The 72,089-nt window shown below is 44.3% G+C and overlaps 1 protein-coding gene across 1 annotated transcript; it reads left to right on the top strand.

Moving 5' to 3' along the window:
- The first annotated feature begins 19,520 nt into the window (after positions 1-19,520).
- DHRS3 (dehydrogenase/reductase 3) lies at positions 19,521-60,510 on the top strand. The gene is made up of 6 exons (XM_032775376.2): positions 19,521-20,526; positions 54,201-54,344; positions 54,867-54,986; positions 55,829-56,067; positions 57,021-57,146; positions 58,749-60,510. The coding sequence occupies exons 1-6, from the start codon at positions 20,332-20,334 to the stop codon at positions 58,831-58,833; spliced, it is 909 nt and encodes a 302-aa protein (XP_032631267.1). The 5' UTR covers positions 19,521-20,331; the 3' UTR covers positions 58,834-60,510.
- The last annotated feature ends 11,579 nt before the right edge of the window (positions 60,511-72,089 follow it).

The following is a 72,089-nucleotide window of genomic DNA, read 5'->3' as shown; positions in this document are numbered from 1 at the left end:
GAGTTGATTATTCACAGCTGTGTAGGATTGCTACAGATGACTGTAGCTGCTTTATAATTTATAGCTTTAAAATGAGACGGTTCATGTCAGTCTCACAACTGAGCTGGGATAAAGCTGTATTTGGAAATATGGCCCTTTTACACTCAGGTTTCAGGCCAGGATATTGCTCAAAGACAGGCTTCAGGATTAGAAGGATGAACTGTTTATGGTCTCTGGGAGAGGCCAGATCTCCATGCCTTTTAGTGCTTAATGACAGCACTCCTTACACAGTCAATAGCCCTTGATATGGCCAATGATGAAAGGCTGTTGACCTACATAAATGTAACCCTTCTGCCCCTCTGAGTTGGCAGCAACAAGGGCCGGGTTCAGTATCCAGGGGTTCCGTTTCAATAACACAAGGCATAACCGGCTCGAGCCCCCACCCAGTGACCTGGGACACTTACATACCACACCCACCCTGGGCACCTCTGGAGGCCAATACTTCCACCATATCGCAAGCACGGAGGTCGAGTGTAGCCAAATCTTTTTTAAAAAGGAAGAGCAACAATGCGGCATTCCCATTGGATGAAACACCACAAAATAGTTATAACACAAACCATAACCACCCCCCAAGTATATTAGGCAATGTTCCTTTTCCCCTTATGCGGTCTTATAGTCCAGATCTACTCCTTAATGTCCAACAACACCAAAAGTCTCTTGTTCAATGCCTCACCCCAGATTTTATTCACGGTCTCTCTGTAGAGGTCCCTCCCTCCCGACCTGGGTGAAAGGGGCAACCTTACGTGGTCCAGGCCAATTGCCCTTTGCCTCTCCGTGGGTTCTGCTTCCCGCCTTCTCCTACGCACTGCTCCGCCTTACCGGCCCTCCACTCTGCTCCCTCCGGCTCCTCACAAACTGCTCCGCCTCCACCAGCTGCCTTTAGTGAGCTGCTCCAGTTGTCCAGCAAACTTGCTTCGGCTTCCGTGCTCGCTCTGTGGGTTCTTGCTCCACACGCCCCACAGCTACTCCGCTCTGCCAGCCGCTCCATCTCCACAGTATAGCTTCAGGACGGCGTCCCCCATCTAGTTAGCACAGATCAGTACTCCCATGCTCTCAGTAATTCAGCTCTTGTGATTTCAGCTCTTTTGTGATCTCAGACCATTAGTAGGGAGCCCAGTGCTATTGCACCATTAGCTCCTCAAAGTGGTTTCAGCTCAGCAACCTGTATCTAGAGTCTTTAATTGGGGAATAAAAAAATCAACTTTTCTTGACATTCCCAGTGGAGAGAGGAGGAGGGCAACTGATGCTTCTAGCTCCACAAGGGCCTGCACCACAGACATTATACGCGTCCCCAACTCTCTCTCTTCACAGGGTTTTGGACCCAGTGTCCCTTGTCTAGCAGTACCACCCAACTGAGGTTGAGTCATTTTCTCGTCACAAAGCACCCACAGCTCGGCAGTCTGGGATGGGGCAGGCGTGCCTATGCCAAATATTTTTGAGATTTTGCATTCAGACTTATTTTCTTTTTCCACACTTCCATACTTCACCACCAGATGTCAGGTACAGTCATCCTGACCTGCTTACATAAAGAACCCTAGCAGCCCAGGAGAACAAAACTCCTGCTGCCGCTCCCACCAAACAGCCACACAGTCAAGAATATAACATGGGAAATGCCGCAGTACTTCTGATCACATCTATTCTGCTTCCCTCTCCACCAAAGCAGCCTTTGGTCATTATCAGAAATAATGAATGGATAAACAGCCATTGGCTCAGCTTAATAGGGAGCACAGAATTTGATGCTCTTTGGAAGAGAGGAACAGAGTATATGTGGCACCTTAGAGACTAAGAAATTTATTTGAGCATAAGCTTTTGTGGGCTACAGCCCACTTCATCAGATGCATAGAATGGAACATATAGTAAGAAGATATATATACATACAGAGAACGCGAAAAGGTGAAGATTCTGAGAAATTTACCAAAACACTGACTTCATCCTCAGCTGAGGCCAGGCAAACACCGCTCATCATGGTAGCCTCAAGGTTGTGCTGGTCTCCTCACTTTTCCTGAACATGCAGCTTGCATCAGAGGAGAGCACTTCTTACCAGCTTCTACTGCCAGGAAACTACTATACTTCCTCTCGGATAAGGACTTGGCTACTCTGATCTTTGCATTCATTGTCTTCATCTGAGACCTCAACTAGCCTTTGAAGGATGTTTATCGGTGAATGTCAGTGAATAGTGATTTCACCTTACACGCCGTTTGCTGTAAGGATATTTGCTTAATATACTTTGATATGTGATGTTGACAATTCATATTTGAACAGTTATAAAGCTTTAACTTTTGGAATCTACTATCCTTAAATAATTGTCTGACCCTACCATGATTTCCTGCAACTGTGAAAATTTAAATGGATAAAGATTTTAAAAAATTGTTTAAAAATAAACACTGATATTTTCCATCAACGTTATTTAAAAAAAATTAATTCTGTGGAGCCTAATTACACCTCTTTCTGTCTGGGTACAAAAATAAACATCACCAGCAACTTGCAAATTGCTTAAAACACAGTAGCATGCTCATTGAGTAACTGAGGCCTGCAGCTCCCCCCACGGAGTCTGCTGGCTACATGTTTATTTACAAATTGAACTGAAATCTTTCATTATACTGTACCAGACCCTTACCACAACCGATCCTGACTATCTCAAAAACTATCTGTCCAAATATGACCCTACAAGATAACTGTGCTGCACAGTGACATCACAACAAGACAGGTCCAGGAGCCAGAATTTTTAAGCAGCAGAACCCTAGCTATGGGATACCAGAGGGGATTGTATTGATGTGGAGTCAATTCTTCTCTAAGGCCTTTTCTTAGTACCTTTCCTTAGGTATACTTGATCATAAGTCGGTTCATTTATAAGCCGACCCTCCCCCAAGATGGATAAGTAAAAATGGAAAAATTTTATGACCCGTTCATAAGCTGACCCTATAATTCAGGGGTCAGCAAACTTTGGCTCCTGGGCCATCAGGATAAGCCACTGGTTCTGTGGGGGCCAGGCTGAGCGGCATGTCTGCAGCCTGCCAGCCCCAGAGCTGCAGCAGCTTTGGAGGCTGGAGAGAGAACAGCATAGCCAAAAGCAGAGAGACTCTGGCCCTGCCTCTTCCCTTCTGGCTTTGCTTGCTGTGCTGCCTCTCCTTGCTCCCTCTGTTGGGGGGAGGGGCTGTGTCCCACCTCTCCCTCTCTATACCTGTTCATACGTCAACGCCCTTCTCTGGTGCTTCCCTTTTTTACTACAAAAACTTGGCTTATGAACAAGTATATACGGTAGTGATTTCTTTCCCCTTAACTCTCTAGTCCCTATGACCAGTCCACAGTAATGAAGTTGGGTTGGGGAAAAATAGAAGAAAGGACAAAAGCACCATAAACCAGGAAACAAGATAAGGGGGCGTTAAAAATAGGGCTCGGGAGAATAAGATAATCTAGCTTCTTCAGGAATACTCAATATCAGTGTGGCCAGCTCTTAAGATTTTATCATGAGTCTCACGTTGTCTGGCATTTTCCTTAAAGCGCCAGCCCCTGGGTGAGTATCTCAGCTTGCATGAAAAAAGTAAATTTCTAGGACTTGTGGCTATGGAGAAAAGCTTGAAAGCACAAGCCAAGAGCACCCTGATAGCTCAGGCTGCAAATAAAACATGTAATTTTTTTAACTTATAGTTTTTAAGCCAAATCTCTGGATTTTTGGGGCCTGACTCGGGATTTTGAATGGCTGGAGTTAGCAATACCTAAGTACTACCTTAAATTACCATCCAGCACTTTAGTACCATGGTGAAAGGTATTTTAGGAATACCTGCGAGAAAGACAGAAAATGAATTGGATTACAGTGGCTGCTAGTGACTGATGGACAATCCAGGGCAGGGGAGAGAGAATCTGACATTTCACTGTCAGACTAAGACTACGAGCGAGGTATACGATTCCCCTGCTCACATACTTGTGACAGCTCGCTGAGAGACAATGCAAGGACACCTCTACCTAGATATAATGCTGTCCTCAGGAGCCAAAAAATCTAACCGTGTTATATCGAACTTGCTTTGATCCGCCGGAGCGCGCAGCCCAGAAAAAGAATGTGCATACTGGAAAATCTGAGAGGCTTAAGAAGTAAGATGTAATTGTCTCATTATAGACAGAGAAAACTGGCCTGGAGATGTTTGCTCAGTGTTGGGGTTTGGATCTTTCCATGCAATCCTATTCCTCGCAGCTTCTCCTGTTTCTCTCCTGTGCCACTTCCCATTAGCTGCTGCTCTTTCTCCCCAGGGGCGGTTTGTCCACACAATTCCAGTTTCTTAGACTCCAGGACAGGCTCACAAAGACACTAGAAGCTCTGGTCCCAGTTATGCACAGGTGTTAGCCACAGAATTATTTTTAAAAGAAAGGTCTGCCTTTTTACACTGACACACACCATTCGGAATTTATTTTTGCCTATATCTCCCTATATCTTGGAAGCTGGTGCCACCACCAGCACCACTGAAGCATACCCAAAATGCTCTGGGTGCCCCAGAAACTGTCCTCATATAAGGGCCTGGCAGCGAGGTAGCTGTGCCCTTAGAACAGGGATTGAGGAGGGGGGCCATGACAGCAGCAGTGGGGAGCCCACAGCTGTCAGAAAGCCAAGCATCCAGTAGCAGCTGTGAAGAGCAGTCTGGCCTAACACTGGGGTAAGGAGAAGTGCGCAGCTGTTGTGAAGAGAGACATGGAAAGAAATCTTGAGAAGGGGAATTCAGCTGACTAATCTGGGGAACTTTGATTTGATTGACAGGGAATTTGATTGCCTTGGGGGTTGGTCTTATTGATTTTAGGGGGGGATTTGGTTTGGTAAGATTTTATTTTACCTTTCATAAAAGAACTTCTTAGAGTCTTGGTTTCCTGATGGCTTGCACTAAGATTCATCATTTCTGTTGAGACAGAGTTCATTACTTTGGCAGGCTGTTGGCTGGAACGGCTACCTTGTTGTGTTTCTATAACAATATTTTTTACAAGGATAAGTTTAGAGAAGTATCCTCATTCTTTGCCCATTTTGCTGTTTCTGTAGCTCACCAAAAAAGATTCCAAATGTTATCACAAGGGAGCCTTCAGGCCTTTTCTTTTCCCCCTAAAAGCTGGCCCGAGACCACTGATTCCTTTCATATTACCCTCAGACTGCACAGATTCTGCATATAAGGCTTTTTTGTGTTCCCTGTTTCCTGTTGTAATTCCCTTTTTATATTAGATTATATCTGGTTGATTGGGCGAATGACTCAGTTACCATGGCAAAAAGAAGAGGTGATAAAGGGCATCCTTTGTGTGGATCTCTGAAAAGGGTGAATTTTTCTGACCAAGATCCATTTATTCTAATAATAGCATATGGACTGGAGTATAAAACGGAAATCCAATGGTGAAATTTAGGGCCTAAACCAAATGTAACTTTAAGAACTGCCATTTTCCTCTGTCAAAAGTTTTTTCTGCATCTGTTCATAAAACTAGATTGAGCTCACTGGTAAAGCCTGTGAAGACCAGGACTAAAACTCTGTGAACGCTAAATGATAGCTGCCTATTTAATACAAACTCCATCTGGACGTTGACAAAAGAACCTAGATATATTAACAATCTATTTGCTAGGACGGAAGCATAAATGTTTGTATCTTGATGTAATAAGGAGATGAGCCTGTAAAACACATTGTTGGGTGAGTCCTTGACCAGATTTTGGGACAACTAGAGCTTGTTCTTCTCTCCAAGTATCTGAGATCTTTCTATTATTGCACTGAAGAGATTTGTTAATTGTTATGTTAGCTGTCCCCTAAAAAAGTGATAGAATTCTGGAGGAAGTCCATCAGGGCCAGTGGATTTACCATTTTTAAGGAACTTAATAACTTCTAGGGCTTCTCCTTAATATATTCCTCCTGGGCTTCTAGCTCTGGTGTTTTAGTTTGAGTATGTTAGCTTTTAGCTAAATATTCCTTTATCAATTTATAGTCAACTGAATCTAGGGAGTAAGATCTCTTATAGTGGTATGCAAAAGCCTCTCTGTCTACCTTTTCGAACCCCTTGTCATGTCCTTTAGGGCTTTCCAGGCTGGAGGAATAATTGTACTTTCTTTACTATTATTTTTCAGTCTGTTAATTAGTAATCTGTCACTTTTGTTACCCTTTTCACAATGGACTTGTCTTGTGTCTCTGATTGCCTGATCAGCCTTTTCTGTTTGTAACAAATCTAACTTGCTTCTGGCCTCTATTTTTGATATATTTTCTGTGTTTTTTTTTTCTGATGTAATGTTTTTAGGTTTTTCAACCCTACTAAGTAATGTTTGCATTTCTACTAACATAGGAATCCTCTCTCTCTCTTTCTATTTTGTTTTAATCTTTGTTTTAATTGTTTTCCTTAAACTATTGCTTAATTTCTTCTCTAATATCTTGAACTCTTTTCTCTTCACATAGAAGTGGGGTGTTTAATCTCCACCTCATTTTAAGTGTATCTTCCCAGTTACTAATAAGAACCCAAACTGGTATATGATCTGACCAGATGTAGCCTTACTGTGCTAATGTTGCTGTGTTACGCAAGAGATTAGCATTATATCAATTCTTATATATATTCTGTGTGGCATTGAAAAAGAGTAGTCTCTTTCCTTTAGATTCAGACACCTCCTGGAGTCAATCAAATCATGTTTATTCATTAGTGAGATTAGTTCTGTGCCTGATTTTTCTATCCTTTATTATACTGCTGTCTGACCTATGTAATATGGGGTTTTAAATATAATTATAATCATCTCCAGTAATACCTCCACCAAAACCTCTAAGTTTTGAAAGAATGTTCTGAAAAATGCATCTGACCTTGATTAGAAGCATAAATACTTACTAACTTTAGCATTTTACCACCAACTGTCCCTCTAACAAGTAGATCTCTGCCTTCATTATCTATATATTTATCCTCTAATTGGAAAGGTATATGTATGGCAGGAATGATGGCTACTCCTTGATGTTCCTGGAGAAAGGTAAGGAATGTAGAACCAGGTACCTTTGTATTCATTATTTCCTCCTTTAGGTGTGTTTCTTGACAAAACGTATTTCTGGGGCCTCAGCTTTAATAGTTTGAAAAGTCGTTTGTTTTTTGTTTTCTTTTAAAAATACGATTAAGACCATTGTTCCACTGGGGAAAAAATCATTCCATGTTGATGGGCCTTGATTGTGCTGTGCCAGGATCCCAGAGAAAGCTTCCATCCTAGGTGTGAAGTTCCAGTTCCAGAATGAATGCTCAAAGGCCTCCCAAAGACCCCATTCAAAACAGATGTTGAAAATACAACAGGCATTCCCAAAACAAAAAATGGACTTGATAAACTGATAGGCAGACACGTTCCCCAAACTAGTGCACCTTCCTCATGTGATGAGAATAGTGCCACTGAGTGGTGTGATGACCCAGTGGTTCACGGAGAGATAGCTCATTGGGGGGAGGGATAGCTCAGTGGTTTGAAGATTGGCCTGCTAAACCCAGGGTTGTGAGCTCAATCCTTGAGGATGCCATTTGGGGGTTGGTCCTGCTTTGAGCAGGGGGTTGCACTGGATGATCTCCTAAGGTCCTTTCCAACCCTAATAATCTATGAATGTGAGTAGTGTGTTATATTTCAGACCTTGCTACTGACTCACTGTGTAGGTGCTGGCAAGTCACTTAAGGTCCACAACTACAACTGAAGCCTGGTCTGCACCTAAAACTTATGTTGACTTTCCTACATCACTCAGAGCTGTGAACAATTTCATGTCTTGAGCCCCATAGTTAGGTTGACCTAACCCCAGGTATAGACACAACTAGAAGGATTCTTCTGTCATCCTAGCTACAGCTTCTGAGAGGTGGACTACCTACATTGACAGAAGCACCCCTTTCTCAATCAATGTTGAAAGCACTTAGACTACAGCATCAGCTTTGTAGCTGTACCATTGCAGAAGCTGTACAACAAGACCCTTGAATTTGAGTTTCATCAACTTTTTTCAGTGCCTAGCTTAAGATACCAAGAGCCTGATCTTGCAAGGTACTGAGTGCCTCTAGCTCCTAGTGACTCCAATTGAATGTTGGGTATTCAGCACCCCTAGAAATCAAGCCCTAGGTATAAGGTTTGGCACCCAAAATTTGGTGGATACTTCTGAAATTGTAGACCTTAACCTCTCACTGCAGTTTTCCCACATGTGAAGTGGTATTGAGGATCTGTTCGCTTTTCTGTGAACTGTTTTGAGGTCCTCAGATAAATGCACTATATGAATATTATCATTCTTTTGCCAAATAGTTGCACAATTGGGCCTTCACTTTTCTGTACTCTGCACGTACACTGCGTTCCTTCACAGGCCTCTGAAACAGCAAGTTTCTCAAACAAAGGAAAAGAATATGTTGAATAATAAGGTAAAAATCACACTTTTTCTTTCTTTCTTAGACATGGACGTGGTTTTAGATTTCACTAGGTCAGGTTGGCATGTTGTACCACTCTGTATGGGAGTTCTACCAAGTAAATCCAAGAGCAGAATTTGACTCTCTTCTTATTTTTATACTAATTATGATAGGGGATTTGTTCCAAGCAGGCAGCCCCCTGCACTCGTCTGGAACATACTGTAATATTGGCACCTATATTTTTTGGCACACTTGACCCATTTAAATTGCTCTCTGGCATATTAATGTGGGAAAGTTTGGACCTGCAGGGCATTCTGTTGCCATTACTGATCTCTCTTTCCCCGACAAACCAGATCTCTGATTGGCATTTATGCCTGTTTATTTAGGGAGAACGGTGATAGTCCAAATTATGCATATTAGTGTAAATAAACAGTACCCAGGTTAAATTCAGAAGGGGAGCGCCTGCTGTAAATCAGCTACTAGCTACAGCTAATCTAGCTTCTAGCTGACCAGTGAGTTTGCCCCACGTCACATTCAGCTGCAAAGTCCACCTTCATGTCTTCTAGCATGAAAATAATCAATGCTGTAGCTGTTCAGTGTGATAAAGACAGAATGGCTGCACGTCAGCAAGTTTTAAGAGCAAATCCATTCGATTCTACTAAGCTTAAAAACGCGAAATGTCTTGTTCTGAAAAGTTTCAGAAGTTCCCCTTTCCTAACAGCCCACTGACTCCTAACTAGAGCTGGTCCAGAATTTTCTAACAAAACAGGTTTTTGCTGAAAATGTTGATTCACCAAAACCAAACTGTTACCCAGACATGCCCTGAGGTGGGGACTTCAGAATCCACAGCTCTGAGGCAGCCCAACCATGTGGACATCTTGGGGCTGAGGTCCCCAGAGCTTCCAGACTTCCTGCCATGGAACCAAGAGCCTGGAGGCCCTAGAACCTCGGGCTTTCAGGTCCTCTAGGCTTCCCACTCCATGGAGGAGGATTTCCCAGGCTGTCCTGGGGAGCCAGGCAGCATAAAGATTCCCCAGAAGTTGGGGCAACTGGCAGATCTATTTCAAAACAAAACAAACAAAACCAAACAAATTCAGTTTTTCCAAAACCAGGGGTTGTTGGTTTGGGGGGTTTTTTTCCCCAAAATTCCTTTTCTTTTTTTCCTTTTCCTATTTTTCTGAACCTCTCTTCCTTGGGAAATTTCAAAATTTCTAGTTTTCATTCCACTTTGCAAGAAAATTGTATTAAAATTGTTGGAATTTTCTGAAGAACAAATTCTGGGTTACTACCAATTCTCCCCCAACTCCTATTCCCCAAGGATTTTTTCCTCTGTCTACTAATTGGTACCTTAACTCCAAGCTATTCTTTCTGACTGATCATAATGGGCAGGCCTCCCACTGATAATATTCCCATGATCAGGGGGTTCAAATTTGGTGGGTCTCTTTTCTGGGATCAGATCCACTGCTCTGTTTTAATTTAATTTAAAACCGGCCAATGGGAGCTGGGGGGGCAAAGAGGGCAGTGCCTCCGAGCGAGAGCCACTTGTGTGCTTCTGCCTATGAGCCAGACCTGCTGCTGGCCACTTCAGGTGCATTATGGTCCATGGTGCCAGGACAGGCAGGAAGCCTGCCTCTGCACTCCCACTGTGCCTCTGACTAGGAGCTGCCGGATGTAAGGCCCCGCCTCAACCCTGCACCTCAATCCTCTGCCCCAGCCCTGAGTCCCCCCAAACCTGGAGCCCCTCCTGTACCCGAAACCCCTCATCCCCACCCCAGAGCCTGCACCCCCAGCCCAGAGTCAATCCCCTGCCCCAACCCAGAACCCCCACACACCCTGAACCCCTGATTTCTGGCCCCATTACACCGCCCTCGCCCCCACCCTCTGCCCCAGCCCTGGGCCTCTCTCACACACCAAACCCCTCATCTCCAGCTCTGTTGAGTCGCTGGCATCAATAATTTTCTTCAACTGGGTCCCCAGAAGAAAAGTTTGAAAACCACTGTTTTATAGGATCTCGGATTGGGTGGTGTGTGGAGAGGAGGGAAAACTAGTTCACTGCTAGCCCCAAAACACAAGCAAACCAAGAACACTTGCATGTTATGAACCCTCTGAAAGAAGCACATTATTAGAAAGGGCTTAGGAAAGGAATATTTGTCTTGCACTTTTTTCTCATATTAATATGTCTGCAAACTTCTGGTGCCAAATGATCATTGAAGGAATTAGCCGATGTATGTTCCATTTGTCAAATCCATATTATGGTGTTTAATAGGATTTATTTTCAGGGTCACAGAACAAAGCAAACTATTGCTTTCTGAAATTTTGATGGCCTTTCCAAAGGAAGAAAGTACTGGCTTCCTCTACCAGCCCTAATACTGCCGGGTGTTTCTTAAAGGAATGGTGTCAGGAATTATGCATTCAATCAAATACAGGACTAGAGTCCAATCTTGGTTCTACTGATGCAAATCTGGAGTAAGTCCATTAAAATCAATATAATTCAGAGTGACACCACTGTAAAAGAGACTAGAATGTGGCTGCCATCTTTGTTTGGTTCCTGTGTACTTGAATGTGAACTCACTGTGCCTCTGCTTTGCCAGCTCGCTCACTATCATGGAGCAAGCCAACGGAAAAGAGGCATAGCACTATGACACAGCACACTGACACAGGTTTGCTTAGCGCTGCTGATCTTGTGTAGGCTCTTACTAATCAGTCCTAAGCATGAGAGGTTTGCTAATTGCACGTATTAAGGTCTTTGCACATTGAACCTTGTTCTTGCTTTTGCTGTCTGTAAACAGACACAGATTTGTCAGGTTTATCACAGCAGCTGGAACTCTCTGAGAAGAGCTGTATGTGAGAATTCAATTTCCATCATTTTGGATGAAATAAAAGATGATGATATTCTCCAAATGGCTGCAACCTGGTATACCACATGGTAGTTGGCTTATAGAATCCATTTTTCAAAACATGGTTTCAATTTACATGCATTCAACATGCTTTTTCCACTACATGACAGGGTGATAGTCAATCATTCGAATCATACTCACAGGTGAAAGAACTTTAGAGGCCTGATCCAAAGCTCAGTAAAGTCAATGGGAGTCTTTCCACTGACTTCAATATGCTTTGGATCCAGCCCTTACTGTGCAAAAGCTATCATCCCTATGCAGTTAATAGTACACAGAAAGCATCTGTGACATTATCCAAGGTATAATCTGGACTGATGAACAGCTGTGTCCCCTCAGTTCCCCAACCTGGGTGCCTTTTGCACGGCTTTGCTTTGAGAGCAACCACTCCTGGTCTGCTCCCACACAGCCTCCTGCATGTAAGTTACTCCCAGATACACAGTTTGAGTGCTATGGCCAGCCACTCATGTGTTACACTGCAAAGCAACGCTTTCTCCCAGAAATGTATGTCTTGTACTCCCCAGCCCTCTCCTGGACAACACACGCTCATATAAAGTCCAACATCTAATTAATAGACAATGACATGTCCAGATCCTGTTATCTCAAATGAAGTTTCCCCCAAACACTTCAATCCAAACATGCTGGTTTAGATAAAAGAGTAAAAAAAGTTTATTAACTAGAGGCTATGAGTGAAGATGAAGGGAGAGATGATTTAGTTCCTTTTCTTTTTGTGAGTCATATCCAGCTACTATTCAGGAAACAGGAAGTCTATGTGGCTGGGAACCCCAAGCCGAAAGTAGATTTTTCACATACACTCTCTTTACTGCCAAAGAATGGCCACTTAACCATATTATGGCCCATTTCATCTTGTTGTCACCTAGCTGAGGCACTGGCTAGCCTTTTGTCTCTGGAGAACCAGTTTGTGACTGCTCTCCAGATTTAGGATATGTCTTAGTGGCAGCCTACAGTAGAATCTTACAACTTTACATACAACATTGCCACACATCTTTTACCAAGACAATAATGATCAGCAAATTTTGAGTTTCAGATAATACCTCACAAGGGGTGAACATAGGGATAAAGACCATCATAGCGTCCACACAGATATTTTCATGCGCAAAGTTACACCTTCGCCGATGGAGACTGAGGGGAGGCCACATTGAAAGGCAGGCCCCTCATGTCATTACAAATGTGTGGCTAAGACAACTTTTAGTGTATTTGTCTTATATTATGATGGGACCTTTCTTTTTCTTTTTATCATTCAGAATTTTGGCCCCTTCTTAATTAAATTGTAATTTTCAATAGACAATGACTGACCAATAGCAATCTTCTTTCAGCTGAACAAAATAAGGTGGGAAGTTATTTTTAGTACAAATGATTTGGTTTTTCCGGCTTTGATAACATTTAAAGTAGGATAAAATTAATTGATGACTGAATGAAATGGAAGGTCCTGTCCTAAGTAATAGAAGCTGTAAAGATAACTTTAGTAGTCTGAAAATACCCTGTCTGGTATTCCAGATGAATATGTTACTCTGCTATATAGACTTTGAATTCAGAGAAGGGGTGTTGTCTGGTACTTAGTGCCAGGCAATAACTCCTGTGTTCCATTTTTGTCTATACCACTCACTGTGAAACTTTGAGCAGGTCCTATGTGTCTCCCAATCCCAAACACAGAAATGTGCACAAGGCTAGACATTAGACTAGCTTCTACTAGAGCAGGGGTGGCCAACCTGTGGCTCTGGAGCCACATGCGGCTCTTCAGAAGTTAATATGCAGCTCCTTGTACAGGCACTGACTCCAGGGCTGGAGCTACAAACACCAACTTTCCAATGTGCCGGGGAGTGCTCGCTGCTCAACCCTTGGCTCTGCCACAGGCCCTGCCCCACTCCACCCCTTTTTGCCCCCTTCCCTGAGCCTGCAGTGCCCTCGATCCTCCCCTCTCCCCCTTCCCAGAGCCTCCTGCACGCCATGAAACAGCTGATCGGGAGGTGCTGGGAGGGAGGGAGAGGCATTGTGTGGCAGGTCTGCCGGTGGGTGGGAGGAGCAAGCAGCGTGGGGGGTGGAGCTGATGGGGGGGCTGCTAATGTATTACTGTGCCTCTTTGGCAATATACATTGGTAAATTCTGGCTCCTTTTCAGGCTCAGGTTGGCCACCGTTGTGCTAGAGCTAGAGAATTAAAGGCCAAATCTTGTTCCTAACTGAAGTCAATAGGAGTTTTAACATTGAGTTTCGTGAAAATGGAATCAGGCCCTTGATAGTTACACAGAAGGACACTGTGAGATCATAGTGCCACTGAGACATGTTTCAAAGGGAAAATGTGAACTCAAGGGGAAACAAAATTAAGAAACACAAAAAAGGTCACTTTAATCAGGTCTTGATTTATCCAGTTGTGACAGCAGTACTTCATGGAACAGAAAACAGCTCAACTTGGCAAGAGCTTTTTTTTCCTAAAGAGGTTTAATTTTAATCAGTGACCTGGAGTGCCCGTAGTAGGGCACCCCACATGATGTAAAAAGCTAGTGCTACTTGTCATAAGAATTTTCCATTTTGTAACAGCTCTGGTCTGTGTCCAAAGGGTTTTTTCAGCTCTGCTGACAGCATATTAGTTGACAATGTATAGTTGTTTTAAAAGAGTGCTTCTACAGCAAAGCTCTCAAAAGTAGCAAACTGAAAAGGCAGAAAAGCTCACCCTCTTCTGACCATGCCTCTCCGTTTTCCCCCTCCATTTCTTTGAGAAAGTTTGTGACATTTTGCTACCATGTGTGCAAAGGCAGACCGCTATGCCTGTCCTGGGGCTCACTGAAAACAAAAGGGCTATATACAGGTGCAGGTTCCACCCACATATATGTCGCTACAGGATCAGGACTTAGCTGTGCATGTTGAATATACTTCCTGAGCCTATTTAAAGTGCAGTTGTACTATGAAAAATGGCTATGGAAAAATAGCACCTTGTTACTCAAGTGGCTTGTATTCAGAGGCACATCTGCTCTAGTGACAAAACAAGTTTTAACTGCTTTTTATTTCTAAAAGCCTACACAACTGCAAAGGAGCTGGATTCTGTTAACGTTTTCACTGAACATAAGAACATAACATAAGAATGGCCGTACTGGGTCAGACCAAAGGTCCATCCAGCCCAGTATCCAGTCTACTGACAGTGGCCAATGCCAGGTGCCCCAGAGGGAATGAACCTAACAGATAATGATCAAGTGATCTCTCTTCTGCTGTCCATCACCACCCTCTGACAAACAGAGGCTAGGGACACCATTCCTTACCCATCCTGCCTAATAGCTATTAATGGACTTAACCTCCATGAATTTATCCAGTTCTCTTTTAAACCCTGCTATAGTCCTAGCCTTCACAACCTCCTCAGGCAAGGAGTTCCACAAGTTGACTGCAGTTAACTTAAGTTATCTACACTCTCATTAAGTCTTCTAGAGTCAGACTAACTTGAATGAGAGCAGTCACGCTGCAAAATAATGCTGCAGAGTTATATTATCAGCTCCAGTAATTTGACTTGCCTATGCCCTCTGACAATAAGTCGAAAGCCTTACCCTACTTAAGGGTTTTTGTGTGTGGACAGGACTCTGGTTATAATTAGTGTTTTGCCCTTAACTCATGTTAACTCAGCTGTAAAGACAAGCCCTAAGTATCAACCACAGAATTGATGATATTGATGAAGTTCAATAAAGACAAATGCAAAGTGCTCCACTTAGGAAGGAACAATCAGTTTCACACATACAGAATGGGAAGAAACTGTCTAGGAAGGAGTATGGCAGAAAGAGATCTAGGGGTCATAGTGGACCACAAGCTAAATATGAGTCAACAGTGTGATACTGTTGCAAAAAAAGCAAACGTGATTCTGGGATGCATTAACAGGTGTGTTGTAAACAAGACACGAGAAGTCATTCTTCCGCTCTACTCTGCGCTGGTTAGGCCTCAACTGGAGTATTGTGTCCAGTTCTGGGCACCGCATTTCAAGAAAGATGTGGAGAAATTGGAGAGGGTCCAGAGAAGAGCAACAAGAATGATTAAAGGTCTTGAGAACATGACCTATGAAGGAAGGCTGAAAGAATTGGGTTTATTTAGTTTGGAAAAGAGAAGACTGAGAGGGGACATGATAGCAGTTTTCAGGTATCTAAAAGGGTGTCATCAGGAGGAGGGAGAAAACTTGTTCACCTTAGCCTCTAATGATAGAACAAGAAGCAATGGGCTTAAACTGCAGCAAGGGAGATTTAGGTTGGACATTAGGAAAAAGTTCCTAACTGTCAGGGTGGTTAAACACTGGAATAAATTGCCTAGGGAGGCTGTGGAATCTCCATCTCTGGAGATATTTAAGGGTAGGTTAGATAAATGTGTATGTGGGATGGTCTAGACAATATTTGGTCCTGCCATGAGGGCAGGGGACTGGACTCGATGACCTCTCGAAGTCCCTTCCAGTCCTAGAGTCTATGAATCTATGAATTGTGTTTTACGTTCCAATCATTTACACCTGTGTAAACTTGCTGAAAGCAATTTGGATGAACTGGTATAACTGAGGGGGGATAATTTAGCCTGCAGAATGTTTATTGCTGATGATGATACTCCAGAAGGAAATAGCTCAGCTTGACCATTTGAACCCAGTTTGATTTCTGCTAGGGGATAAAAAAAAAAAGGTCTCTCGTAAAATAAGGAGACGTGATGTGCATTCAGTGACAATAACATGAAATTCCAGAATACCACTTTTCGTCATCTTTCGGTGTAGAATGGTATTTTAAGGGATGATGCCAGGATAAGAATATATTTAAAATTTTCTGTAACACCCTAGATTTTTTTAAGCAGAAAGAACATTGCAATCTAATATGCCTAGCTTCATTTCTTTATTGTTTTACTTGTTGCACTACATTCATTCTGGAGAAAACAGGCTAGTTACTTAATTTTTATTATCAACCTGCCTGCCTCACTTTCTGCCCTTGCACAAAGACGTTGTGTTTGTGTTGCAAATGCTGCAGGGGAAGCTTAAACTCGTACTAACCGTAATCCATATTTTCATTGACCTCGAAAAAGAAATTATGAAAACACTTCTGTTTAAAGATCTAAAACCATTTGCTGGCTTTTGGGGTTTTTTTGTTTGGTTGGTTGGTTTATTTTATTCCAGATCTAAATGTTGGGCTTAATTTTAACAGAAAAGCAAATCATAAAATAATACTTGACTATTCTTCCAGTGTTCCCTAGCATACCCAAACCGTAGACACATATGTGAGGTATCCACTAGAGTAGTTCCATTGACATCAAAGGCAGGGCATGTACTGCAAAGCACAGCTGAATTTAGCCCTTTGACTCAAATACATGAATAATGTCAGCAGATTTTTCATCTTTTTTTTTAACTTTGTTAAACACACACCCCTGTATTTAGATCAATACACAGTGCGAATTATATATAAATATAATAAATTACATAAAAACTCCTCCTCCCTTGAATAAACTGTCATTTTTTCTCCCTTTGTTTTTACCACTGCCTCTTACTTCCACACCAGAAGGTGGCTACATTTGTTACCAGCCCAGAGACTGAGTCCTCCTTGTTCAAACCAGACATTAGGCCCTCTGTGGAATTTCTTTTTCCCCTCCAGAACTGTCGGACGGAGCCGAAAATTGCAATGCCAGGTGGCCTCCAACCGCTCATGTTCTAAAAATATCACTGTAATAACATAGAGGTGCTGAATGCTGCCAAGTGGCAAAAGAAACTCTCTGAACTGCGACTCATTTCATATGCTCTTAGGTTAGGGCGGCCATCTCATTTTTAAAATCTAGAGTGTACTCTCCCGCAGTTAGAAAGTTTAGATTTTCATCTCTCCCAAATAACCTCTCCTGAGGGTATTGTGCCGTATGATGGCAGTCAGATGGCCTGCTTCATCTGATGTAATCTGGCATTTTAAGATTAGGATTGTGAAGGAGGTTTCTCTTTAAATTCTACATTCTTTCTGAGGCCCTTGTGGCCTAATCGACCAAGATGGGGCAGAGATTCAGGACCGCTGGGTTCTGGCCCTGACAGTCCAGGCTTTATGATCTTGAGCAAGTCACATAACCAAATTTTCTAATGTGGGTGCCTCAAGTTAGATATTAAATCCACATGTAAGCACTTAAATAGGGGTGGTCTTATTTTCAGAGGTGGTGAGGACCAAGTTCCCATTGGGATAAGTCCACTTTTATGTGAAGGTAACATTGTCAAAGGCGCAAGAGGGTACTTCTACACAGCCGATGGGAGCAAGCTTCCCAGTTCAGATTGACAGACCCAGCCCTAGCAAGGCTAGCGCTAGTCTCTAAAAAGAGCTTTATAGCCCCTACTTTGAAGTTATAGCTGGAGCTGGAGCTTGGGCTTTGAAGCCCATCTCCTCCCTACAGGGCATCGACCCTGGCTGGGCGGCTCACTTCAATATGCTGTGAAGATGACTCAGGAGGCTAAATAAACCCCAGTGATGTTTAGGCTCAAATCATTTCAGTGCTTTTGAAAATTCTAACCTAAGTACTTAAGTACAGATTTTTTTTTCAAACCAGCCCACTTTAAAAGTAATTCAAATTGACAGTGTTTGCTCCCTTAATAAACGTCAATCTGAAACTGTCCCCTAACAGTTCAAAATTCATTACTCCAGATCAGTCATTTCCATTTTCTTTTTGACCGCTAGATGGCCTCCCAGTACAACAGATAAAGAAAGATGAACTCCACATGAATTTGTTTGTGAACTTAATTTGGTAAAGCCTTTACTTTCACTTGGTTTACACAAAATATGCAATCATAAAAATATCATTTTAAAAAGCAGCTTTTTCCAAGGTCGCTGAATCAAAGACACCACTGATAAAAATAGCAGGGCGGGGAATGGCATCCTTTGTTTTTAACTCCATGTGAATGAGATGGCAAGTATCAGAGGAGTAGCCATGTTAGTCTATCCACAAAAACAAGGAGGGGTCCAGTGGCACCTTAAAGACTAACAGATTTATTTGGGCATAAAAAGTGGAGGGGGGTACCCACAAAAGCTTATGCCCAAATAAATCTGTTAGTCTTTAAGGTGCTGCTGGACTCCTCGTTGTTTATGAATGAGATGAGCATTCCTAACTGTAACCACAATTATTGGCTGTGTATACTTAGCGAATGTGCAAACAGACCCTCCTCAAGAGCTTTTACACCATGGAACTGAATATAAAACAACCAAACTCTTGCTTGACCAATGCAAAACCACCAAGTCAAGAGACCTGATTACAACACATTTGCCCCTTCACCCAGTTACAACATGGCTTTATCGTATTGATGTGACCTAGATGTGTTGTAACCTTGCCCTGTACCTGGGCTAAAGCCCAGGACAAGTGAAGGGAAAATGAATGGGCAGAGTTTCAAAGGAGCTCCACTCCCCTTTAGGCACCGAAATGAGGTGACCAAAAGTGACCCCCTTTGAGGGAAGCAGTCTCCCTGGTGCTGTTTTAGCCCACAGAAGCTTTTGCTCAAATAAATTTGTTAGTCTCTAAGGTGCCACAAGTACTCCTGTTCTTTTTGCTGATTCAGGTTAACAAGGCTGCTATTCTGAAACCAGTTCTCATTGACTCCTGTGTTGTGAACTTGGTCCACTAGGAACTGGATTAAATCTTCCAAATTAATTCCATACAGCAACCATCAAACGGTAACAGACTTCAGTCCTTAACCAGGCTGTGCTGCCTGGATTCAGACCAGGAACCAAGGGAGGAAAGCGTCTTTCCCATTACCAGCAAAGAATCCTGTGGCACCTTATAGACTAACAGACGTTTTAGAGCATGAGCTTTCGTGGGTGAATACCCACTTCGTCAGATGCATGCCTTGCCAGGGGATCCTCTGCTTTTCTACCCCACATTAAGGTGAAACTCTTAGGAACAGATGAGTCCCTTGAACTGACCCTTAACCCCAATTTCTCTTGCTTCCCTTGGGCTAGATTAAGATCACTGCATGATATCTGAAATTTATTAACTTGGAGGAGGAGGTTAGCTGGCTCTCTCTGTTACAATGCTCTTCAATTACAGCCACAAGCCCAACGTGGCATGCAGCAAGTCTTGGCTTGCAGGCTTGCAACCCAGAGAGTGTCTGTTTCAGTGTGTGTGTGAGTTTATGTGCAGTGGCTCAGAGATAGCTCTGGGGGGGGGGGAGGGGAGAGCAAAGCCAGCCACTCAGAAACAGTAGTAAAATCTCCCCAACGCTTTAACTGTCAATCAGGCTCAATGGGGTATAAAACCTCCCCGGAGCTGCGGCTGTGATAGGCAGAGAGAGCAATGGGGAGAAATGAATAAGAACTAGAGCTGAAACAGTGCCCAGCCTAATTCCCTGCTTGTGATCACAGATACTCCAAGTGAAAGAAACAGGAGAAGGGGGGGAGAGAGTTAATCAGCTCTGCCTTTTGCACCAGGCTCAGAAGAGAAGTGCCTGTAGATATTTATATATATATATATATATATTTAAGAAACCGACAACCACCTTACACTGAATAGACCCTTTCTTAAAAAGAAAGTCCTGGCAAGCCTTAAGCAATTTCCTGAGTCTAAGAATAGAAATAGGCTGTCTGGAAGGCACTGCAGGCTGAAATTTGGAGACCTAGGTTGCTTCATTTTTTATTTTAATTTTTTTAAATAAAACCCTGCTATTTGGAAACTGGATTTTAATTTTGCACTTTTAAACTGTAGGGGTTGGTGGGGTTTATTTTTTCTCCCCCCCCATCCCCCTCTCTCTTTTTAACTTAAACAAACTCTCTGTCCTCCTCCAGTAGAAAAACATTTTACCTGCATGTGACAATCCCAAAGGGAGCTGAGCAGCGAAAGAGGGGAAGCAACTATCTACTGCACCATTTTACTCGTACCCCCCACGGTTTTTTTTTCTGGTGGGGGGGGAAGAAGGATCTTTCCCCTCCAAGGTTTTCTCTCCCCGGGGTTTTTGGAAGGGGGCTGAAGATTGTTCCCCCTATTGGTGGGGAAAGGAAGAGGGCGTGTTGCCCTTCATACTCTTGCTTTGGTTTTGTGAAGGGCTGGAACAGTTTTGGGGGTTTAGGGTCTTCCTGCCCCGCCTGGCTCAAGAGGATGGTTTGGAAATGGCTGGGCGCTTTGCTGCTTTTCCCCGTGCAGATGGTCTATTTGGTGGTAAAAGCTGCCGTGTGCATCCTGCTGCCGGCCAGGCTCCGGGACTTGTCCGGGGAGAACGTGCTGATCACCGGAGGGGGCAGAGGCATCGGTCGCCACCTGGCTAGGGAGTTTGCTAAGCGAGGAGCCAGAAAGGTGAGGACTGAGCTGGGGGGGAGATGAGTGTGGAGGGGGGGAGGCAGCCCCCCGCCCTCGGCCGCCACCTGCTGCTGATACCAGGTCTCCCTGCGGGGTGACTGGGAGAAACAGACCCTCCAACCCATCCACCCTGCCCCGGGTTGGTGTGGGGCTGATCCGGGAGGAGGGCGGCTGCTTTGCAAACCCCCCCCCCCCATCCCAGCCTTGCTACCTTGGCTTCTGTGTCCTCAGAGCCTGCCCCTAACCCCCGTGCATCCGCTCCTGCTGTAGAGGGGTCTGTCTGGACCCGGGTCCGGGTTTTGCACGGGGGAGGAACTGGAGTTGCATTTTCTGTTTACACCGTTGTCGTCTCCGCTGGGGCGCGGAGCGCACCGGGAAGGGGTGGGCACGGGGGAACCCGCTGCCTGAGAGTAGGGTGACCAGATGTCCTGGTTTTATAGGGACAGTCCTGCTATTTGGGGCTTTGTTTTAGATAGGCGCCTATTACCCCCCACACCCTTCCCGATTTTTCACACTTGCTGTCTGGTCACCCTACCTGAGGCAGGGAATCAATGCGCTGATCCTCTCCTCTTACAGCCGTTTAGACAGGATCCTGGTCCGATTCCTAAGCGCCTGGAAAGGGGGCAGAGCTCCGCTTTTGTGGGGAGGGGGAGAGGCAGCCCTAAGCAGCCAGGTTCAGTTCACCAAGGTGGCTTTCAACTGAAAGTCAGTCTTTAAACACTCTCCCTGTTGTGCTGTTTGCTCCCCAGAATCATTGGAGGTGGGACGAGTTATGGGGGGGAGGAAGAGGGTAAGACTCTAGGTTGTGATGTAGGGATGCTGGAACAGTTTCTGTAGTGAGGGGGCTGAGAGTCACTGAACCAAACTGTAAACCTTGTATATGATGGAATCCACTTCAAGCCAGGGGGTGTGGGAGCACCCCGAGTTCCAGCACCTATGCCGGGATGTGAGGCTGAATGCGTTTCTCCCCTTGAAAAGAGCTGGGGTTGAGTCACTGAGTTACCAGAGCAATCGCATGGGAATCTCAGTTTTTCACTGGCCCTGGTGAGTCCAAAGGTGAGACTCCGGAAAGCAAACACCACAACATGGCTTAGATAGATTTACACTTTAGCTGTTGTGAAGGGGCTGGTGGGAATCCCTCCCAGTCAGCTACTAGGAGATAATCACATAGTGCATGGAGATAGAGTAAATATCTATTCAAAGTAAATCCTGTCTGCAGCTTGCAGGGTGTATGTGTGCATTTGCCAAGATTCACCTAGACTTGTGTGTGGCATTGAGATTTACCTGCATCGAGCTGTGAGGGGTGTGTGGCTTGAAGTATGCCTTGCATACAGTTTTGAGTTTTGTACGTGTTTGAGTTTAAACCCTGCATTGAGATTTACAATTCCTTGGAGGCTGAACATACAAGTCACCGAACTTTGGACCTAGACAATCTGCTGACAGTGTACTTTCATCATCTATTAAAATACCATGATTCCTGACTTATTTGTTTGGTCAGACTGGTGGCTAAGCCTGGCTGCGCTATGGAAGTATCACCATTTCTGTAACTAGTTTCATTAGCTATTTAGTTGCAGCCCTGTTGGAGATGGAACAATGGTAATAAGCGCCAATAAATTAATTGACATGGGTGGAAGGAGATGGAGCTGTTTTCACTGAGGGTGTAGAGCTGGAAACAAAATAATTGTCATCTGTTTCACAATACTGTTCATTTGTATATTAAGTTATATAGAGAATCATGAAATGTCTCAGAGAGAGGGGTAAACCTAACTAGATGGTGGTAAAGTATTTGAGAGTTCAGTACTTTCTATGAAAATATGCCCATGTTTTCATTTATGTGGTGGTACATGGCCAGAGAGCTATGTTCTGGCTTTGCTCTCCATGTCTTTGCTATCATCTGTCTCAGGAACTGTCTTCACTAAGAACCTTTGATGAATGTCACTATTTCATAGAATATCAGGGTTAGAAGGGACCTCAGGAGGTCATCTAGTCCAGCCCTCTGATCAAAGCAGGACCAGTCCTCAGACAGATTTTTGCCCCAGATCCCTAAATGGCTCCCTCAAGGATTGAGCTTACAACCCTGGGTTTAGCAGGCCAGTGCTCAAACCACAGAACTATCCCTCCCCCTCATTAGCCCATTAAGTCTGATGGATTTGCACTGGGTATGATTTGGCCCCTTTATGTAAAAGATGGTGGTCTGTATATAAAGCAGGAATTCTCGGAGTGGAACTTGATTCATAAACCCAACTGTATTCCTCCCTGAGTGTTTAGGGAAAGTTTTCATAACTTCCACTGTCTGGCCCTGAGATTTAACTGATCTCCCTTTTACTTCAAAAGCTGACTTCCTCCATGTGATGCAGTGTCTTCATAAAGGATGCGACCCATCTCTTAATTTATCAGTCTCCTTAATTTTGCATTTTGATTGTAAACAACTGGAAAGAATTGCAAAAAAGTTTTTAAAAAAATAATTAAAATTGCATATTCTAGTATGTTGCCAAGAGACGCACAGGAGTTAAATATTCCATTGTCCTGCTGTTCCTCTCCCATTAGAGTTAATTACTTCAGATAATTGTGTACTCTGGAACTATCTGTTATAGTTGATTTTCCACTGTTGATCCTGCTTGTCTGATAGCAAGTTTTACAAACTCAGGCTCTCATCCCTGGTATGAAATTCTGAGGTCACAAACATTGCTGGGTGATGAGGAGAGGAAACTAACATTAAAAATCAGGTTCTAATTGTAGATGCACAGTATGCCTCGAAAGATCCACCACTGCGCCGCGCACACAGGCATAGTGGTGGAGTTTTGGAGGTAGGCGGCGATATACAACCATATATTTGAGATTAGAATCTTCCTACAGAGGGGTTAGTTGTTATGGCTAGCGTATGATGTAATACCTGATAATTAAATAGGGGTTGGCTTTCACCTGAGATCCTATCCCTCTTGCCATGGCCTGTTTTGGGTTTTTTTAAGCATATGCAAGATATAGCTAAACAGATTCTATGCAAGGCAGCAAGAGAATATCGCAAGTACTGTATCTTACTGAAAATCAGTTTTAAAATATCTCAGATTCTGAAGATTCTTCAACTGTAAAATATGATGTATTTTCAGTTAAGATTGCAAAGATGTCAGCAAATAAGGAGGATGTGTTTGTGTCTGTGTCTCAGTGAATGTCATGCTTGCAAAAAGAGCTGGATTGCAGCCCTGGAGACTGAAGTCCTCTGTTGACAGGACAGAAGCATCATGGACAGTGGCAGTGTGCAAGTTCCTTTACCCACACTGCCCTGCCAGTGTCCTTCAAATCTGATCTGGATGTACCGCCTCAAGGAGAGAGAATTTCCTTTTCTAGGGGTACTTTGTTTTCTATCTTCATTTATTCATTGACCTTTTTGTTGAAATTGCCAACAGCGGGACAAGTTAAGTGCCAGTTGCAGTGTTGGTTTTAGTTACGTGAATACTTGTTAACCTGGTTTTTGGGCTGAGACCACCAGCAACCAGTCAGACAGTAAGAGATTTCGGTTATTATAGACCCAGGATGAATTTGTGCCACCGATATACCATAGAGATGAAAGGCTCTGTATCCCATTACTTGTATCCTGAGTCCTTTCGACTTCTCTGGAGAAAAAGTTTTCAAGACCTACATTTGAATAAGTGGCTGGACAGATGTAAAGTGATTTAGGATTGAAAGACATTTAGGAGCAGAAGTGTACAAATCTAGTGTATATAAAGAGAGTTATTTACAGAAGAAACTGGAAATGTTCATGTCTTATCTCAGGTGAACAGCAACCCATTGCATTGGAACATACTCTTGTGAATTTCCTCCGGAAAGATTCAAATGCTCTGATTTAAAATAAACACTGAAGTGTCCAGTTTCAAAACTGCTGATTGTGAATGTCAATTCAATCATATTTGGGGTTTATATTACTACTGTTCAAGTCCTGAAAAAGGAGAGGAGGCATTTTTGTTTTCTTTACGTTTGGCTGATTATTGGTTGATCGAATTATTAGAACATCCCAAAGGCTTGTTTTGATGTTGTCTGTAACTGTTACAACTTTTTACTCCAGGTTTATGTTAATTTGAGCATTAGCTCGCAGTGGGGCTTGTGGTCTTATGCCATAATCTCACACATAGGTCGTGTAGTTTGTCATCATGGGCCTTTAGCCAAGAGGAATAGCATAGATCTGCATTATTTAAAAACAAAAAAAACCTTTATAATTGATTTCAGTGTTGGGTGTATGATGGTGTGTCTTTATGTGGCCGTACTATGAAAATACAGTTGCAACTGACCCGCACTCCTTTTCCTAACTCTGTTTTGTAAGAGACGTGTTATTGACTAACATTGGAAATTCTGGACCCTAGGCATCTAGAGTCCTGGCCAAGAAAGCAGATGGTGTGAAATCAGTGACTGTATAAGGGCCTGAATGACTGAGTCCTGATCTATACTGGGCGGGACGGGATCAACCTGGCCGTGAGGACAGCGGCGAGTCAACTACTGCCACTCCCCTGTCGACTCCGCTTCCGCTTCTCGTGAGCTGGAGTTCCGGAGTCGAAATGGAGTGCGTTTGGGGATCAATTTAGCTGCGTCTAGACAAGATCCCCAAACGCACTCCACGATCCCTGCTAGATAAATCGATCCCTGCTAGATCGATCTTTACCTGCCGATCCAGCGGGTAGTGAAGACCTGCCCTGAGTATGATTCATTCATTCATTGATGGTTACATTTGGAGGGTACTGCTTGGATCATCCAGTCTAACTCGCCGCATCTTGCAGGGTTTTCTGTTATACTAGTGTGGTCTAAAATCTGTCAAACTCTTTTTTTTTTTTAAATAATCCCCAGTGATGGAATCTTGGTTACCACATCAAGCCATCTGTTCCATTGTCGAATGATCCCTTTGAGACAGTTTCCTTGATGTCTCACTTCTCCGCTTCTAATTTTTATTTACTTTGTTGATAGTTTGTTTATTTAGACTGAGCCATGATTAAACAAAAGAATTGTTCTCACTGGACACATCCTTTAATGTTTGTCACTGCAGACTGTAATAAAGCCAACCAAAAAAACCAAAACCCTGTATAATTACTGCATAGAGATAACCCTTTTGCTCCAATCTGTGGACTGAATTATGGGTTCCAAACATATCAATCTGAATTTTGCAGTGCATCTTGGGCTATCCGCTACTGGAAGCTGGACAAAATTGATTTTCATTGGGCACTGCGTTGACATGCATGAAATTTGGGCTCAGAAATTATCCATGGGCATTTCCCCAAAGCATTCCTACAGGTGACCTTAACTATACCAATGTTCTCCTGCTGCGTGAATCCGTTTTTAGTAGTATTTGTAGTTTCTTTGGAAATCTTTGCAGGTCTGTTCTTGTCTGTACTAGGTATGCCCAGCTGGCAACAGTAGCTGATGTAGAATGGACAGGTGGTGGGTTTTAAGCTGTCAGTGTTGTTCTTGGTGCTAGAGACATCCCCAAACTATCAGATAGTAACTCAGGGTGGCCTTGAGCCTGTGTTAATGCAAGCCTGATGCCGCAAAGTGCTGCACACCTCCCCAAAGATGTTGAACGCCCTCAACTCCCATTAACTTAAGAATGGCCATACTGGGTCAGACCAAAGGTCCATCTAGCCCAGTATCCTGTCTTCCAACAATGGCCAATGCCAGGTGCCCCAGAGGGAATGAACAAAACAAGTAATCATCAAATGATCCATCCCATGTTGCCCATTCCCAGCTTCTGGCAAACAGAGGCTAGGGACACCATCCCTGCCCATCCTGGCTAATAGCCATTGATGGACCTATCCTCCATAAACTTAACTAGTTCTTTTTTTAATCTTTCAAAGACTGTTATGAACACTCTCCACTTTATAAGATAAGGCCTCATGTGTGCATTGGAATGTCTCTCCCTTGGCCTGTTACACCTTCTGGATGGCCACTTCGCTGCACTAGCAGAGACAAGATGATTAAAGGGAATCACTTGCTTGTGGTACGAAAATAAGGCAGGCAGACTGGACAGAGCCAGTGCTAAATGGCAAGAATCTCCTATTGCCAATAAAAACGACAAAGAGAGAATTCCCGTCAGGCTGAATATGTGTTGTTTTATGGCCATGACCTCACTCTGTCAGCACTTGAATCTAGACAGTTATGTCACTAAGTCTGCAAAAATACTATTAACCAGGATGACGACATGGTGGGTAGCCGTAAAATGCTGCCTTGATAATAACACAGTAATTATTTTGGGATGGTGAACAAAATTCCCTGCAAGTATTATTTGAGAAGTTTTGCTTTGAAAACTGAACATGGCTTTTGGGTTGGCTCATATTTCCTCCACCTAAAGGCTTGTTGAGGTTTTTTCCTCCCTCCAGCCAAAAACCAAACAAAATTCCATATGGCTTTATTCAAGCAAAATTTCCAGGGTCAAATCCTAAAGTCCTTCCTAATGTAGACAAACTCCCATTGGGTCAAATCCTGTTTGGTGATGAGTACACGCAACTCCCATCTAAATCAATGCTCCAAATCCTGAGCTCTTTACCTTGTTTCAGCTGAGATCTTACTCAGTCCTTATTCAAAGAAGGTTCCACAGAAGTCAGTGAGAATAAGGACGGAGGAAGGACTTGGGTATCGCCCCAAGTTCCAGACATTGAGTACTTCTCGTGATCCTTCCACAGTAATCGTGGATTGTATCTATGGGCCCGTGAATGTTTGACTTTGGCCTTTGTTCATCATGTTTAGATGTTATTTTCCCTTTTGTATCTTTGTGTGTAGATAGTTGCATACATTTTTGAGGTATTTTTGCCCAGTTCTATATATTAAAAGGTCAGCTGCATTATGGCAACAGATGGACTTACAAATGATACTGAGGCCTTGAAGTGCTGACATATTACAGAGTCTGAAATTCAAGGAAGGACTTATCCACTGCTCTGATGTGCCCTTTTTAGAGAGAGACACTCAATAATCCATTTCAGAATGCACTGCTGAAGACTCTGAATGCCCTGCTATTTTGTGTTTGAAAACTCTCTTCTGCGTAAAGCACCTGCCATCGGATACTTAACTTATAGGAATTTAAATCTGCCACATAAGCCCAAACAAGACACACCTCTAAGGCAGAAACATTCTTCAGAGGAAGATATTTCTAGCACCCACAAGATGACAAAGGAGTGAAATTTGTGATATGGTGGATTTTGACTTTCATCTCGAATGGGTATTATCCTGTATTGGCAGGGCTGACCTAGCATACCCAAAGTAAACTCATTTGATTGCCTTTTGTTTCAAATTAGATTTTAAGCTCTTCAGGGCAGGGTTCATGCCTACCTATGTGTTTGTAAAGCCAGTGCAATTTGATCCCGGTCATCATTGGGGACATTGAATACAATCACAATACAAATAACAAACCAGACTCTGACATGCAGTTTGATTATTAATGTACATGGCTTATAGTGTACGCTGACTTCAAAGCAATGAAAGTGCCAGACTTAACCTCCTCAAAACAGGTGAATTCAGTATAAGGATAAGAGAGAGTTTTCTATCCAAGGACCTTCAGAACAGAAGAGTTGATCTTACTTGCACCATAATTCACCACTGTATTTGTTTGTTTTAGGTCATGTGATCTGACACAATGAAATCATAAATCTTTTAAGAACACGATTTACAAAAGAAACTGACACACTCCCAATCTACTTTTTCAAGGGTCAGCTGTGGTAGGCAAAAAGTATTGTGCAAATAAGCATTCAGTTGGCTTTATGTACAATGTTTTGAACTCTCAGTATAAAACTAACACATTATAGTGTTTGGATTTTGGATCAACATGTATGAATATGTATGTGTGTATTGAAGCTCCTTGGTACTGTGTAGAGACACCAAAATGACATCTGGTCAGAGATTATCTACCCATAGGTCATCATCTGAGGTGTCCATGAGTGGTTTAGTTACCTAACAATACTGAAGCCAGACATACTGAAACTACGATTTGACCTGTCGCAAAGACGGAAGAAGATGTGCTTGTTTGGGGGGACTTTTTGCACAGAAGGAAGTTATTTAACATGGTGTAGATATCTGGGTACGTTGAGGACATTTGTCTCTGTTGTGCAAATATCACTTTGTATCTCATGAAATGCATGTTCTGTGAACGTTTAGAGCTTGCATACACTGTAATGGAGCCGTGATATACCCACCCTAGCTTTAATTTAGCTATTACGAATACCAATAGCAGTGAAGTCATGGATTCAGTGGGGGCTGTACAAGCCCCACCAGAGACGTAGTTGGGTGACTAGTCTGCGCTGAAGGCAGTGCTGCCCATGGCTTCACTGCTGTTAGCACTTGTGCGAGCTAAGTTAAAGCTTGTTCCAGTATGTCAGCACATTCTGAAGTCACACCTCCAGTTGCAGTGTAGACTTACATTTAGATACTACAGCACTGGAACTGGATGGTTTCAGGGTTTTTCTAAGGAGTTGTGTGTGATGGAATGCACCCCTCTATTCACACACTACACACTACTGTAATAATCTTTTGTACAAAATATGCCATGCAAGGTATCATTTAAAAACTAATAACTCACCGGTCAATAATATCATGATGAAAGGCATGTAGCAACATCATATCTAAAGTTATGAACATAAGCTGAAATCACAACTGAAGTGTGTGCAGGGAGTGGGTAAACCTGTTTCTCAAAGACAAAGGACAAGCTGATGCCTCTTGCCAGGTGTCATCAAAGCTGATGGGCAATCACCTATCAAGTGGCCATTCTTTGGCAAGGAAGTGGGGGGCAGAAACATGCAAACTATTGTATATTGATCCACTTAGGGACGTAATATATGTGGGCTGTCCAAGAGAAGGCTGGACAGTGCAGAACATATGTTTTTTGGGGGGAAATCCAGGACTGGGAATGTGTTGAGGTCACCCTGTAAGTCATAACCAAGGCTGCTGGAAGTCAGAGTGTGACTGGTGTTTGCGGACAGGCTGCTGGGGTCAGAGTTGCTGGACCAAGGCTGTTGCTATACACAGACATGCAGGGTGTGACCTACCTGCTGTTCGACTGTTTGTGAGGAGACCAGGTTAAGCACTACAGCAGCAAAGACATTGTGAGGCACCCCAGGTTGCACAGCAGGGGTGACGCAACCCCTCACTGGTGTGGATTATCCCCTGAAATGTCATAGGGGATTAAAGCCTTTAAACTTGTGAGTAGCTGTTAAATCCAGTCTAGGTTAATAGTGACCAGAAATCAGTTATTCGGTGGCCTATGTGAGATGAGTCGGTAGGTCTCAGTCTAATTCTTGGTGGACGTTTGGCCACATCATACAAAATGCCCCATCAATTTAGAACTGTTGCTGAGAGCCTAACCGGTGAGAACGAGGCATGATTGGGCCATTGTGTCTGATTTCCCTTGTCTGGGTCGATTGTCACAGTTAATGCACGTTCTCAGGGTGGTAGCGGGGAAGACTTCGTAGGCTGTACATATTCTATGGCTAAAGAGAGGACTTTGTTTCCCCCACCTGTTATTCGAGTGTCTTTCAGCAGCAAAAAATAAAGTCTCATTCAAAGCAGGCATGGCAGCCAAACTGGATTTGAAATGGTCATTGGGAACACTGAAAAACTGGCAATAATCTGTATTCCTATGGGTTAAAGGAGCCGAGTATCCAGCATTGGTTCTAGAGACGGATTTCTAGGAGTTGTCCAGACACACATGTTGTTTTACATTTCTTTTGTACCATTCTAAAGTGATGAATAAATACATTTATCTTCAGCCAACACGGCATTTAATAAATAGACAATTACATTTATTTTTTCTCTCTCTTTCCATCCCCCTTCTGTCCACTGTGCTTGCATTTTGCATACCTGTTCCCATGATGACTGTGCAACCCATCTGCAAGATGCAGGAGCTGAGGAGAGGGCTGGTGAAAACTTTCTGCATTTTGAATTTTCTATGAGCATTTTCATGAAAAATACGTTTTTTGACAGCAACAAAAATGAAAAACATCATCAAAAATGTTCAGGACTTTTCCATGAGCGCTTGTCGGGGATGCTCTGCTCTTTACAAGAGATACTGAGAGCACTGTAATATCGAATCCTCTTGTGGGTTGTGCATGGAGGTTTGAGTGATTATTTCCCCCCTATATCCCCTGTCAATTATTTCATCAAATGATTAGCCTTTCTTGCTGGCTTTGTTGACCTACAGCTTCTCAGAGTGAATCTATCCCTTTATTTAGACTCTGGAAAGGCGTCCTCTCTGTAAGGATGATGTAATCACAGCAATGTTATTTAAGTGCTTCCTGCTGGCAGCTAACTTTCCTGTCGATTCATGGATTTAAATATGGGCCAGAACCTTTGATCCAAATCCCAGGAATGGATGGCATTTCTTCTTCTGACCTGGACTGAGACCATGGCCAGCAGCTTGAATAAAATGCTGAAAGACACAATCTCTAGCTGGCAAGTACAGCCGGAAATGTCAAATAGCCGAACTTTGGGTATCTGAGAGGCAGCATTATGGCTGCTGCCTTTTTCAGTCTGTCCTTCGGGTCAGACTTGGCATTTGCAACCCAATGTCATGGTGTAAGGAGATAAATAGCAATGTCATGGTGGAGGAAATCGCATTGCAACAGGGTGCTGTCATGAAACTCTATCATATCATGGTGTCATAAAGTTGTCAAAGATTATCCCCCTGCAGCAGAGGTGTAGTGAGGGGAAATCATGTGTTTCAGAAATTTCAATGAGATGCAGATAAGCGCTGTAAAACTTGGATGTTCCTGTACAGTTTGAGAAGCTTGACCATGCTATCTGAGACCTTAGATAGGTTTTAGTGAAGATGAGGTTTCTCATCAAGGTCACAGCGAGGAAAAGAGACTGCATAGCCGCACTTTTTTCAAACAAGAGAGGAGCTGGGTTTGATTTCAGTGTTGGTCCTTTTTTTTTTTCTTAAACTGTTTCATCCATCGCTGTTTCACCTATGTGGTGCCATCCTCTATAAAGACTTGAAACCTTGCCTCAGTCTGTGTACATCACACTCACACCTTGAGTCTGGTGCAGGCTAGGAAAAAGTTGACTCAGATTGGCAGAACTGTTTCTGTCTGAAGCACTAAAATATATACATGGCTTTTACTGCACTATAAAATGAGTTGAACATGCTGTTGAGCTAGTGCCTAATTAGTCTGGCACAGCAATTTGCTTTAGGAGAGAAATGCATTCAGGGTTTCAGGTCAAAGGATTGCAACTGAAAAGTCCAGAAGGGATAAAGAGCTTAATATCCTTTTTGGTTGTTGTTTTTGTTCTTTTTCTATGTGGATTCTGGCAAGCAGAAGATACAAGGACTGTTTTGTGCTGAACCCAAATGGCCTTTGTAGTGCTGCAGGGAAGGAAGGGGGGATGGGGTGACTTGGAAACAGTAATTTAATTGTGGAAGGCAGGGTTGAGGAAAGAGCCTTTTGAAATTCTGAATAAAGCCAAGTGAAGTTTCTTGTGCTCGCCTTCATGGCCCTTGGCAATTGTGTTCCACCCTATCTCTTTGCTCTTGTCTCTTATCATAGAATCACAGAATATCAGGGTTGGAAGGGACCTCAGGAGGTATCTAGTCCAACCCCCTGCCCAAAGCAGGACCAATCCCCAACTAAATCACCCCAGCCAGGGCTTTGTCAAGCCTGACCTTAAAAGCCTCTAAGGAAGGAGATTCCACCACCTCCCTAGGTAACCCATTCCAGTGCTTCACCACCCTCCTAGTGAAAAAGTTTTTCGTAATATCCAACCTAAACCTCCCCCACTGCAACTTGAGACCATTACTCCTTCTTCTGTCATCTGCCGCCACTGAGAACAGTCTAGATCCATCCTCTTTGGAACCCTCTTTCAGGTAGTTGAAAGCAGCTATCAAATCGCCCCTCTTTCTTCTCTTCTGCAGACTAAATAATCCCAGTTCCCTCAGCCTCTCCTCAGAAGTCATGTGTTCCAGCCCCCTAATCATTTTTGTTGCCCTCTACTGGACTCTTTCCAATTTTTCCACATCCTTCTTGTAGTGTGGGGCCCAAAACTGGACACAGTTCTCCAGATGAAGCCTCACCAATGTCGAATAGAGGGGAATGATCACGTCCCTGGATCTGCTGGCAATGCTGCTACTTATACAAAGTATAATCATGTCACCCTCCTGGACTTGCAGTGTTGCTGCCTCTGACCACCCCTTTATCTTCTTCTTCCACAGTCACTGTTGTATTTTCTTCTACATACCCCTCACACATGGAACTACCTCCCTGAATTAATCCATAAAGCCTCTGCTGTCTCCTTAAAATCCCTCTTTGGGACGTGCATCTGCTATGATACCTTCAAAAAATATCAGCCAGTTCACAACAGCTAAGTCAGGTAAACAAATAAACTGAACCAAACAACCTGTGAAATGATTGAGAACCAACAAGTTGTGCACGTGGCTGGCCTGTGATATATCACAAACATATTACTGTTCCCGGCGTCGGTGCTGAAACTAGGGGTGCTCGTGGTGGGGCTACAGCACCACCTGGCTTGAAGCAGTTTCTGTCATATACAGTGTTTATAGTTTGATTCAATGGCTCTCAGCAGGACCCCCACGATACAAATTGTTCCAGCAGCCCTGGTTCCCCACCTTCTCCATCCCTTCTTCCCTCACATTAATTGCTGCACTCACTTGTGACTTGTCCAAAACTAGCTTGTCAGTACATCAGGGTCCGGCAATGGGGTCAACATTTTAAATAACTGGAGCCTAAAGTTAGGCTCTTGAATTGATATTTAGGGACGTAAATAAGCGGCCTGGATTTTCAAAATGGCCGTGCACCCCTCAGCTCCTCTTGATCTTTCTTCCTATATGTTTGTACAGCACCTAGCACAGTGGGACTCCAATCCTGAGCAGAGCATTTGGGGGACTCCGCGACACAACTAATAATAATGAACAGTAGTAACTATAGGCTTTAGTAAAGTCTCCGGGTAGACTCCGAACACAGTTCCTCAGAGGGTACCTGAGAAGAGAGCATAGTCAAAGACAGCACACCAGGATTCAAAGGCAATTTGACATGTTTGTGACTAGAGAATTTAGCTTTTTACAGTATCCCTGTGAGGCAGGATACTGTAGGCTGAAGAAACTGAGGCACAATGTCTGATGAAAGCCACAGAAGGACTCATTTCCATTGCAGTGATGAAAGGAAGAAGAACAAGAAATAGACAAGTGTTTATGCCTAGCGTGTGCTCTCTCCGAATTTTGACACTCGAATGAAAAGTCTGCATCTTCTTCAGTCAGCCCTTTGAAACTGGATGTTGCTTCCCTTCAGAAGGTTGATCCCGTTTTAGTTTTCTACAATCTAGTGACTAGTATCAAGTCGTCTTTATTGTAAATCTTTCACTTGGATTTCTAGACTGAATTAAACGTACAAGTCTAGTCATTTTGGCTTTAGGTTTGGAGCAAGTGTTTAGGCCGAGGATGCCAAACTGATAGGGGGTAAGTCCTGAAAGCCAAAGAACAGCGACCGCTTCAGACCTGACCCCCTGGGAGAACAAATGTGGATTTGTACTCACAGGGCTTTATACCTTAGTGCTTGGCTGGAATATAAAGCAGAAGTTATTGGAGAGATGTTCTTAGTCTGGCTCGACTTCTCCTCTTCAAAGCATCGTGTCAACACGTTGAAGATTCGGACAAGTCAGCCCCAGGCAGTGCCAGATCCATCGGCTGATAACGCTGACGCCAGCAGAGAAGGGTCAAATCCATGTGATTTGACCTTTGTCCCAACAGGGATTAAATTGATTCTAATTAATAGTCTTGAGAAGAGATGGTTACCTTAGCAGAATTTGTAATGAATTTAAATTGCACCTTCTCATAGGTTAGCGATGAATTGCACCTAATTAACTAAGGGTCCTGCAGGCAGCCGCCCTAACTTTGCTATCTTCTTAATTACAGCTTATTGACTGTATTGCAACCCTGTGCTAACCTGAGCGAGTCGTGCTTTTTAACTTGGCCTGAGCAAATGCCTAAGAACTGCACTTGTGGTGAGAAAAAGACATTTGAAAACCTAAATGCTGTCAGTTACACACACGAAGCGCTGCTAAGTCAGCTGAGTGGCACCCCTATAGCTAAAAGCAGAATTTGGTTCACGCTCTGTCACCTGTGGCGTTGTACATTTAAGGAGGGGTTATGTGTGGAGGGGGTGTTAATATTGCATTGTGCTTTGCAGGGGTATAAACTTACTGCTCGGAAATGGATTTGGACTGTGACAGCCCTGTCAGTGGAAGGCCCCTTTTTAGCAAAGCAGGTACAGCATAGGCAGGGCTTGTGGCAAGCTTAATGCCACACTATTTCTGTTTCAGCCTTGACGTGGATGAGACCACCTGTGTAGGGATGTGAAGGAGGTAGCTCAGGCTCTATGACCCATTCAGTCCATGATAGCTCCCTGGCCAACTTGGGGGACCAATTAGCACCATTGTGTCAGTAGCTAATTTAGTTATATGCACATTTTCCCTAATTAGATACTGGACTGAAACCATTAACTTATTTTACACAGTCCACTGAATACCAGCGTCAGATGGTAACAACTTTCAAATCCTAGCAAAATTGCATTCAGAGCTTATTGGGGTATCCTTTCTCAGCATTAAAACACGTTGCCAACCCCTGCTGTTCAGAAAACATGCATCAGTCCTCAAAACATCACAAGATTTAAAATAAATTAATACAATTGGGCTCTTTTTATTAACCTTGTGGTTTCCGAACCCTTGGGGTACATTTGGGTCACATGTCATTGTTTTCTTCGCAGTCATGAGGGCTAGAAACGTACTTTTAAATGAAAGACAAGATTCTCAGGTAATCATTTGACTTCAGGAGCTGGAGCTTTAAAAAGGACACCAATCATAGAAGGGCAGGGCAGGGCAGGGAGGGACCTGGAAAAGTCATAACGTCCAGCCCCCTGCACTTGGCCAGGACCAAACAAACCTAGACCATCTCTGAGAGGTGTTTGTCCAACATGTTCTTAAAGATCTTCAATGATGAGGATTCCACAATCTTCCTTGGAAGCCTGTTTCAGTGCTTAACTATCCTACAGTAAGTCGACCTAAGCTATGTTGACTCCAGCTACGTTATTCTCGTAGCTGGAATAGTGTAACTTAGATCAACTTACCCCCATTAATGAAGACAAGCCCTTAGACTTCCTGATTTTTGTCTCTATATGCTTGTACTAGTCTTTTGTGCTCTTCCTTAGCAATTTGTCTGTATTTCCACTTTTTGTAGATTTTATTTTCTTCTTAGTTTTCAGGTCCTTAAACAGCTCCTGATGGAGCCATACTGGCCTCTTATCTATTCATCCTATCTTTCCTTCTAATCAGGATAATTTGCAGTTGTGCCTTTAATATTGACTCCCGGAGAAACTGTCAGCTCTCCTGAACTCCTTTTTCCCCTAGATTTTTCTTCCAATGAGACCTTACCTACCAGTTCTCCGAGTCTGCTAATGTCTGCTTTTTTGAAACATTACCCCACAAGATTAAAATCATGAGATTTGGCAACATTGGTCATGACAAGGGTGCACTGTTCACGTTTCCCTCCTCTTATAGGGAATGGGCAGTTCTGTCACTAAAGATCAATAACAAAAAACAGACCATTAGACCTTTCCAGCTTGAAGATTAAATTATTGTTTTTCTTGGATCTGTGATTTTTAACCTCCTTGCTAATAGTAAACAGAGACACCAACCCCTGTGATTAGAATATTCACTGAGTGAGATTTGGCTCTCTTAAACTTGGGGGCTGGGGGGGGACCGGGAAATGCTGAGATCCAGTTTTAACAACTTGGAACTGTACTGAATACGAACTCACTAACTTCCCTGCTCCCTGCAAAAAATCATTTAACGGAGGGAACAAAACTCCAGGTTGTTGCCTGAAGTGAAGAATTCGTGCTTCCAAATGAAATGTTGAAAGGAGTCCTCTCCACAGCAAGGCAAAGAAACATTCAATATTTCACTGCAGCTCACTTGCTATAAATATTTCCTTCCCTAGGCCACAGGAGTACAAGACTAGCTCCTGCCACACTGGAGCAAGAGCATTTCCAAGAACCTTGTGAAACTGGGTCTCCCAGCATCTCTGAATCAAGTTGCTCAATTTTAGGTTGCAGAATGTGATGTCTGTGCAAAATTGCACAACCCTCTTTTCTTGCCCTTTTATTTTAATCCAAACACATCAGTGATTATCCTGTGTTTGCTTGAATGTGTGGTTTATGGGGAGAGGAAGTTTGCCTCCTTAGAAGCAAAGAGGCTGGCTATCAAAGTGGCTCTGCAGGGTTTATATGTAACAGTTGCAGATTGGTGTTTGACACCTTTGGCTCTGTGTGCGTGTTGGGGGGGGGGGGGGGGAGTTGGCACCTTGCATCTCATTTACAGCCCACGGTTCATCAGCAGGTCAGCCAGCTCTTAGTGACATCATTACACTTGTTTACCACTCACACAGAGGAAGTGCTGTACTGATGATGGGCTTTGTTTTGTTTTTGTTCAACCCCAGCAATTTTTTGCAGAACCAGAAGCATAGTAAGGAAGTGTCTTAACACTGAAGGGATTTAAGTCTCTGTTCCTGATTAGGAGTTCAAAGGAAAAACAAGAGTCAGAAAACTCCTAGCATTCGGAATGTAATATTTCAAGAGCAGTACTTCATATTGCCGTTAAAACCCCAGGTGTCAGAGCCACATGCCAGCTATGCAGTGTAAATCTAGAGTAACATCACTGAAGACAACCAATTTACTCTGGATTTATTCTGGTGTAACAGAGACTTTCCAGTGGTTAAGGTCAGAGTAGATGCAGTTAACAAAGTTTAAAATAAGAGTTTGTGTTCTTAATTCACGGATTTAGGCCAGTTGAGACTGCTAAATCCATATTTAGGCTCCTAATGGTCTGACTGTCAAAGGTGAGGAGTGTCCAGAATTTCCTACTGAAGTCAATGGGAACAGCTGTTGCTCAGTCCTATTGAAAATCTAATTTTTAAACACCAAGTTCAGTGAGTGAATTGATTGTGTCTGATGTTAATAAGTAAGAGCCAGCCTTTCAAACAGCAATTTAGTACATGCCCATCTCATGCGTGCGTCCACCCTCATTCATAGACAGATATCACCTCTGAAAATCTTTCTGCAAATGCCTCAACTGCTTAAACTGGTGAAGAGAAATTAATTGTTCTGATCTTGTTTCACTCCAGTGTAAATCTGAAGTCACGCCAACTTCATTCGCTCTTAATTTAAATGGATGTAGTGAAGAGACAAATCTGGCCATGTCTATGGATGTGGTCTCCTCCAAGGGATGCAGACAATTAGCTTTAGGTCCAACTTTTTTTTTCTTAGTCACTTTAGGCTGTGTGGCTTTCCACACTTCTGCAATAAGTAACCACCCCCACATACTTTTAAAGTGGATCCTGACAGCCATCATGGCCAGTGGGAGATCCTGGCAGCGTGGCTTCTACAGAGCTGCTCTCTGACAGGGTGTTGTGGGGGATAACCATACCAGGGGCACAGTCTCCAGAACCAGTGCTGAGCCTGGGGCCTCCGCACAGATGACCGACCTCCTACTGCTCCCTTGAGATCTGGATTCTGCGTTTATCATGAAGGATCTGCAGCATTTTTGAATGCACTTCCACTGCCTGTTCAGCAGGGGGAGGGCAAATCACCCCTGCCCCTCCCAACAAACAGATCACAACTGAACTCCACTTAACCCGCTCCTATGTGCTTTGCTATGGCAGAGAGCAGTCCAGCCCCATGTAATACTCTGGTTCTATCCTTTTCACCTGTTGTGTTAATTGCAATGGAATAAGTGAGCCCAGAGAATCAAAGGCATCAACATGATTCTGTACAAAACTAAACAGTTAAACATGGTTTGGGGTTTCAGGTACCGAGAGATCAGCCTGCTTAGTCCCAAGGCCACAACGACCATTAAGAATCTTTATAAACTTTTGTTAAAGCTACAGAAAAAGAGTTAAAGCATTTAAAATGTATTAAAGCAGGTTTTTATTTTAACAATATCCCTTATTCCCTTCCACTTTAACTGTCGAGAGGTTTTTGCTAGGAAACCTGCCTGTTCAACAATCTTTACAATGACAATAACTCCGTTTGGGGAAAAAGAGAATTTAGTTGTGTGGTCTGGAGCTGTTGCTAAAGTTTGATTCTGCTTCCTTGAAGACCGAACAAAACAAACTCATAAAAGGGGAGAGAAAAGAACATCAATGCTGGGAAATGCAGCTTTTGTCTTGGGTGTTGACTATTACTGCAGCCTCACTGCTGGGGAAACAAGGGCAAAGCACCTGGTCTTATGTGACTTGCAAATCGTGTACCAGTGGCCGGACATTGCTGTTAGCTGCCTCACTGCTGGTGGGTTCACAGCAACATTGCAAAAGAGGCCATCTTGGATAGTTAAGCCAGACTCTTATTAAACTAAAGGGAATAGGAAAGAGAATGGACAAGGTGGGTTAGGGAGGGAGTGCGAGCTGGAACCCCAGTGTCACATTCCAGGTGCTATCTAGGATTTAGCCAAAGGTGATGGAAGTGGTGATGTCATCCGTTCCCTCTCTCTGGCCTAGTCTGGTCAAGACATTTCTCAAGATCAGAGTTATGGGGGCCTAGCAGTGTCATGATGAATCCTGAGGTCCCAATAGATGGTGTTGTGGCAGCCATGATAGTAAAACTCACCCCTTCTAGTCCACTCGTACCCCTGTGGTTTGATCCCTTCCATTTTTGGGGGGGACATTAAGGACCCCAAAAAAGTGTGATGGGCAAAATAGGGCATCGCTCATTAGTTTGTCCAGCAATTAGGCCTACTTTCCAACACGTCCATTTTGGGCCATTAATTTCCACTTGCAATCTCTTGTTCTTTGCCAGTGATGATTTCATCAGGATCCTTGGATGCTATTAGTAGACCATTTTGTTTGAACTAATCCAGTCTTTCTATCACCATTTATTGCTGTAGATGATATAACATTATGAATTTACACCAACTGTTCAATAATTGATCTCACAGTTGCGATAGGCCTGCTGGATCACAGTTATTACAACGCACCCCACTCAAGTCAATGGACTAAATTCTGGTCCCAGCTACACTCCTGTGAAAGCAGAGCATCTCCCATTATATCTGGAGTGACACCAGTGCAAATGTAGAGTAAGTGAGAGTTTGGCCCCATGTGGTTGCATAAGGAGTAAATCAGGGCATAATTTGGCCCTACGCTTTAATTCCTCCCCCCCACCCCAGCCTACTTTAAAATTACTCAGTGTTCCCTCAATAGCCTGATGGGTAAATAGTCTCTTTGAGAAAGGACTCTCTTCCTGTGCCTATGGACAGTGCCTACACATTGTGGACCCTAGTGGAATGCAAGTAAACAATAACGAATAACTCATCGCAGTGTTAGAAATTTGTTCCTCCTAAATTTTTCTCTGTTTGTTTTGTTTCAGGCCATTGCTCCTAGTTATACTTTCCTCTCCTTTGAGACCTGAATTCTTCTCCTTTTTTTCCCTTGTCATTCCCTCTCATGTATTTAAAGATGGTTATCATATCTCGCCTTGTCTTTCCCCTGAGCTGTATAAATTCCTTTCAGGTCTTCTCATAGGTCAGAGCCTCTAATCTGTTTATCATTTTGTCACCCTTCTTTGGAGTCTTCCATTGTGATAGTGCAATAAAATGTAAAATCCCCTGGATTGCAATGAAGCCAGAAGGCTGCGTCTTGGCAGTACCTGGCAACAATGCTGTGCAAATCCCAGCTCCAGTTCACAGAACAGCATTCATAGATCGGCTGTCAAAGTTTAGACACATCCTAGTATCTGAGGATTAATTCATCTGCCTTTTTTACTGTATCGCCTGGTTGGCGTACAGTTCTTCTTATAAAACTCTTCCCTGATTTCTCCAGATTGTCCACAAAAATATAATAAATAGAACACTGACAAAATATCAATAACATTTTAGTTTAAAACAATTTAAAATTAAGAAAATTCTAAATTAAACTGAACATCCTTTTTTGATCTGTATATTGCAGTCAACATAAATGTTGGATGGAAAGCATTACATCTTGAATTAAAGTGTCCAGTCTGGGGAGGTTCTGAGCATTTCCTGGGAAGGGCTAAGGCCATGTCTACACTACCCGTGTAATTGTTCTGTTGGGGATCGATTTATCACGTCTCGTCTAGACGCGATAAATTGATCCCCGAATTGACGCCCATACTCCACCACAGCAGGAGGAGTAGGCGGAGTTGATGGGGGAGCCGCGGCAGTCAACTTGCTGCCATAAGGACGGCCAGGGAAGTCGAACTAAGATACTTCCCCACATAGTGTAGACCAGCCCTCAATGTCCTCAACTCATCCCTCAAGTGTAACTTCAGTAGATTGTGAGAGCACTTAGCTCCTCTGTAGGATCAAGCCCAAAATCAGTAACAGAGTTGGGTGAGTTCTAGGGGAAAATGTTACACAAATGTACATGCAAATTCCTAAACAAATCCCTCCAATTATGTTTGTGCTGCCCCCTTTTTTTATCCTTTCCACAGACATTGTTTTCTCTGCACCAGTTTTATAGTTTGCATGTTCAAATGCTCATTTCCTTTCCATTAGCAGTCACACCGGAAACCTTTTTGAGAGTTAAGCTCATCTGGTCAGGTGACTTACATGACCAGTCAAGACTAACCTTTGAATTTCACATTTCCCTTCACCCTAACAATTAGCGCTTTTACAAAATAAACGGGCAACCTAAACTCTGCTGTTTCTTGCTTTACGAAAATAAGTGGTCCAACCCTTAATGTCAGCGTAACTTTCTATTGTTGTTGCAGTTAATGCATAAGCCTGTTTTAACCTGTGATGTGTTATGTTCTGTGGGATCCTATTACCCTGGGAGGTATGAGCAGTCACAATCATAATAATAATTAATAATGCTGAATTCAGAAGAAAGTATGCAAAAGGACACTGCTCAGTATATTGATGTTGGATCAAATCATTTTCCCAAATCAGACCCAATAACGTTTGACGCTCTTTTTAGCATTTTGTTCATTGGCTTTTCCCTGATCCCAGTCTACTAAAGTAGTGCTCTCTGCACCTGCATCTTTTATCTCCACACAATGTCCTGAACTCTCCATGGAAATTTTTATATGACTGTGAGTTATGCGGGCTACTGGTAGGGGTGAAAGTAAGTTAAAGGACTTACTGGTTCGCCGGAGTCCTGGGCAGGGGTGAGGCCTCAACCAGAAGAGGCAGGGCCTTTAAATCAAAATTTAAAGGGCCAGGGGCTCCGGCCGATAAGGGGAGCCCTGGGCCCTTTAAAGCACTGCTCGAACCCCTCTACCAGAGCCCCAGGGTAGCAGCGGCAGGGCTCCCACAGGGATTTAAAGGGCCTGGGGCTTCGGCCGCTGCAGGAAGCCTTGGGCCCTTAAAAGCGCCACCTGAACCCTGCTGCCACAGCCCCAGGGTAACAGCGACAGGGCTCCGGTGGTGACTTAAAGGGCCCGGGTCTCCAGCCACTGCAGGGAGCCTTGAGCCCTTTAAATCACCAGCCTGGGGAAGCTGCTCCGGTTCAGCACAACATACTGGCTCTTGCCTGCTTACTTTCATCTCTGGCTAGTGGCCTGTCTTGCAGAGTGGATGGAGAGGGCTGCAGTGTAGCAGTATGATTATTTTTTTTAACTATTTATGTAGGAAGGTTTCACTGGTTTACAGATCTTTGCCATGAAAATATCAGAGAAGACAATAATCATTACAACAGTGAGCGTTGGTTGAAAGGAACATTAGACAGTAATATAATCCTCAGGCACGTCTGTTTACCAGGGTGTTACAAATGTACAGAGTGAGCATCTTTACACAACCCGTGATATGTCACTTTAAGTGATCTTATTAAATGGATTGAAATCTCTGATTGCGCATCTTTTAGACCTGCCAGGCTTGTTAAGCAAATATCAACAGTAAAAAAAAAAAAAAAAATTGGACAGGACAAAGTAATTATTTTTCCGAGATGGTGCACTGTATTTCTGTCTCTAGACATTTTCAAAGCGGTTCTACAAATAAATACGTTTTTTTAAAACTAATCCCCACCAGTGAACTCCTCCCCTTTGTTTTTGACTAGTTGCAGGCAGAACAGGATATTGATTTGGGTGCTTTAATTTCCCAGAGCAGAGGCAAGTTCTAACACATTGTGTGGCAGAAACTGACTGTTAAAAAGCTGTCATTTCTCCCCCTCATAAATGCCTCCATGAACCTTTGCAGTGTGGCGGTTTGTGGCCACTTGGTGCTTTTGTTGGCACGGTGCACTCCAATTGACCCTGTCCCAGCGTTAATAGGATTGTAAAGTCTGACTCCTACATGACCTCTTCTTGCAAACAACCCACCCTTCCTCTTCCTCCACTGTTCTATACAACGGAGCTGAGAAGTGTTGCTCCCCATGCAATCTGCAGTTACAGTTCTGTTACAGACAAAAGCGACTGGAAAAACCCCTGAAGAGAAATCAGCATGGGGCCACCTGTCCTCACACCCCCAATAGGTGAACAAATACCCTCTGTTCTCACAAAGTGGAGGGAAATGATCTTAAATTCCTGTATGCAGACAGAAAATCAGTGTTCTTTCCCATATAGCGAGGAAGGCCTCCATTGATCCAGCTTTACTGGGAGCAGGTGTCTGCATATTACTCCTGGGTTTCAGTTGCTTCTCTCCACCCCCTTTCCTTCCCTGTGGGAAAAGAAGGGTACATTTGAGACCTGGAATGTGGTTTGCATTTAAACGAATAACATAACAACACCCACCAGTGATTTTTAACACAGTCCTTTGGGAGGTCAAAATTTACAATAGATAAGCCAGAGATTCACAGTTGGAAGAACAAAACTGAGCAAACCTCGTTTATTTAATTTACATGACTGAGAACTACTGGGGCTGATTCTCAGGTTTGGCCAGGCTGCACTGAGCAGCCCATTTTTGTGGCACTGCCCCCTGATAAGATAGATCGGCCTCAAAGGTCAGGTTAGCAACCCAAAAATGCTCCGGCCTTTTCTCCCTGGCCACATTGACTGTTACGGGGGATGGTGGAGAGTCAGGGCACCAGCTCCACACCAACCAGGGATTTCCTGCATCCTGGCTGTGTCCACTCTGTACCAATGGAGCTGCACAATAAGATGTGGACCCCATTTGTTGCTATCTGTTAAGTGCTGACAGTGTGTTTGCTGCTTTACAAGGTCAGACACTAAGGCCAGTCCCTGCTATGCAGTGTTTGCTGTCTAAAAGGACCTTTATAGTTAAAGTTTTGGGGTCAGGTCCATAGGTGGTGTAAATCACCAGCGCTCCCCTGAAGCCAATGGAGTGATGCTAGTTTACTCCAGCTGAGGATCTCACCCCTGGCCTCCAGATATGAAAGACTTTTTCAGAGAGGATGGAACCTTCAGATATGTTTGATGTTCATACACCACCTGGCGGAAAGGAACATTTGTGATGGCGGAAGGAAAGAAGATGACTTTCGCTGGAATGGATTGCAACTGCGCTGCAAGAGTGCACCTGGCTGCAGCCAGCGCCTTCGGAGATCGAGAGTGCAGGGAAAAGAAGTTTTTTGTTTTATTTTGTTCTTTCCTGTCTGGAAGGAGAGGAAACTGAGAAAGGGCAAAAAGCAAGCAGGGCCAGCTCCAGGCACCAGCCGAGCAAGCTCGTGATTGGGGCAGCAGATTCTAAGGGGAGGCTTTCCTCCAATCCTTTTTTTTTTTTGCTTCGCCACTTTGGCCACCCTGTAGGGGGTGGCGGCACGGAGGAGGGGAACATCCTTCTGGGAACGGGCTGCGCACTCCGTCTGCAGGTGGCGCGGCGGGAGGGTCCGCGTGGCGAGTGACCCAGCTGAAGGAAGCCCTGGCCGCCCCTCCTCTCTCCCCCTCCCCCTGTTAGCCGGGGTATGCACTCCGCTGCCCAGGGCACATCTGCAGAGCAGGGAGTCCTCCTGCACCCTGACTCCGGCTGCCCCACACGGGGTTGTTTTTTTTGCTTGGGGTGGCAAAAAGCCAGAGCTGACCCTGAAAACAAGGACTTCAGAGAGGAGGAACCTCAGAGTAAAAGTCGCAGTCCTGGGGCAACATTAACTCAGCATTTTCTGAAGATACCATGGACTGCTCTCCTACTCAATTATCCATGAGCTCAATAGCTAAAACTGAACACTAGATTCTGATCTCATAGAGGGCCCAGCTGTGCTCCAATTGACATCAACGGCAAAACGACCATTAAACTCAATGGGAGTGAGATCAGATCTTTTTCTCCAGTATAAATCCAGCATATCTCTGCTCACCTCAGTGGTTACTCTGCATTTACTCCCTTGTAAATGAAAGCATCTCCTGGCCTTGCGAGTACAGGAGGCCTCTCATTTTATGGCAGTCCGATGGACACCTTTCACAGTCTTTATTGACCTTTATTCTTCATAGCTCAGCAAATGTTCCCACTTGACATGGCAATAATGCCTGGCTCTGTAGCAGTCAGGGAAATGGTGCATGGTGGACTAGCATCACTACTTTGTGTAAAACATTTGTGCTAATTCTGTTTGTTTGCCCCCACGCCCCTCAAACAATAAATCTGTATTTTAGCTTTGCAGGTATGGCTCAATTTACCCCTTGTATGTTATAAAGCATTAGGGGCTGTGATTATCAAAGGAACCTAAATGCTAAGGCACCCACATTCTGTTGAAATTAAATAGGAGTTTAACACCTTAGTCTCCTCTGAAATACCCAGCCATAAGCATTGCACCATTATATAGCTCCAAACCCATGTTTCATTTCTTATATTGTCTCTTCCATAACTCTGTCTCTAATGGCTATTTTTCTTCCTCAATTTAGCCTTCCATTCAAGAGTTTGGACCTGATTCTGCTCACTCTGACCAGTGTAAATCCAGAACTCTGCTGATGTCCGTTCACTTAGCCCAGTGTCAAAATATGTCTATGTGAGAGCAGATTCAGGCCCTTTAATGGCAGGGTGTCCTCATTTCCCTTTACGGAGGTGTTCCCAGTAGAATGTAGCAGGTCTCTTTGTGATAGTTAAGTTCAACAACAGTTAGGCTCTCCCAGGCTTTAACATGACCAACATAGCATGTTCTAACATACGACTTCCCTTGGCTTGACTGAAGCGAGTCTGTTAGGTCAAGCTAGCAAGTGTGATCCAATGTCAGACCTTTAAATCCTTGTCTAGAAAAGCCTGTGTGTGAAATGGCTAACTCGGGGCTACCCTCTCGGTCCCCCTATGCCCATATTTGTCCCTTTCCACCCCATCCCCTGCACTTTTGATTGCTTTCCAATATAGGAACTGGCAGAAGTTTGCCATTGCTCTGCTTTGTTTGCTTACAGTCATAAGTGCATTGTGGGGGTGCTGAGAACCATTAAATCAAACTGTAAACCCTGTAAATGATGGAAACCACTTCGAACCAGGGGTGCTGCCGCACCCCCAGCACCCCTAGCTCCAGCACCTATGCTTACAGTTCATACAGATTTCCCCCAGGGGCTGGGTTGAGTATTTTGATCTACTCCAGGCATCAAAAGGTTCTTTTTTCTTTTTAAAGCAAAGGCTGAGTTTTCACGCTGAACAGCCACACCTCCCACTCTGCCTGTAATCAGGTCTTTAGCATACCTCTCCTGTGAAGTACTCCTGAACTAACTTGTCTGTATTTACCCTGAGGGCAAGGGAGTGGAAGGGGTGGGGGAGAAAATCCGTACAACATCAAAACCAAAATACATTAATGTTTTTCAGGCTGTGGGGGTCTACAAACACCCTGAGGCCAGGATGCCAGAAACTCTCCCAGGATATAGAATATACTGAAATGTGTGTCTTGGGAGGCTAATTCTAAGGTGTGAGTGCCAGGGCTCTGCAGATATACTGGGATAAAGCTGAAATACTTCTCTGGATTATCTGCACTTTGTCCTTCCTAAAACTAGGCAGCAGCTCTCAGGACTGGGAACACAAAGGCTCTCTGTTTAAACATGAGTAACAGCCTGGGCAATTGGAAATGCCAACTCAAACAGAGCGACTTTTGTTTCTCTGACAGAAGAAGGAGGTTGAGAGGGGCCAAAATGTGTTATCCTACCCCCCCGCCCCGAATAGCTCTAGAAATCTGTGGCTAGGAGATGTTGTAGTTTCTTTTGATTTGTGAGGATAGCAGTAATGAGATCAAGGTGAGAAGGGCTCTGATATCTTTATATAAACACCTTTATCCCAGAGTATCTTCAAACTGATCTACAAACAAGATTGCTTCATCCATCCTGAAATGCTACCCACTTTCGGGATGGAACTCTGCGTCTGTTAACCATTGCAGAGAGTTGAGTTGCTCTGATCTAGTAAAACGCGCCCTGACTAATATAGAGTGAGGAGCATGGAGTGGGAGACGTTCTCTCTCAAAACTATTTAAGCTATCGACTCTTTTCCTGTTCTTATTTAGTGAACTTGTAGCTTCCCTAAATATTAGGGGCAAATTCATCACCGATGACATAGTAAAAGAGTGACCATTCTCTGGTTGTGTCCCAGTTTATGCCAGCAATGCATCTGGGCTGCAGATTAAATAGCTTTGCCAATGCTCTCCAATGACTGAAAAATCCCTGTAATGGATCTCTAAAGGTCGGGAGTTATAGATCATCTCCCCTGCAGAAATTTTTCTTTCTCGTGCTGTCTCTCTACTTTTTAAAATACACCTTTTTCAGGCTTTCTTCTTCACTCCTGTAAAATCTCATGCGATTCTTGCTCTATTTTCGGTGATGTGATATCTCCCTGGAGGACACCTGAAAGCTGTGAATAAGCCATAGGACACCTTTATGACATCACTGGCTAAAGGGTCCATCCCACTCCCGATGGACTAAATATAGCTCACGTTGTTCTGCAGTGTGTTACAGCAATCTCCAGCAGCCTTTCTCTTTGATACAGAGATGCAATCAAAACCTGCTTGGAGCAGGTCATGCTGGGGCCTCCATGGGTCTCCTATCTGTGTTCAGGACAGTGGCAGCTGATAATCTGTACCAGTTTATACAAATCCCTCAATAGCATAACTCCCATTGACTTGTTTGATGGGGGAAGGTTAGGATTTAAGCCAGGGGTGGAGAGGGGGAGGCATTAAGCTCCTGGCAAATAGCCAGCACAGGCCTCTATGGGACATTCTTGACTTAGAATAACGGCATCCCGGGGGCATGTCTCGTTAGCACCCTAAAGTTCAGAGTTAAAGATTCCTGAGTCGAACTCTGTCTGCTGAGCCTGCTGCTCTGGCTAGAATGATTCCCCTAAGGCCAGGTAAGGAGCTCGGTGATTTGCCAGAGAGAAGAAGATAAAGTGATAGGGCTTGTTTTGCAGACCAAACCTGAGAATCAGTCCTGGGGAAATGTGCAGTGATCTGAGAGGTCGCAGCCATTAGCTACTTTTAAAGTTCCTGTGCCCTCATAAATCTCCCAATATTTCATGTGTCCGCTAGCAGGAAGAATCCCTCCACTACCACCAGCTGGTAGCCTAAGCGATTGCTTTCACATTCCACCTGCCTCCCTGACTGCCAACCACTGGGGTCACCCAGAGGTAACCACAGGGCAGGAAGCCTCTGTGAGCAGCCCTGCCACAGCAGGGATTAACCGCCTCACTGGGCCGCTGCCCTCAACAATTTTCTGGTCAGTAACTTTTTGAAAGGAGAGCGTGTCTTGTGCCATAGGGAGGGGGTGGGAGTGGGTGGGGAGAGAAGACATGGTGGCTGGATTCTTTCCAGGGTGGGAAACCATCTGTCTAATAACTTCTTCATGACAGAGATTAAATTTTCCTTCCCATCCCTCCCCTCTCCACCTCCAAACCCATGAATGGATGGCTATGCAACATCCTGACATGCCACGTAATAAGGAACAGTGTCTCTCTGTCTCCTTCACCACTGCGTCTCTCTTTCTAAGGCAGGAATTCCTGGCACCGTGAGGATTCCTCTCTCTAGCTTTTAGCTGCCAACTTAGTAGCCAGTTTGGAACAAAAGCCTTAAATTTTAATACTGGTACCCAAACTGGAATCCCAGATCCAAACACCTCGGAACTTTGGAGCATTCAAAGTCCAAATCCCCCCTCTGCATTTTGCAAATGCTCCCTATCTTTAAAATGGGCCGTTCCCTGAACTCCAGATCCAGACACCTTTCAAGTTTCGGGTGTTAAAAAGCTACATACTTTCTCTTTGCAATAAGATAAAGCTGACTGAACTCTTTTAAGGCTGACTTTAAGCATAAGGTACGATGACAGTTGCTTAGTGTGCCATGTCCGAAGGAGTGTCAGAGTAGTGCAGAGAGCACCACGTTTGCTCATCTAAAGCCCAGCAAGAGACAACATTTGCAAAACACGGGAAGGGATTCTGACACTTAACAGTGAGAGCCCAGAAAAGGGCTTATTTGGAAGCAGATGGGGCTCCCAAACCCACCTGTGACTCTCAATCCCTTTGTGGCTAGTCGTGATATGATCTAATGCAACCTCACCAGGGCGGTCAACAGAAAACGTCAAGCTGCAAATGCGTTAAGGTGGCTTGAATTCAGATGAGTTCGGCTCCTATGAGTAGGGTGGTGCAAACACTCCTTGGAAAGGGATAATGGAGAAGCCACCAGGAAAAAGACAATAATGGGACTGGAAACTATCACATCATAGGAGAGGAGGAAAAAGAAGTAATGACATCTGCTGGCCAGGCATCTATGGGCCACAACTCTCCGTGGCGATGGAGTTCAGGAACAATGGATAGTACTGCGGGCCTCAGGTTGCAACAGCAGTTGAAAGTCTGCTGGTGCTTTGGATTGGCAAAAGGTTTCTGTTCCTTCTCAGCCCCTGTCCAAAACCCTGTCAGGATTTGAGCTGTAAAGAGGCAGAGACGCAGGACAAATAGGGATGCGTCAACTCAGCCTTCTGGCCAAATGTCAGACAGAGACTGAAAGCCTCACACGTGAGCCTGGTCTTGTGAGAGTATTCAGCCTGGTTTCTAGACCAAAGACATTTTGGCTAGACATAGAGGCGAGGCATTTTGAGTTTTGCCCATCACTACAATCAGCAAAAAAGGCAGCAGGAAGGTTGAATTTGTAGCCATTACTTTTCTCCTCCACAAAGGCTAACACATTCTGAGTCTGGGCAGTGCCATGGACTGGGAAAACTAAAGGAAGAGGAGCTGGAGCTGTGGCAAGGGTACAGCACCTCACCCAGTACCTCCAGAACAGCCCACATTTTGATGGAGTCATCTTGCAAGACTCATCACAAGCTACTTAAAGTCCAAAAATAGCCATGATTGGCTTACAAAATGTTACCATCTCCCACACATGCACCATAATGCGATGGCACGCTCGTCCCCTGCTTGTACAGTTCTTCACAATGTATTTCCTGACATCATTATTTGTAAGTTTGTCCCCATTTGACTCATACAGATGGCAGTGCTGACAAGCAGAATGGAAATGGAGAGAGAAATCTGTTTCCTGTTATCTATCGGTCGTGTGATAGCCCAGACAGCTGGGGAGGATAGGTCATTTTCTTGCCTCGTCTGGTTCCTCCTGTCTGGCTCACTCTCTCTCTCCGCCTCTTCAGTTTGTTGATTTACTGTACTTTTTCACCAGTTGCATCGATGGGCATGAACCTGGCAGTCCCCATGCAAACAACAGGCTACCCTCCCCATGACTGTAAATGCATAATTCCATAGATTTTTGCCTGATGCCTTCATAAGCAGCCACCAGTGTTGTTTTGTTTCCCTCTTCATACATAAATGAGAGGCCTAGAGAATTTTATATTATCCCTTTTAGATTTCATCACTCCCTCTGTGATCACACTGTTCCTCCTCCTCCACCCTTTTAAAAATACATCTTCAACAGTAACTTAAAATCTTGTGAAATTTCACACATTCTGACTTTCTCTTCGAGTCTACAGAGCAGACATTGGAAGTGACGCCCAGTCAAGCTATGAATACAAGAAGGCACTGAACACAGACTAACTTCAGTTTTGCAAGCTTGGTGGAGGTGGTAGGGATTATTGGGATAGGGTGAAGCACAGAGGCCTGCAAGCACAGGTTTGTCAAGGCTAGCTTTTAAAAGGGTGACTTTTAAGCAGGGGGCTGCTGGGCTGGCTAGGAGAGCATTCTACACTCTGCCATTTATTTGTTCAGACTTTTGGCCATAGTGGATATTTTCTTGAAGAATTTTAAAGCTGGAGACCTATTTCTCCTTCCCCACGACCTCCTCTGTGAGCCAAGGTTTCCAGCAAAATGACTCTGGCCCAATGGCGCCTGCTCTAAATGCTCTATACATCCTATCCCCCGTGCATAGTACCGAAGTTCTGCTTCTTTCCTTTCCTCCTCAGTGTTGTCCTGAGACAACCCCAATGAAACGTGAGTGTCTGCCCGCTTAGCTTTATCATTGCATATCACAGCAAGACCATACATAGTATGGTTCTTCTCAGAGCAGCTTCGAAATAGGGTTAACTAGAGAGATTTGCATTTTTGTATCTTCTGGTTACGCCTTTGGAACAAATGGGTGTGAAAGAGAGAGACAGGCAGACTCATGCCTGAGCTACCGTCGAACCAGCTCTTTGTTTGATTGTGAAGCCAAATGGAGCACAGTCAACAAACCTCCGAAGAGACAGAAGCTCCTTTACATCTCCAGATGTATATGCGTTTCTGGGTTTGTGTCTAATTAGAGATACATAAAGAGTCCAGTGGTTTAAAGAACAGCATTCATTTTAAATTTAACCCATTAAGGAAGTTGGCTGGAACCCAGATGCACTCAATTTTTATCCATGTTCAACTGCACTTCAGGTGTCCTTTGTGCTGCCGGAGCAGTTTAAATAAGAACCAAGCCTTGTGCTGATAACAAAGTGGCTCATCTTGTCCTGCGGGAGGAAACTTTCCTCAAGAGCTTTATTGTGGTCAGGGAATGCTGAATACCCTGTCGTCTTGTGCTGTCATCCAGTTGACTCTGGGGGTTGCGTTACAGGCAGTTATGTAATTTGGTCTCTGTACCTTTTTGTCTTTCAGCACTTGGTTACCCAAAAGTCAAAGATCGCGAAAATCCTAAAGATGAAATGTACTACTTCTTTAACCCTTTTTAAAAAGACCAATTTACCAATCAGTTCACACTAATCATCACAGTGAGTGTAGTGGCCGAAAGCTTGAGTCACGCAGTCACATAAGGTCTGTATTTCAGAAGATTTTTCTACCAGCAGTAGCAAATTGCTCAGAAGTGAAGCCATCATTAAGGCTAAAAGCCTTTCCTGTTATGAGCCCAATTTTCCAATCTCCTATGCAGAATAACCCACTTAGGAGGAGCATTTGGCCCTGAGAATTTCTTCTCTCTTCTATGGTTTAATCCTGGTTATGCCATGCCGTTTTAGCTCTGTTGATCCCTTAATCCTGAATAATAATTTGAATTAAGAATGTTGTCTTCTGTGGGGATTTCTCTGTGATGAAAACTGTGCACTTGTGAGCGTAAGTAACCTATGGGTTTTCTCTTTTTTCCTGCTTTGCCTACTGGCTTTTGGGGAGGTCGGTGCCATTAAAGTCTGTAGAGAAGCTTGCTGTCCTGTAATTTCGTTTTTGTAAAATGACAAGTTTCTGATGGCTCATGGTGATATGGACAGAATGTCCCTTGGGTAGGGCGAATCAGGGCGACTGCTCTGGGCCCCGCGGGCTGGTGCCATTGGTCCCAGAAGACATAGGTGTGTGGTAACTAGGGGTGCATGGGATGCTGTAGCACCCCCAGGGTCCGGGCTGCCAGCCCATCATGCTTGGGGTCCCGGTTGCCGCCCCATGCCATCCCACATCCGGCTCGGCCGCCTGCGTTTGGTGCAGCGAGTCTCCTGCCCCCTCTGCTGTGGCACTATGGCAAACAGTAGCCCCACAGTGGGTGCCAGCAGCTGCCAGCAGCAACAGGCAGCCTAGCACCGGGCCGGATTCATCCCACTGGCCTAGCCAACGATGCAGAGCAGGGTCCCCAAGCCGGCAGGAGCTGATTTGTCCCGGGCCCTTCACCTTCCTAGGGATGGCCCTGGATATGGAGGCTGAGAAGTTTTTTTTGTAACTGTTAGAGAACAGAGGAGGTGGATTGGTTCATGGGCAAGAGTCTTAAAATTTGGGGAAGTAGAAATACTTCATAAGAGCTTTACAGAAAGGAGAAATTTATGGTGTGTTCCGGAGGGAAAAATCTGCCTGTCAGTTAAATCTGTTACCCCGTGGTCTTAATGCTCCACGGGAAGTGGTGAAAGCCTCATTGTTCACTCAAGACGTTTTAAAACTAGACTGTGTGAGTCACAAGAAAACGTGCTGCAGAGTACATTCTAGCTGGAAGAAGATGAACCTCGAGGACCTTTTCAATCTCTAACTTCTGTGGGGCCACTGAAATGTACAACAAGGTGGCTGCACTTATGGCTTCATTATATCCCAGTTCTGTGCTGGACAATCTGAATTTCTTGTTCAGGAGGCCATTAGGAATTGTTCTAATTCTTGTTACAATACGCTTTCTCCCCTGAGTGTTCTGTCAGCTTGTTAAATAAATGCTGAATGAGAGCTTGCATGTATTCACTGCAAAACAAATAAAAGTAACAATTGCGGTTTCTGACTTCAAATGTCCTTGTCGATGTGTGTTTAGAGTTCCCACAGCCCCACTGCAGACACTGACCCATTATTCTGAGCATATATCATAGGTGCTGCAATGTCCCCAGCACAGCAAATCTGAGACAAAGTTGGTTTAGGAATCTTAGGGCTTGAGTCTGTGGCCTTACTTAGACAGACAGCCTATTGAACTCACTCAGTGGTGAGTGTCCTTGCTCTTGTGGGCTTAACTGAAAACCACAACATTGTTTTATAATGAGCTTTTTTTATTTTGTTATTTTTGCTTAATTTCCTCCTCTTTAGTATAGTTTTGGCCTCTCCTCCTCCATTCTCTTGAGTTGGGAATTCACCTAGAATAGTGGTTTTTCAGACTTTTTAGGCTGGATACCTCTTTCCAAATAATGTAGTCTACTGCGGACCCTCATCTGAGATAGAGTCATAATATACCTATGATTAGATTGCCAAGTCTTACGAAATAAAATGCATTGTCCACCATTTCAGAATTTTTCTCGTGTATCCCCTGACAAGAGCTCACATACCCCAGTTTGAAAATCTCTGCCCTGGAACAATAGCTTATAATGTCAGCATTCTAAACTGTTACTTTCCATGGGGTGACTAAACTGTATTTCACCTTACTAGGGAGCAGAAGCTCTAACGAAGTGTAATAGTCAATATTTGACAAGCAATAATATGCATTGTGTATATATAGGGTCGATGTTTTTAGGGTTAAACCTAACCCACTTCCCTGAGTTCCACCCCATGTCTGCATGACAAAATTAGGATTCAATCAGAGAAAATGTTTGTTTTGATGGTTTGTTTGTTTTAATTGCCCATGTGCCTGGCTTGTTTAAGGATCGCCACTGGCCAGTCATTCGGCCCAGAGCTCAGATTTTCAGTGTTGGCTGTTACACAGGTTGCAAATAAAAAGCCTTCACCTGGACGCTGTGCATCAGTCACCATCACAATGGAGTCACTTCACTCTGGCCACCACCAACACCGTAGTTCCCTATACCCATGTGCTACATAAATATTTTCGTTTAAAAATCAGCGTGGCCCTAAATGAAACAATGTGACAGAACTGGCACTGCAATTGCAATTAACGATCCATGTCGAATTGTTCAAGTTAGAAACAGATTTTAATTACGGTAGATTCAAAACAGGAACAATTTTACTTGAGCAAATGTTTCTTGCTGCAGATCATCCTGTGGGGTCGAACTGAGAAGTATCTTAAGGAAACCACAGAGGAGATTAGAATGATGGGAACGGAGTGCCATTACTTCATTTGCGATGTGGGAAATCGAGAGGAAGTCTATCAGCAAGCCAAAGCTGTCCGGGAAAAGGTTGGTCTGTGTGGTGAATCCGGTGATGGACCTAGCTTAGAAAATCCCCTAACCAGGGGCAAGTAGGAAACATTCTCTGGCAACTTAGGAAGAAGAGAAGCTACTGGCTATGTCTCAAAGACCTGGCCCTATCTGTTTTTTGTTTTTATGGTAGGGACTAAAGGGCCTGATTCTCCAATGCCATGCGACCTTACTTTGACATTTATATCTGGGCAAAGAAGTTATGGAGTGCTACCAAATCAGAATTCTCTACCCATTCACACTGGGTGTCCACTTGACACCAATTTTGTACAGAGGAAATATTTGCACAAAGCATAAAAACAGCAGAGAATCAGTCCTGGTAGGTTTTATGCTGGATCCTGACACTGTATCAAGAAGCTGAGTATGGAAGGAGCAGAAATAAATAGCTGTGAAAGAGCAACTATCCCATCACTGAAGTAGAAGGACCAAAGTGACTGCTGTATTTGTGAAAAGAGATGTTCACCGTAACCAATCAGCTCCCCTCCCTTTTTCTTTTTGCAGGTTGGTGATATCACCATCCTAGTGAACAATGCTGCTGTCGTTCATGGTAAGAGCTTGATGGACAGCGATGATGATGCTCTACTCAAATCACAACATATAAATACCCTGGGACAGTTCTGGGTAAGATAAGCTCCTGTATCCAGCGTATTCAGACTTGGAAATGAGAGTGACAAATCGCAGCCAGTAAACACTTGGCTGCTGCTAGACTTTTCCAAACAATGCTTGTTAGGATCAGCCTGACATGAAAACGAGCCAGGAAAAACAATGTGAAAGGCAAAGGGCAGGGGAGAGAAGTCTGAGGGAAAAATTGAGTTTGACAGATTCCCTCAAATTGATTTCAGTTACTTCTGCTAAAATATCATATTAAAGGCTTCCAGTAATTATAAAGCCTCTGATGCTCTTTTAAACCCACCCTGCAACTTATAAGAAAAACTCTGATTTCCTTTGAGAAATCCCAGGGGGCACAAAGGAGAGTTTCTCTGTTTGATGCACATCTGGAACATGAGAGAAACATGACCAGATGCATCGCTGCATTGTTCATGGAAGAGAGCTTGCATTAAACTCATTCAGTTTCTAATTAGATCAGTTAAAAAATAATATATTTGTGTTGTTCCTCTCCATGTTGAAGTCTTTATCCTAAATAATGTGCGTCTGAGCAGACCAGGGCATGATCTTCATTGTCTTGTATTTTGCACACGGCTTAGTATTGTGATAGCGCAGGTTTGGTTTTGTTCACATGAGATCAGGTTAACTGAGGCTTTTTGGAACCCCTCACAGAGCAGTGAGGTTCCCTTCAACATGAAGCTGGGTATGAATCATGAAGTTTGAATGGAATTACTCCGCATACCCCTGCACAACTGAAATCACAATTGGGCCCTGCTTCACTAGGCTTGTTTTCTTAGTAGCTACCATTTCTGTTGTGTCTCTGCTTAAAGAAGTTTTCTCTCTCGGTTTCTTTACAGACTACCAAGGCCTTCCTGCCACGCATGCTGGAGCTGCAGAATGGGCACATTGTTTGCTTGAACTCTGTCTTGGCCTTGTCAGCCATCCCTGGTGCCATTGACTACTGCACCTCCAAAGCATCTTCCTTTGCCTTTATGGAGAGCCTGACCTTGGGATTGCTGGACTGTCCTGGAGTGAATGCTACAACAGTCCTGCCTTTCCACACCAGCACAGAGATGTTTCAGGGCATGAGAATAAGGTCAGTCCAGGAGAGGCTGGTTAAAACATCTCACTGAAATTATTCAACTGAACATGTTCGTTAACGCCTGGGGTTTTTTTAAAGAGAATTTGATGTCTGATCTGACTGTGATCAGAGGGGTCACTCTATGCCTCCTGAAACCATCAGGCTGGTTCTTCTGATTTGCTGGTACACCCCCAACATGTACACTTCAACTTGCCTTTCCTATGAGACAGTGTCTTCCAGGCACTTGTTTCTAGAGAGAAAATTAGAAGTGACTTTGAACTGGGAGCCAGCTGTGGACATCAGAGCAGAGGAACCAAACTGATGTCTGAGGTTGTTCAAAGGGGCGAATAGTCCTACAAATTGGGAATCCACACAACAAGTTCCTAGTTCTTTCTTTATTCCTACTGAGGGGCTCAGTCTCCCACACTGAAATGAATGGCAAAAAGTTCCACAGACAGTGGCGAGAAGAGCACTGGACCCATGCCTATTCCTATGAAAGTTAACCATATTCAAGGAGTTAATGACTAGCCAAATGAACTCTTTGCCAGTGGATCTGTATCTCTTGATACGAACTGCTAACACAGTTTGTGCAACCTCCACCTTGGTGAATGGTGCAATGTGACGTTGCCGTTGGCAGCTGGAAATCCATGTTCCTGGTATTAAAAGGAGTGGGGAGCATCTGTTTTTTGTCTTTCACTGCCAGTAATTTAATCCAAGAAAAAGGCAGGAGAGAGGAAGAGGAGGGAGTGGCCCCTGTTATGCCCTCTTACAGGATGCAATATATGCTCCCCTCAGCCTTTGCTGGTTTGGGTGGTGAGTGAGAGGATCAGGGTCTCCTCCTCTCTCTGCTCCTCCCTGACAGTTTTGTAGGGTGGTTGAATGCCAGCAGCAGCTCAGAGAGCCCAAGGACTGGGATTGTACGGCACCCTAATTAGATAATGAGTTTACTTCTTAATTTCTTCACTCAGGTTCCCCAATCTTTTCCCCCCACTGAAGCCAGAGACAGTGGCCAGGAGAACAGTAGAAGCTGTTCAGCTGAACCAAGCCTTCCTCCTCCTTCCATGGACAATGCATGTACTTGTCATCTTGAAAAGGTAAATATTTCACTTGTCTGTGGCTGCCTGACGCACTCATTTTACCCTTTGGGCAGGGATGGGAGGCAGTCTCGTTTTCTGTCTGCTAAGCCGAATCTCAGTTCGGCAGTTGCACGATACAATAATTACCTAGGACCAGATTGTTCCCTCCCACAGAAGCCAGAGGGCATCAAGGATGGGGAGAAAACTTTGCACGGTTCCGTGTGTAGAGTTGTCTTAAGCTTGTTACATCTGAGTATGCGTCCCCCAACACCTCAAAACTCACAGATCCCTGAGCTCTGTACTGACAATCCATTTCCAGGAAATGTCTTACTTATTAAAGCTATGAGAACATAAAAATGTAAACCAAAATTAATTATTTTTTTTGTGATCACTTTTTTAAGGGAACTTGAAACAGTGTGTGGAAAGTGAATCCTAGTCTCGCTCACTGAAATAATTGAGGACAGTGCACTGTAAATTTATTTTCTGTGAGCATTGAGACCAGAAAACATCTAAAAATAGAGCTCATCCAATCACAGAACTGAAACAATGCCATGTGACTTATGTCACCAATCACAACTAAATGACACGTCCCAGATTTCAGATAGGAAACAAAATTCTCAAGATATGTTAAATAACTTTGAATACCAAATAAATCTGAGAAAATCTTAATCAGTTCATGGACACATTACAACCAGAAAAAGAATGGGCATCTGTCAAATACACCTCTACCTTGATATAACACGACCTAATATAACATGAATTTGGATATAATGTAGTAAAGCAGCGCTCCAGGAGGGGCGGGGCTGCGCCCGCCAGTGGATCAAAACAAGTTCAATATAATGCAGGAAGATTTTTTTGGCTCCCGAGGACAGCGTTACATCGGGGTAGAGGTGGTGTATATTATTTGTTATAAATTATTCACTTAGCTTGTCATCACAATAGACAACAGGAAAATAGCACTTCAATCATACCAGGACCATGTGATGAAAAAGGCAAATACCTAAACAGATAGATGTGTATTCAAGATAAATATATAGATTGATTCTCAACATAAATTCTCAAGATTTATAACATTGAACAGAATCTTGCAATTTAAGAGACGTAGATAAGAACATAAGAATGGCCATAGTGGGTAGGACCAGAGTCCATTTAGCCCAATATTTTGTCTTCTGACACTGGCCAATGCCAGGTGCCCCAGAGGGAATGAACAAAACAGGTAATCAAGTGATCCATCCTCTGTCGTCCATTCCGAGCTTCTGGGAAACAGAAGCTAGGAATGATGCCTTCTTACAGGTTACATTGTTCTACCAGGTCCTGTTTAGTAAACTGTCTCTTAGTAGGAGGAGACTCTGTAGCATTTTCTCCCTTAGGGCCAGTCATGCCAGGTTCGGATCAACTTCGGATCCCACCGATGTTGTTGGAAGCACAGCAACTTGCAAGACTGGACCCTTGGTATTTCTGACTGAAAGATTACTGACCCATGCCACAGTAGTCACCCCATCTTGAGTGTGTGTGTGTGTGTGTGTGTGTGTGTGTGTGTGTGTTTGCACGTCTTCTCATTAGAACAGATGGAAAGGTTGCACCGTGTGTTTATTTCCTTTCCCTTGGCTTCCTCTGCAGCATTCTCCCTCGGTCAGCACTTGAAGAAATCCACAAGTTTTCTGGAAGCTACACCTGTATGAACACATTTAAAGGGAGAACATAGACCTGGCCATACTTGGACTCATTCAAAAGTGAAGCCAACACAAGCATTAAAATCCTGACAAGATTGTGAATCAGCAGTCTTGGCTTTTAGCCTGCCTTGCTCGCGTGACTTGTGCTGCTCTCAGGCAACAAATTTCTTGCAGGTCATATTCATAGCAACGCGACCTTTGCACAGGACCGCATGGCTAGACTGGACTTTTGGCCGGAACAACAAAAATGTTGAGATTGTACAATGTTTAATTCTTTAGAGTCTGATTGTTAAATCTGCTCATAGTTTTAAGATTTAATTGTCATTTTAATTGTACCCTTAGCCTGCTAAAACCAGGGCACAGTACATCCCTCCCCACTCTGCTAACAGGAAAAGCAACTAGTGTTGATTTCAGATCAACTTTTTGAATGAGAATTTTAAAAATGGGTTTGCAGGGTTACTAGCTAAGGGTGTTGATTGGGACCCCACTTTTTCTCCCCTCACTGCACTGGGTGGCTGTACCTTATAGCTATTGAAACAGATCGTTCCTCGAATTCCTTCGGCATCTCTGGAAAGGAGCAAACAGCTGGTCCGCTCAGGGGCCGCTCAAGAAGCCTGCATGTGGAAGGACAGCACTAGCCATAGCAAGTCTTTATTGCTGCCTGTCCAAATGCTGAAGTGGGAGGCTCAGAAAGAACAGTGAAGAGACAGATTTCATGAGATGGACAATCTGATTAGCGGAAGGTCCCGCCTGCTGCTGAAATCATTTACAGAAAGTAATGGTCTTTCTGAATATTTTTGTTAATTTAGGGTGAAATATAATTTCCTTTTAGCAATAATCACTAGATTTCCTCTCATTTAGCCAGTGTTGGCTTGGAAACAAACTAACCTTAGGGCCTTCCTCATCACACCCCTATTCACCCAAGCAGTTCTTACACCGAGAGATCCCACTGGTCACCCCGCACGGAGAAGTAAATGGAATATGTGCCAAAAAGCGGAAGGGATGTAACTCATGGCCATGAAACATGAAGGTGGGAAGCGCAGTTAGGAAGGGCCTGATCTAACACCCATTGAAATCAATGGGGATCTTTCCAATGTCTTATGTGAGAGTTGGCTCAAGCCTTAAATGAGCCGAAAAAGGGAGGAAGCCGTGAGGTAGAATTCCCAACTAGACATTCATTTTTATTGTTTTTGGGGGGGTGGCGGGGTTTGTACAATACAGTTTCTTTAACAACCCAGTAAAGTACAGCAACACCTCCCCATGACCCATCCAGTGTGCAGCTCCGGGCATACTACCATGTATTAAACACAACCGAGAGAGGAATTAATCATAACTGCGGCGTAGATTGGCTGCGGGTGTGATATGCGAGCACCTCAAGAAAAGCGCTTTAAGGACTGTCTTGTGGCTAAAGCACAGGAGTGTGAGTTAGGATTCCTGCCTTCTGTTTGCAGCTCTGCCTCGGATTTTGTGTGTGACCCCGGGGCAAGTCACTTCTCTCACTGTGCTTCAGCTTCCCAATCAGCAAAGTCAGGGATACCAGTATTTCCTGATCTCACTGTTGTGAGGCTCGGTTCCTTAATGTTTGTCAAGTGCTTTGCAGTCCTCAAAATGGTGGGAGCAAAGTGTTATTTGCTTACAGGCTGAGAGGTTACTTGCAAAAATGTAGAGACAAGAGGAAGAATCCACATAATAAAACATCTCTTTTTAGAGGGGATCTGTGTTTTGTTGGAAAAGCTGGAAGTGGAGCCTCACATTTGGATGCTCTTGTTGTTCTCTTGTGTAGCATGGAGAGCAGAGAGCTCGGTTTCGTGATGCTCTTAAAATCTGAGGGTCTGATCCTTGGTTGGTGTATTCTGTGTAGATTCATCAATGAATGGATTTTGCCAATTGCACAACCTTCGGCAACAGTGGGCAGTCCGTCGGCCGCATGTGGCCCATCAGGGTAATCTGATGGCGGGCCGTGAGACATTTTGCAGATGTTGACTGTCTGCATGCACAGCCCGCCGCAGTGCCCAGTGGCTGTGGTTCACTGTTCCCGGCCAATGGGAGCTGCAGAAGCCCCACTGACCTAAGGGCTTGTCTACACTTGAAACACTACAGTGGTACAGCTGCACCACTGTAGCAATTCAATGTAGACACTGCCTATATTGACAGGAAGGGTTCTCCTGTTGCTATAGTTAATCCATCTGCCCAAGAGGCAGGAGCTAGAATTCTTCCATCGATCTAGCACTGTCTATACTAGGGTTTACACTGGCTTAACTACACTGCTCAGGGGGTGGATTTTTCACATCCCTGAGTGATGTAAACTGGATCGACTTAACTTTAAATGTAGAGGCCGATTCTGCAAAGAAATTGATCCATGCAGACTTTTTTGCCTACATAGAGTCCCAGAGAAGTGAATAGGATTCCATCAGAGCAGATCCCTTTGCAGGATCAGGGTCTTGGGGCTCTTTATTGCAATGATGGTATCCAACTTCCCTAGCTCTTGGAGATTTACTTGTAACTCTTCTTTCCTCCTGAGGTCAGGAGCCACATTATTATTCTTATGGCATCTGCTTTGAAAAGGCTTTCTACAGTGGGGTTTTGTATTGATTCCCTAGATATCTGCGGCTCTGTGGAGAGGTTGCTCCCCTAGTGGCGCTTGGAGGTTTATTTATTTTCTGAGAAGTGGGAGAATCTGTCAAGAGCTCTAGTTAGTTCATGGGAGAGCCCTTCCAGCGATCTGCCAGGAATACAAAGGTACCATCTGTATTGAGATCCATTTGAGGTGAGGGGAGACACTGCCCTCCTCCTCCTCTCCCTGTCTAATCCTGTGTGTTTTCTCATTAGCCATGATCAGGTATGCCAGCCTTGCAGCTGTAAGAACAAACAGAATTGGTGGAAGGGGGCTTCCCTGCTGGGTGTCTACCCTTAAATTAAAACTTAGTTTTGAGGGTCCATTCATTAATAACATGCCCATTCTAAGAGGAGGTAAAAGAAGCATTCCCACAGACTATACTGAATGCCCCATCCCTGCCAGTTGATGGACCTGCTCCTTCCCTGCACACTCAGTGCTGTCTGTTTCTTTCTAATGGCTATGAACAAGTCAAATGCCACCCGAGACTCACCCTTCCCCTCCCCGCACACACACCCACACACCCCTCCCCTCAGGGTCTCTGAGCGGACAGCAGGTCAAATAGCAGTCACAGTGGGGGAGAGGTATGCAGCAAACAGAACATAACAAGGAAAACATTGGCGCTTCGCTTTAGAATTCGAGTTGGACAAGATCCCTCCCTCTGGTGCTAAGAGAAGGAATGTTATGCGCCTTTATGAACTCGTTTCTTGTTTGGCTGGATACATTCTGAAGACTTTGTTTCACTGAGAGACGCCTCTGGAATGCTTGGTGAGGTCTTCTGTCCCCTTAGACATAAGGTTGACATCGGGTAAGCTGGAGGCACGGCTCATGCAGGCATGCTTTGTAGAAGCCTTAAGGCTTCTGCAAAAGAATTTCCGCCCTTCCACTTATTTTAATTTTGGTTTTCCCTGCTCTCTCCACCCTTTTTTTTTTTAATCCCTATATCATTATTGCACATTTCAGTGCCATCATCTTGTAGCCAGATGTCAAACAGAGGGTCTGGAATAAATCTAAGACAGAGGTATATATTTATCAGCCTGTCGGAAAAGGAGTCGAGATGAGGCTGCGGGAACAGGCCGTCGAGGTCTCCTGTGACATTAGCAAAGCTTTTCAGGTTTTCTCTGCTTGGCCCAACTTGTGACCCTATAGAGAAGTACCCAGAGTGCATTTTATTTTCCCTGTGCAGGAGGCGGCTGCTGCCCCTGTTAGAACTAGATTGGTAGGAAAACTTTACATGTTGTCGGACTTGTTCTGTCCTGCCTTAAAGCCTGAAGAGTGCCTGGGGTTTAAGTGGGGGCATAGGGCAGTGCTGTGTGTTGTCAGAGGCTGGTATTTGCACGCGATGATTTGCAGAGTGGGTGGATGGGGGATGGGTCCTCCCCACTTCACTTTGTTTAATGAAAAGCCATGCCACTTAGTGCAACCTGGGGCACTTAGAAGCAAAAAAAAAAAAAATAAAAATTGCCCTCTTCAGCTGTATGCTTTATGCTGAGTTGGTTTAGAAGAATCCAGAGAAGAGTGCGAGCTCCCCTCGATGCACTGACGTCCTGCACCCCCATTTCTTTCTTCAAGTTAAGCATTGATGGCGACTATCCACATAGGCCTCCTGGGATTGTAGCGCCTGCCTGAGCGAATGACTGCAGCATTTGCAAAGAAAATCTTTTACACGTTTCTGTGCTGTGTTAATCCGTGTGGGTGGGAGTGATTAGATCTAGGTTTACAAGCCTTTCAGACTGCTCCCACTACTCCCTCGCGTTCAGATACTAACAGATGGTGCTACACTTGCCAAATCTCAAAAAGCAACAGACCAAATTCAGACTCAGCATAAGTGGGTGCTTTGTCTTTAGTGGGGCCACACCTGTGGGCATTTGGCCCAAGGTTATTTTTCTTTCGTTGAAATCAAGCTGCGTTTCTGCCTGAAAAAAGGATAACAGCGCAGCCGTGGATCAGCCACTTCGTATTTTCTGGTTTCCTTGCACGCCAGCACTGGCTTTAATAAACTGATTCAAGGTGATAAATATTGTCGCTCTTTGGCTGAGCCTGTCATAAGCTTTTGGCGTCTGGCAAGATGCTGATGAGGGTAACTTCCTGCACTTTTGGCTGCCAGGGTCACCCAGCAAACAGCAGTGTCGAAAGTGGTCTCTTTACAGCCACGATCTCCATCGTGCTAAGACCCACAGATGTGGATATTTCACGTTCGAGCCAGCACTGTAAGTCACTGGCCACAGGAAATGCTCTGCCCCCCTGAATTTCCCTCCAGTTTTATCTGCCTCCCCAGCATCAAGCTGTCCCCCAGGCCCTCCCTGCTGCAGGGATGCTCTCTCCACTTTATCAAATTCCTGACTGATAATTCAGAGCTATAATCTGGCCATCTAACTCCCAGTTGTGTCCCAGAGCTGCCTGTGCTTTTTGGGGCGATTGTCCCCTCAGCACCACATAGGGTTGTCACTTCTGAGGTACAAAATCCCGGGATAGCTGAACCGTTTCATCTGGGAGAGCTACTTCAAAAAAGGGATGATCCTAGGAAAACCTGGACAGGTAGCAACCCGAGCTCTGCTTTCCCTTTGAGTGGTGCCCCTGTAGGCTTCAGGGAGCGAGGTAGGCTGAGAAAGGAACAAGGAAAGATCTGTGTCTCCTGTCTGGACACGACCCAGATGCCATCAATACCAGACAGTGCAGGAAGGGGCCTTTGGGCCCTGCTCCCTCCTCCAGCTTCCTCCTCTATAATAAACCCCTCCCAACGCAATCCCTATTCATATCCCGGCCTGTGACCTCCAGGTAGGGTGACCAGATGTTCCGATTTTATAGGGACAGTCCTGATATTGGGGTCTTTTTCTTATATAGGCTCCTATTACCCCTCCACCCCCACATCCTGATTTTTCACATTTGCTTTCTGGTCACCCTACCTCCTGGGAAAACACAGCTCCATCTGCCCCATGTGGACCCCGTACAATAGAAATGGATAGAGCCTGGGGCATAGCCTTTTTTGAACCTCACAGTCCTTCCCTGAGAGACGAAGACAGAGCCCCTGTTGGGAAGACAAGACAGTAATCCCAGCCTCTTCTGAGGGCAACGAGATCACTAGCCGGTTGGCAGTATCTTTGGAGCAATGGCTGAGCTCCCAATGAGCCCCCAGCATGGAAGCCGGATCAGAGGGACAAACTCCGAAAGAAGAGCTAAATAAAGAAAGTCATCAGTGGTTTCCCCTATTCCTCTTCACTGAGTGCAGCATGATCTGTGCTGATTTCTTTGTGTACATATTCTCTCACATACAAAAAGAGAATCCCTCCTCCAGGGAGGAAGGCCAGCTGTCCGAATGAGAGTTAGGGAAATCACATAATATATATAAATTGAAAAACAGACATAACCGATGATGTACTCTTACAGGCAGATTAGTCAGTACTGTGAAACTAGGCTTACACAGTCTGCTACAGCCCTAGACTAGCTATAACTATTTATCCTCCTTCATGTTCCCTGGGATGCCATCATGATAAAAGATCTCCCACCACACCTAAAGACTAGGAAAATCTTTGCTGTCACCCTCATCACCATGGCCTAATGGTCAGTTTACTGTTCCCAGCTGCAGCTGGCGTCACTCTCAAAGATGAACCTGGCTATCTTCCGTGAGCGTCAGGGACTCCGCATTTCTAACTGGGAGAACTACTTTACCTGAAAGATTGTCCTCCTCACTGTACAGACCCTTTTCAGGCAGCCAGGGCATGAACGCTGTCAGTCAGCATAGCCTAATACCAGAAATAAATAAAAATGAAAGCATTACATGTCATTGGACACCCTCCATATGCTTTCACATGCAATGCTCGTATAGATGGATAGTATTGCAAGTAGGATTCCTCTCAGTCTAAAAAAAACCACATAGACTAGTTTTTCCCTGAAAAAGCTATTGGGACACAAATTTGTTTCATGCAGGTATACGGCGCTTTTGTTATCAAGACCAGATGCTCAGGCAAATGTGTTCCCAGTTCTTTTAGTGCTACAGTGGGAAACTTTATGGAAAGCTGAGGGTATTCAGAGGCTTATTGGAAAAGTAGATTTACAATCCTGGCTCCTGCCAGACACTGCAGAAAAGAATAAAGATCACATCACAAGTCCCTGAAGTACAACAAGAGAGATTACCACTTCGCAAGTGGTAGCTGGAACAAATCCAAAATGTGAGGCAAGGTCAGTAGTTGCCCTCAGATGCCTCAGAGCTTTCTGCATGACTCCCAACCAGCCCTATGAGGAGCTCAATCCTCCCCCCAGTTAGTTTCAGGTTCTTTCACCCTGGAGGAAAACAGCTACCAACCGCTCTGGCCATTGTCCAGAAGGGAGTACCCTATGGAGCCGTGCAAAGACTCACAGACACAATTTGGTCCCATTGCCAAATTCAAGAAGCCCATGGAAATGCCAAGACGTGAATGAAACCATAGCTCTTCTCCTTCAGATCAGCATGATCTTGCCCATTCCTTATCAAGGACTGTTCAGTCTTATTTCTAGCCTCAGATAATCAGAAACAAAGATAATAGCACTGTCTGAAACATATGAACAGGTTCCTAGAGGAAACTCATCTTCATGTCCTCATTCTCACACTTTCTGTATGGATGGTAGGTGGGTTTTTTTCTTCAACTTCAATCATTACCATTTGACCTGACCAATGCCCCCAGGGTCTCTTCCGGGATCATGGAGGTATTAATATTGGCTTTACAAAAGAGGGAAATTCAATTCTTTGTGTTGAAATGTTCTGTGGCTCAGGGCTCTGTACAGAGAGCGAGCTGAAACAAACACACTGGAGCATCTTGGATTCATGATAAACACAGGCATATGGCACCAGGGAAGACAGTCATAAGCCATGTCTGAGGATAAATCAAGATCTCAAGATACCTAGCTCAGAAGAATGTTAATAGCACATGAAGATGTGCATAATGGAAAACAAGCAGTGTCACAGACACAAAACTCCAATTTTTCTTGCAGCCTATTGGGAATGCTGCTCTCATGCACAGACAAGCATTACTGAACTAGATTTCATGTAAACCCAACATAGTAATTTCTGTTAGCCCCTCCACATCCCAGCCTAGCACATCTGTTGGGAGGAGTCAAGATCCTGTTGCCTATTCTCTGCTCCCACAACTGTTGAATGCAGAGAATCAGATTTTTCTGAGACCAAGCTTTATTTCACATGCTAGCTGAGGCAAATGGAGAGGTTGCAAAAAGGACTACAGCATCCCCTCGCTGGGGCACAGTGCTTTACTGAGGTCTCAGAGCACTCTTTCTTCCATGGATAATAGACTTGGTCTGGTAATGACAGTCAAGGATAAGCTGAACACCAACACTCATATGGCAGAAGCTGGGTTGAGCAGAGTATAACCTGCACACAGAGGTATCCTCACTCTTTGTAAGTCAATATGATGGACTGGTGATTATCTCTTTGCATCTGGAAACAGCAGCCCATGTCTCGGAACCTGGGATGTGAGGTGATAGATAATTCTCAGAAATCTGGGCAAGGTCCCTGCTTTATCCCTTCCTACCTTTTCCACTGCTCCCCAAGACCATACAAAATCTAGGAAAGAGAAAGTGGCAGTGATACTTTTTATGATTTTCTGGCTGAAGAGGCTATGGTTATCAGGCACAATTAGCCTAGCCCTGGCCCAGGAGACTGCTAGTGCAAAAAACAATCATTCCCTCCAACAGAAGGCATTCAAAATGGCTGGTTGGACAAAATAATTGTTACTCTCACAGAGCCTAGAAAGAAGTCAACATAGCATTGATTCTATTGGCTGAAAGAAAGTCCATGGTTTATCAGCCACATCATAGAAGTGACGCAGCCTTGAATGCCTCTAATGTGGGTTTGTGAGAGCATCCAAGCAAAAGTTCAAGTCTTTGTACTACAATATTTTTGGTATGTTCAAGAACACGACCTTTTGTGCAGACCCCAACATTAAAGGCTTCTTTAGCCCAACGGCCAACCATGTGGTGGAGCACAACCCTGAACCCTCTTTCTGGTCCGTATAGCACTCCCAGAGCTTGGCAGGTCTGATTCTGTCCCCAAGCTGCAAGCAGCCTGAAGTACTTCCTGTCATGGCTCTGTGGGCCACGTTACTCTAAGAAAGGAAATCTTTCAGGTAAGCAGGGTAAATTTCCCTACAGTTAAAGCCCCTTAAACACCTTGCCATTTAGAGCTATGTGATCTGTTAATTTTATTTTTTGCTTAGGCATGAGAATATTTAAAGCACTGAATGCAAGGTTCTGCTCCTATCTCGCTCACAGTCTGCTGTGCAAGTGGGGCTGGATCACTTCCCCTCTTTGTACGTCACTTTCTCTCTCCACACACAATACCTCCCTACTCCACGTGGGCAGAGTGCAAATTTGTCTAGGCACCAGCATGGCACTAACTTTTTGGCTGAATCCCTATTGGATACCAGAATGTGCCCGCGCTGTGTATTGCTCCTGCAGTGACTTGAGCTATAGACAAGTGAAACCAAACAGGAACCTTGCTTTGACTAAGCTGATAAGAGCCAGGTTGAGTTTATATTAGCTGGGCCTCCAGCTTTGCAGGTTTGGCAGCAGCACCATATGATTTTGTGAAGCCCTGGGTATTTCCCCGCCACTCCAATTTTCATAATTTTTCCCCCTTCCATTTTTTTCTCCTTGAGAACGGCTGTAATTTGAGTGCCTCTGAGTCAGTGTGCAGTGTAAGCAGATTATCCTTCACCTTACCTTCCCCAGAGGCGATCTCTCACCTGTGCACACACCTTAGCATGTGCTAATGTTGCAGCCCAATTTAAATATCTTTGAGTTTAGGCTCCTTTAAAGCACAGAGCGTGAGGAATCAGGCACAGAAGCCTGAAGAGCTAGTGCTGCGTGTGCCACCCAGTGGTCAGGCACTACTGTTCTCTGCCACCAGCCACAAGACTTGGACCTGCCCCTGGAAAGATTGTTACTCAGAAGAACATGAACTAAACTGGCAAAAGGAAAATATTCAAAGGGAAATCACGCCACTGGAAGAGCTCAAGCCAGTGATGGAGCGAGAGTGGGTTTAGCATCCACAGCCCTTCGTAGCTCAGCACTGAAGAAGTGGAGAGGTACAAGCAGTCAAACATACGAATCCTCTCAACTTCACTGGAAATGTGGCAATAGGACATGCCTTGCAGAATAGCCAGGGGTATTACATGATTTTCTGACCACATCCTGATGTGAGAGCTCTTTTGCTAACTTAGTAATGAGACTTAGGGCGGGTCTACACTGGGTGGGGGGTATCGATCTAAGATACGCAACTTCAGCTATGTGAATAACGTAGCTGAAGTCGAAGTATCTTAGATCGAGTTACCTACCGTCCTCACGGCGCAGGATTGACATCCGCGGCTCCCCCTGTCGACTCCGCTACCACCGTTTGCTTTGGTGGAGTTCTGGGGTCAACAGGAGCGCGCTCGGGGATCAATATGTCGCGTCTAGATGAGACACGATATATTGATCCCTGAAAAATCAAATGTTACCCACCAATACGGTGGGTAGTCTGGACGTACCCTCGGGAATGAAAATTAATTACCTGAGGCTGCAGTCAGCACAGGAGTTTGAGGTCAAATATGAACCATTTTGGGCTTTGTGAAGGAGAAACTGATGATGCCTGAAAGTGGGTAGAGCAAACTGGCACATAAAAGAGCCCTTTCCCAGCCAAAGGTGCTGCTGATAATGTGTCTAACACAAAGCTGGAGGGCAAAGCCTGCCCTGGAGAACCTCGCTAGAGCTGGGGGGACTGTTAGAAGTGAGCAATTCAAGTTACACAATTAGCCCCTTTCTCTCTTTATGAATTATCTTTGAACAGATGTCAGGGTTTTTTTTTTTTAATTTGTTCGACAAACACTTTCTGTAGTGAGTGTGTTTCAGGAAATGAGTTGTTTTTGAACTGTTCACCATGGCTATTGATATTGGTATTGGTTTGGGGATTTGTGATCCAGAAATTAATATTTATCATGTGGAACTGGCCCTCTAAGTCACATGGGTGTGTTTCTGTTCCCTGGTGCTCATTGTGGAATAGAATTGAGTTTTGCTGAGAGTCTTATATTGCGCACGTGTGTACACACACACACACCCGAGTACGTAACTGAAGGGCCTTCTGTGGCCAAGCAGCAATCATAACAATGCTTTCACATACATTGCACTTTCCAGCCTCAGATCATAAAGCATATTACAAAGCTAATCAAGTGTTTATAGATGGGAAAACTGAGGCACAGAACCCTTTAGAGACTTGCCCAATGTAGGAACAGCACCTTGGCTTTCTTGACTCCCAGCCCTGTGTTCAATCTCCTAAACTAAAGTCACCCACTCAATGCCATAATGCAGCAGATCCACACTTTTTATTTTTGTTAGTTAACACAGAGAAGAGACTTTAGAAATCCTGGCCCTGTTACATGTCCCTTCTAGCTCACTGACATGTAGCGCTATGTGCGGGGGCGGGGAGGAGAGGGAGAGAGAGCCTAGCTGCTGTGCTAAGCTGACCCAGAAATGCAAAGACTCAGGATTTTGTTATGGAAATGTTTGCTTTGGCGCTCAGGATGCTTCTCTTGTGAACTTTTATTTTGCATTTTTCCTTAGTATGTGTTTGCTGTTCATTTGTGCTGCACTTGCTGTGAGAAATTAAGCCATCACGTTGGTATTTTCTTTTCTTTAAAATCCTTACAATTCCTTTCAGTATTGCATGTTAACAGGACAAAGGAAATAAATACTTGAAAGAAGATACAAGCTGTGTTTCTGTTTTACTTTGGTGCTGCTGTGGTAACTGAATACCAGTCGGCAAGGTCAAAATAAGAACCTGCCAGAAAATCCCAGCTCTCAAACTAGAGGTCGGGTTGCCTATCATCAAGCAATTTTCAGCCTACCTGCCTAAAGATCAAAACAGTTACTCTGTAAATCTCCAAGTGTTTCATATAGTTTCCTTGTCATGTGGTCATTAAGTTTTATAACCTTTATATTTCAAATGAAACAATGAATGTGAATTCCTTCTAAATGTCTTAATAGATTCCACATGTTAACGATTTTTAATATTTTGGTTGCTCAGTAGGTAGCAAACTTGCCTGTGGGACTGTTAGTGTTGGCCAAGAACCTGTGGTGGGATCCCTCAATGAATGTAGGGATTGCAACACTGAGCATCACAGCATCCAACTTTTAGACACGTAGACTATCACAGGACCACCCTGCCATCCACAGAGCAGCATTAGGTGCCTTGGCTCCTTATGCAACCAATGGGGAGAGAAGGGCACCTTAGAATGTGATCCCCATAAGCCAGCAAGCTAGATGGTGTGCCATGGAAGCTAGCCAGTGGGAGAAACTGATAATGGGATGCGTGCTAAGACCTGCCCCTCTATGAGATAGGCACCTAAGCCCAGACTGCAGGGAGGCACCTAGGTCTGCTTAGTGATGCATGAATTAGCACTTGCTACCCCGATTCAAACTGCTAAGACACCTAGAGACATTTCTTGAGGGAATTGAGTTAGGCACCTTCCTTGCTTCACCCAAAATGTATGGAGGGGGAGGTGCTGGTGCCCCACCTTGTAACTTTTAGCCCAGGGATGTGGGAAACCTGGGTTCACTTGCCCCTCTCTGCCAGAGGCAGGAGAAGGAATTTAAACTTAGTGCTCCTACGTCCCAGGCACAGGCTTTAGCCACTGAAGTATGGGATAGTCCGCTGTGGACCTCCCGTACTCTCTCCTATTGAAGCTGTTGCATAAATAATGACAGTGTGTTTGGTGCATGGGTCTCTCTCTCTCTCTCTCTACATGTCTATCCACAGTGGAACAGTCAGGGATACCTTTGTGGATCCCATCCTATCGACATTCCCCTTGCTAAACCACCACCCACAGCTGCCCAGGTCCAGTGCTGTCCTGGGCAGCTGCCTGGTGGGGTCTGTCTATTTCCAACAGATGCCTGAGCTTGCTGTCAGATACACTTTGGCACAATTTGTTAAGCCAATCAACTATTTCTGAGTTAATCGGAAGCTGTAGAGGGTAAGGCTTAAGGGTGTGAAACTCCCTGCAGTGATCCAAGAGTATGGGTACCCCACCTCAGGGCAACCGGTTAAAAACCAGAGCACAAACTCCAAATTGGTGGTGAGGTCTAAACTTAGATTTCACCAACCCATTGCACCAAGTGCAAACTTCTCAGGCACATTAGTTGCCTTAATACAGAGCCACAGTCCCCTGGGGTACTCCAGTCTGTCCCAGGTGAGTGACACTCTGTGGTAGATGGCCCCTTACATCAAGAATCACACCACGAAGTGGGCATTCACCCACAAAAGCTCATGCTCCAATACTTCTGTTAGTCTATAAGGTGCCACAGGACTTTTCTGTTGCTTTTAACAGTATTCAGCTTACTCCTAATCCCAAGGGACCAGTCACTTATCTCAAGTCAGGAGTACTTTAGGTCTCACACCAAGATAAGGCTTGTAGCCAAATTGATGGTTAAACTATATGAAGCTTTATTGAATAAAAAAGGAAATGAAAGAGTTATTTACAAGGTAAAAGCAAGCAAACATATACACAAGACTGAGTTACAGCTTTAGGTTTCAAAAGGAATTACAGGGCTCTAGAATCAGAAAGCGCTATGTCTCCTTGTCAAGCCACACTCTGGCACTTCGAGTGCAGAAGGTGGGGGCCTGCAAAGATTCCAAAAATTAATACTGGCCAC

Source organism: Chelonoidis abingdonii, chromosome 23 (assembly GCF_003597395.2).
Source record: "Chelonoidis abingdonii isolate Lonesome George chromosome 23, CheloAbing_2.0, whole genome shotgun sequence".
NCBI classification, from domain to species: Eukaryota; Metazoa; Chordata; order Testudines; family Testudinidae; genus Chelonoidis; species Chelonoidis abingdonii.
Note: the sequence above shows the minus strand (reverse complement) of the source record. Positions and strands in the feature narration are given on the sequence as shown.

Coding starts and splice junctions, on each gene's coding strand:
- DHRS3 (XM_032775376.2), top strand. CDS start 20,332: ATGGTTTGGAAATGGCTGGGCGCTTTGCTGCTTTTCCCCGTGCAGATG. Junction 54,345..54,866: donor CCAAAGCTGTCCGGGAAAAG/GTTGGTCTGTGT, acceptor TTCTTTTTGCAG/GTTGGTGATATCACCATCCT. Junction 57,147..58,748: donor GTACTTGTCATCTTGAAAAG/GTAAATATTTCA, acceptor CTTCCTCTGCAG/CATTCTCCCTCGGTCAGCAC.